The sequence below is a fragment of the Heterodontus francisci genome, unplaced genomic scaffold, assembly GCF_036365525.1.
Source record: "Heterodontus francisci isolate sHetFra1 unplaced genomic scaffold, sHetFra1.hap1 HAP1_SCAFFOLD_58, whole genome shotgun sequence".
Classification (NCBI taxonomy): Eukaryota; Metazoa; Chordata; class Chondrichthyes; order Heterodontiformes; family Heterodontidae; genus Heterodontus; species Heterodontus francisci.
The window spans coordinates 7,858,252-7,930,340 of record NW_027142006.1 but is presented as its reverse complement, the minus strand read 5'-3'; the positions used below and the strand labels follow the sequence as shown (position 1 = coordinate 7,930,340).

At 45.8% G+C, this 72,089-nt stretch overlaps 2 non-coding genes across 2 annotated transcripts; both read right to left on the bottom strand.

Annotated features, from left to right (window-relative positions):
• Positions 1–38,260: 38,260 nt before the first annotated feature.
• On the bottom strand, positions 38,261–38,342 carry trnas-gcu (transfer RNA serine (anticodon GCU)). Its single transcript has one exon. It is a non-coding gene; the product is annotated as a tRNA-Ser (tRNA).
• A 24,569-nt stretch (positions 38,343–62,911) lies between these two features.
• trnaf-gaa (transfer RNA phenylalanine (anticodon GAA)) lies at positions 62,912–62,984 on the bottom strand. The gene has a single exon. It is a non-coding gene; the product is annotated as a tRNA-Phe (tRNA).
• Positions 62,985–72,089: the final 9,105 nt, after the last annotated feature.

The window sequence follows — 72,089 nt, the reverse complement described above, 5'->3', positions numbered from 1 at the left end:
TGCATAGGCACAGCGACATCTTGCCAGGATTAAGTTGCACATGCGCAGGATGATGTCATGGCTCAGCGCCAACGTCATCGCATATCTGCGCCTGTTCCATCTTCGCACATGCACGCTGCAGCGTCATCAGGTATCCAGCCTCTCACTCAGCTGGAGGAAGCGGCTGAATAGGAGACTTTGAGGCTGGAGCTCTCCCCCCTCGGCAACTCGCTCCAGGCCTCGATGCTTCCTCCCCTCAGCCGCTCGCTCTGCACCGCACTGCTCCACTGGCCGATTGTTCCCCGCTCGCGTCACCCAGCTCTCCTGCCACTCGCTCCCAGCCCCCCAAACCCCGCTCCAGCCATTAGCTCTCGGCCGTACCACTTCCTTCCTCTCGGCCACTCACTACTCGCTCCTACGTCACTCTTTACAGCCCGCCTTGCTTCTTCGGGCGGCGCGTGGAGACTGGACAAACGTGGGAGCAAGAGGCCGAGAGAAGGGAAGCAGCACGACCTAGAGCTTGCGGCTGGAGGGGAGGGGGTGAGGTGGGGAACGAGCGACCAGAGAATGGGGGGGCGCGATCAGAGGACAATCGGCCAGGGAAGTGGGGGAGAGCAATGAGGTCTGGAGTGAGCGGCTGTGGAGGGTGGAAGCGGCCAGTGCGAAGGAGGGGGAGAAAGCGAGTTGTGCCACCTAGTGGTTGCGTTGTCAGCAAACGCAGCCTTTATTGTCCATCCTTAATTGCCCTTGAGAAGGTGGTGGCGAGCTGCCTTTTTCGAGCTGCTGCAGTCAATGTGTTGTACGCAAACCCACAGTGCTGTTAGGAATTGAGTTCCAAGATTTTGATCCAGTGACAGTGAAGGAATGGTGATATCGTTCCCAGTCAGGACAGTGTGTAACTTGGAGGGGAGCTTGCAGATGGTGGTGTTCCCATTCATCCAATGTCCTTGTAGGTGGTCGAGATCGGGGGTTTGGAAGGTGCTGCAGAAGGAGGTTTGGTGAGTTGCTGCAGTGCATCTTGTCGATGGTACACACTGCTGCCACTGTTCACTGGTGGTGCAGGAAGTGAATATTTAAAGTAGTGGATGGAGTGCTGATCAAGTGATCTGCTTTGTCCTGGATGGTGTTGAGTTTCTTTGGTGTTGTTGGAGCTCCACTCATCCAGGCAAGTGGTGAGTATTGCATCACAATCCTGACTTGTGCCTTGTAGATGGTGGACAGGAGGTGAGTTACTTCCAGCAGAATTACCATCCTCTGACCTGCTCTTGCAGCTACGGTATTTATATGGCTGATCCAATTCAGTTTCTTCTCAATGGTAATCCCCAGGGTGTCGATAGTGAAGGATTCAGAAATGGTAATGTCATTGAATGTCAAGGGGATATGGTTAGATTCTCTCTTGTTGGAGATGGTCATTGCCTGGCATTTTTGTGGCGTGCATGTTACTTGCCACTTATCAGCCCAAGCCCAATGTTGTCCAGGTCTCTCTACATATGGACACGGACTGCTTCAGTATCTGAGGAGTTGCTAATGTGACTGAACATTTTGCAATCATCAGCAAACATCCCCACTTCTGACCTTATGATGGAGGGAAGGTCATTGATGAAGCAGCTGAAGTTGATTGGGGCCGAGGACGTGACCCTGAGCAACTCCTGAACGATGTTCTGGGACTGAGATGATTGGCCATCCACAACCATCACCATATTCCTTTGCGCTAGGTATGACTCCAACTAGTGGAGAGTTTCCCCTGATTGCCATTGTCTTCAATTTTGCAAGGGCCCCTTGATGCCCTTGGCAGGAGCAGTCACTGTTACCTCATCTCACCTCCTGAATTCAGCTCTTTTGTCCGGATTTGAGCCAAGGCCATAATGAGGTCAGGAACCGAGTGGCCTTGGCAGAAACCAAAATGAGCATCGGTTGGTAGGTTATTGCTGTGTAAGTGCTGCTTGATCGCACTGTCAACGACACCTTCCATCACTTTACTGATGATCAAGAGGAGGCTGACGGGGCAGAAATTGACCGGGTTGGATTTGTCCTGTTTTTTGTATACAGGACATACCTGGGCAATTTTCCACATTGCCGGGTAGATGCCAGTTTTGTAACTGTACTGGAACAGCTTGGCTAGCGGTGCGGCGAGTTCTGGAGCACAAATCTTCAGCACTACAGCCGCAATGTTGTCAGTATCCAGTGCCTTCAGCCATTTCTTGATATCATGTGGAGTGAATTGGATGAGCTGAAGATTGTCACCTGTGATGCTGGGGACCTCAGGAGGAGGCCGGGATGGATCATCTACTTGGCACCTCTGGCTGAAGAAGTTTGCAAATGATTCAACCTTGTATTATGCACTGATATGGTGTTCTCCCCTATCATTAAGGATGGGTGCATTTGTGGAGCCTTGTCCTCCTTACCTTCCAGGACCAGAGAGCAGTTGAACCTCTTCCAGCGCGCCGGAGTTTTGAAAAAAAAGGCAAACAGTGATGTCGGAGGAGAGCTGCATGCTGATTGGTTGGTGAGTAGCAGCTCTTAAAAAAAGGGGAAAGTTGTTTTTTTTTGTTGGAAAAAAAAACTCTGGTGTTAAGGTGAGTACTACTAAAGTTTTTTTTTAAGGACTTTGGGTTGAAGTGGGTGGAACAAGGCCTCTAGTATAATTAGTATTTTTTAATTAAGGGAGTAATTCATTAACCTAAGGGTAAGTCATGGCAGGAGAGCTCAGCCCCGTGATATGCATCTCCTGCGCTATGTGGGAAATCAGGAACGCTTCCAGTGTCCCTGATGACCACGTGTGCGGGAAGTGTATCTATCTGCAGCTACTGGCTACCCGCATTAGGGAGCTGGAGCTGCGGGTGGTTTCACTGTGGAGCATCCGTGATGCTGAGGAAGTCGTGGACAGCACGTTTAGTGAGGTGGTCGCACCACAGGTAATGACTGCACAGGCAGAAAAGAGATGGGTGACCACCAGATGGAGTAGTAGGCGCAGGTAGGTAGTGCAGGGGTTCCCTGTGGCCATCCCCCTCTCAAACAGATATACCGCTTTGGATACTGTTGGGGGGATGACCTCCCAGGGGAAAGCAGCAACAGCCGAGTTTATGGCACCACAGAGGGCTCTGCAGCACTGCAGGAGAGGAAAAGGTTTGGAAGAGCTTTAGTGATAGGGGATTCATTATAAGGGGTGCAGATAGGCATTTCTGCGGCCAAAAATGAGACTCCAGGATGGTATCTTGTCTCCCTGGTGCAAGGGTCAAGGATGTCACGGAGCGGCTGCAGGACATTCTGAAAAGGGACGGTGAGCAGCTCGAGGTCGTGGTCCATATTGGTACTAACGACATAGGCAGGAAGAGAGTTGAGGTCCTGCAAAGTGAATATAGGGAGTTAGGCAGAAGGTTAAAAAGCAGGACCTCTAGGGTTGTAATCTCAGGATTACTTTCTGTGCCACGTGCTAGTGATGGTAGGAATAGGAGGATTAGGCAAATGAATGCGTGGCTGAAGAGCTGGTGTAGCCGGGAGGGCTTCAGGTACTTGGATCTTCTGGTGCAGAGGTGACCTGTACAAGAGGGACGGGTTGCATCTAAACTGGAGGGGGACCAATATCCTTGCAGGGAGGTTTGCTAGTACTACTCAGGAGGGTTTAAACTAGTCTGGCAGGGGGGTGGGACCCACAGTAGTGGTCTCTCTGATGAGATATTTGAGGCAAATATAGAGGTCAAAGCAAGCAAATCCAGTAGGCAGGCCGGGCAGATGCAGGACGGGGAGCGTGGAAGGTCTGGTAGACTAAACTGCATTTACTTTAATGCAAGATGCCTTACAGGTAAGGCAGATGGACTCATGGATCGGTACATGGGATTGTGATATTATAGCTATTACGGAAACGTGGTTGAGGGATGAGCAGGACTGGCAGCTCAATGTTCCGGGGTACCGATCCTTCCAGCGTGACAGAGATGGAGGTAAGAGAGGAGGTTGCACTATTGATTAGGGAGGACATCACGGCAGTACTTAGAAAGGATATCCCGGGGGGAATGACAAGCGAGGCCATATGGGTAGAACTTAGAAATAAGAAAGGGGTGATCACTTTGATGGGATTATACTCTAGGTCCCCCAATAGTCAGGTGGAATTGAAGGAGCATATGTGTAGGGAAATCACAGATAGGTGTAGGAATTATAGGGTTGTAATAATAGGTGATTTTAACTTCCCTAATATTGACTGGACTGCCTTAGTACTAAGGGGTCAGATGGGGAAAAATTTGTTAAGTGTGTCCAGGATAGTTTTCTGAAGCAGTATGTGGATGGCCCTGCAAGAGAAGGGGCTACACTTGACCGCCTCTTAGGAAATGAGGATGGGCAGGTGGTTGATGTGTCAGTGGGGGAGCACTTTGGGACCAGTGACCATAACTCTATTAGCTTCAAGATCGATACGGAACAGGTCCTCAGGTTGAAGTCCTAAATTGGGGGAAGGCTAATTTTGATAGCATCAGACAGGAACTCTCAACAGTTGAATGGGAGAGACTGTTTACAGGTAAAGGGACGTCTGGCAAGTGGGAGGCTTTTAAAAGTGAGATCGGAAGAATTCAGGGCTGGCATTTTCCTGTTAGATGGAAGGGCAAGGCTGGCAAGTTTAGGGAACCTTGGTTGACTAGGGGTATTGAGGGCCTGGTCAGGATAAAGAAGGAGGCATATGTCAGGTATAGGCAGCTGGGATCGAGCGAGACCCTCGAGGAGTATAGGGGATGTAGGACTACACTGAAGAAGGAAATTAGGAGGGCGAAAAGGGGCCATGAGATCTCCCTGGCAGATAAGATAAAGGAGAATCCTAAAAGATTCGATAAGTATATTAAGAGTAAAAGGGTAGCCAGGGAGACAGTAGGTCCCCTTAAGGATCAGTGTGGTAATCTATGTGTGGAGCCACGGGAAATGGGCGAGGTCTTAAATGAATATTCCTCGTCCATATTTACCGTGGAGAAGGTCATGGAAGCCAGTGAGTTCAAGGGAGGGAACAGCAATATCCTGAAGCATATCAACATTACAAAGGAAGTGGTGTTGGAGGTATTGAAGCGCATTAAGGTGGATAAATCCCCAGGGTCTGACCAGGCGTATCCTAGGATGCTATGGGAAGCAAGTTAGGAGATTGCTGGGGCCCTGGCCGAGATTTTTGTATCATCGTTAGCCACAGGTGAGGTACCGGAAGACTGGAGGATAGCTAATGCTATGCTTTTATTTAAGAAGGGCAGCAGGGATAAGCCAGGGAACTACAGGCCGGTGAGCCTTACATCAGTGGTGGGAAAGTTCTTGGAAGGGATTCTGAGAGACAGGATTTATATGCATTTGGAAAGGCAAGGTCAGATTAGGGATAGTCAGCATGGCTTTGTGCGTGGGAAATCATGACTCATGATTTTGATTGAGTTTTCCGAGGAGGTGACCAAGAGGATTGACAAGGGCAGGCCGATGAATGCTGTCTACATGGACTTTAGCAAGGCCTTTGACAAGGTCCTGCATGGTAGGCTGGTCCAGAAGGTTCAAACACATGGAATCCAGGGTGAGCTAGCCAATTGGATACAAAATTGGCTTGGTGATAGGAGGCAGAGGGTGGTAGTGGAGGGTTGTTTTTCAGATTGGAAGCCAGTGACCAGTGGTGTGTCGCAGGGATCGGTGCTGGGCCCTCTGTTGTTTGTAGTATATATTAATGGCTTGGATGTGAATGCAAGGGGCATGATTAGTAAGTTTGCAGATGACACCAAAATTGGTGGTATAGTGGACAGTGAAGAAGGTTGTCTAAGTTTACAACAGGATATAGATCAACTGGAAAAGTGGGCAAGGGATTGGCAAATGGAATTTAACACGGACAAGTGTGAAGTCATGCATTTTGGGAAGTTAAAACAGGGCAGGACATTTTCACTGAATGGCAGGGCCTGGGGAGTGTTGTTGAGCAGAGAGACCTTGGGGTGCAAGTGCATAGTTCCCTGAAAGTGGCAACACAGGTAGACAGGGTGGTGAAGAAGGCGTCTGGCATGCTTGACTTCATCGGCTGAGGCATTGAGTACAAGAGTTGGGACGTCATGTTACAGTTGTACATAACGTTGGTTAGGCCGCATTTGGAGTACTGTGTGCAGTTCTGGTGGCTGCACTACAGGAAAGATGTGATTAAGCTAGAGAGGGTGCAGAAAAGATTCACAAGGATGCTGCCTGGTTTGGAGGGCCGGAGTTATAAAGAGAGATTGGATAGGCTGGGTCTGTTTTTCCTGGAGTGAAGGAGGCTGAGAGGGGACATGATAGAGGTATATAAAGTTATGAGAGGCATAGATAGTGTAGATAGCCAGAGTCTGTTTCCCATGTAGGGGTGACTAAAACTAGAGGGCATAGATTTAAGGTAAGAGGGAGGAGGTTTAAAGGGGATCAAAGGGGTAAATTTTTCACAGAAGGAATCGTGGGTATCTGGAATGAGCTGCCTGGTGGAGGCATGAACAGCAGTGACATTTATGAGGCATCTGGACAGGTACTTGAATGAGCAAGGCATGGAGGGATATGAATTAATGCAGGCAGGTGGGATTAGTACAGATGGGCATTATGGTCGGCATGGACGCGGTGGGCCGAAGGGCCTGGTTCTATGCTGTACGACTCTATGACTCTCTGTGACTCCTGTTAATAGTTTAATTATCCAACACCATTCAGGACTGGATGTGGCAGGACTGCAGAGCTTTGATCTGATCTGTTGGTTGTGAGATCGCTTAGCTCTGTTTATTGCATGCTGCTTCCACTGTTTGACATGCAAGTAATCCTGTGTTGTAGCTTCACCAGGTTGACACCTAATTTTTAGGTCTGCTTGGTGCTGCTCCTGACATGCTCTCCTGCACACTTCATTGAACCACTATTGTTCCCTTGGCTTGATGGCAATGGTGGAGTGAGGGATATGCCAGGCCAGGAGGTAACATATTGTGTTTAAATACAATTCTGCTGCTGCTGATGACCCACAGTGTCTCATGGATGCCCAGTTTTGAGCTGCCAGATCTGTTTATTTCTTCCCTCAGAAATAATTGGGAAAAAATTCCTAAGGAATGCATGAATTAAATAAAAAGGAGAGAGAAATAAATATTGACAAAATAGATGGCAGCATTTGGAAGGTGAAAAGAAAGTTTTATTATTGATGAGTGAGAGGAATATGTCACACTTTGGGGCTTCTGTAAGTAGATATACTGATAAACTGGGGAATTGATAGGAAACTGCTTCATGTTTGGTGGAACAAATTCTCACCCTTGGGGTGGAGCCAACAGCTGCATCCGTCCAATAACAGACAGAGTAGTAGTACTGTATCAGGCCTTGTTAGCTCAGTTTTCCGGCGGAGAAGCAGGAGAAGGTAGCGACTCTTCGGTGGGTAAGTGAAGGCAACAGGAGCTGTGTTTTAAAAGTTGTTTAAAAAGTTGTACTTACTGTTTTCCTTGTGTTCAAGTTACATTTGGCGCGGGAGGAACCGGAAGCTGGACGGCAGCAAGGACTCCTGGGTAGGTATTTTCTTTAAAGGTGCGGAGCAGAGTTAACCCGAGACAATACACATGTAGTGTCTCCCACCCATCCTCCTCCTCTAACCTAATAATAAGACCCTTTTTACCCTCCTCCTCTAGCCAAGAAGGACTGAACAGGTAAGCTATTTCACTGTTTTTGTTAATATCTATATTTGTACTTAATTAAGGGGTAATTGAGTAAAAGAAATGGCAGCCAGGGGAGTGCAGTGCTCCTCCTGCAGTATGTTCGAGGTGAGGGGAACCTCCGGTGACCCTGCCGACTTCACCTGCTGGAAGTGCATCCGTCTCCAGCTCCTATCAGACCGTGTTAGGGAACTGGAGCTGGAGCTGGATGAACTGAGGATCATTCGGGAAGCTGAGGGGGTGATAGATAGAAGCTACAGGGATGTCGTTACTCCACAAAACAAAGGCAGCTGGGTAACAGTTAGAGGTGGGAAGAGGTCAGTGCAGGGATCTCCTGTGGTCGTTCCCCTCAGCAACAAGTATACAGTTTTAGATACTGTTGGGGGGGACGGCCTATCGGGGGCAGGCTGCAGTGAACGGGCCTCTGGCACGGGGTCCTGCACTGTGGCTCAGAAGGGAAGGAGGGAGAATGGGAGAGCACTAGTCATCGGGGACTCGATGGTGAGGAGTACCGACAGGCGGTTCTGTGGGCGCAAGCGAGACGCACGGATGGTTTGTTGCCTACCTGGTGCCAGGGTCCGTGATGTTTGTGATCGCGTCTTCAGGATCCTTAAAGGGGAGGGGGAGCAGCCAGAGGTCGTGGTGCACATTGGCACCAACGACGTAGGAAGGAAGGGTGGCACAGATGTTAGAAGTGAGTTTAGGGAGTTAGGCTGGAAGCTGAAAGCTCGGACGGACAGAGTTGTTATCTCTGGTTTGTTGCCGGCGCCACGTGATAGTGAGGCTAGGAATAGGGAGAGAGCACAGCTGAACACGTGGCTGCAGGAATGGTGTAGAAGAGAGGGCTTCCAGTTCTTGGATAATTGGACTGCATTCTGGGGAAGATGGGATCTGTTCAAACAGGACGGGCTGCATCTGAACCAAAGGGGCACCAATATCCTGGGAGGGAGGTTTGCTAGTACTGTTCGGGAGGGTTTAAACTAGTTTGGGAGGGGGATGGGAACCGGACTTGTAGTCCAGGGACCAGTGGGTCCACTCAGAAAGACAAAGAGTGTAGTGAGGTATTGGGGAAGGTAGCACTGTCGCAGAGGACAGATGGGCACGGAGAAGGGTTAAAGTGCGTATACTTCAACGCAAGAAGCATCAGGAATAAGGTGAGTGAATTGAAGGCGTGGATGGGCACTTGGGACTACGATGTTGTGGCCATCACTGAAACGTGGATAGGTGAGGGGGAGGAATGGTTCTTGGAGGTACCTGGTTATAGATGTTTTCATAAGATTAGGAATGGTGGTAAAAGAGGTGGGGGGGTGGCATTGTTAGTTAGAAATAGTGTAACAACTGCTGAAAGAATTTTCGAGGAGGATCTACCGACTGAGGCACTGTGGGTTGAGGTCAGGAACAGGAAAGGAGCAGTCACCTTGATGGGAGTTTTCTATCGGCCCCCCAATAGCAGCAGGGAGGTGGAAGAGCAGATTGGGAAACAGATTTTGGAAAGGAGCAGAAGTCACAGGGTAGTAATTATGGGGGATTTCAACTTCCCAAATATTGATTGGCAACTCTTTAGATCGAATGGTTTGGATGGGGTAGTGTTTGTGCAGTATGTCCAGGAAGCTTTTCTGACTCAGTATGTAGACTGCCCGACCAGAGGGGAGGCAATATTGGATTTGGTACTAGGTAATGAACCAGGGCAAGTGATAGAGCTGTTGGTGGGCGAGCACTTTGGAGATAGTGATCACAATTCTGTAGCATTCACTGTGGTAATGGAGAGGGATAGGTATGTGCAACAGGGCAAGGTTTACAATTGGGGGAAGGGTAGATATGATGCTGTCAGGCAGGAACTGAGGAGCATAAGTTGGGAGCATATGCTGGCAGGGAAGGGCACGGTCGAAATGTGGAACTTTTTCAAGGAGCAGATAGTAGGGGCCATTGATAAGCATGTCCCTGTCAGACAGGGAAGGGATGGTCATGTGAGGGAACCGTGGTTGACAAGAGAGGTTGAGAGTCTTGTTAGGAAGAAGAAGGATGCGTATATAAGGTTGAGGAAAAAGGGCACAGGCATAGCTCTGGAGGGATACAAGATGGCCAGGAAGGATCTGAAGAAAGGGATTAGGAGAGCTAAGAGAGGGCATGAAAAATGCTTGGCGGGTAGGATAAAAGAAAACCCCAAGGCCTTTTACGCGTATGTCAGAAATATGAGGATGACTAGGGGGACCGTAGGACCGGTCAAGGACAATAGCGGGAGACTGTGTGTTGAGCCGGAAGAGATAAGTGAGGTTTTGAATGAGTACTTCTCTTCGGTATTTACGAATGAGAAGGGGTGTATTACTGAAGAGGACGGTGTGAAACAGACTGGTAAGCTCGAGGAAGTGCTCGTTAGGAGGGAAGATGTGTTGGGGTTTTTGAATAACTTGAAGATAGACAAGTCTCCCGGGCCTGACGGGGTATATCCAAGGATGTTATGGGAAGCAAGGGATGAAATTGCAGAGCCGCTGGCAATGATCTTTTCATCTTCTCTGTTGACGGGGGTGGTACCAGGTGATTGGAGGGTGGCAAATGTTGTGCCCCTGTTCAAGAAAGGGAATAGGAACAACCCTGGGAATTACAGGCCAGTTAGTCTTACTTCGGTGGTAGGCAAGTTGATGGAAAAGGTGCTGAGGGATAGGATTTCTGAGCATCTGGAAAGACACTGCTTGATTCGGGACAGTCAGCACGGTTTTGTGAGGGGTAGGTCTTGCCTCACAAGCCTGATTGAATTCTTTGAGCAGGTGACCAAGCAAGTGGATGAGGGTAAACCAGTGGATGTGGTGTACATGGATTTTAGTAAGGCATTTGATAAGGTCCCCCATGGTAGACTTATGGAGAAAGTCAGGAGGCATGGGATAGTGGGGAATGTGGCCAGTTGGATTAAGAATTGGCTAACTGATAGAAGGCAGAGAGTGGTCTTAGATGGTAAATACTCAGCCTGGAGCCCAGTTACCAGTGGCGTGCCACAGGGATCAGTTCTGGGTCCTCTCCTGTTTGTGATTTTTATTAACGACTTGGATGAGGAAGTCGAAGGGTGGGTCAGTAAATTTGCAGATGATACAAAGGTTGGTGGAGTTGTGGATACCGAGGAGGGCTATTGTCGTCTGCAAAGGGACTTGGATAGGTTGCAGTGCTGGGCTGAAAAGTGGCAGATGGAGTTTAACCCTGAAAAGTGTGAGGTCGTCCATTTTGGAAGGACAAACACGAATGCAAAATACTGGGTTAACGGTAGGGTTCTTGGGCATGTGGAGGAGCAGAGAGACCTTGGGGTCTATGTGCATAGATCGTTGAAAGTTGCAACTCAAGTGGATAGGGCTGTGAAGAAGGCATATGGGGTGTTAGCGTTCATTAGCAGAGGGATTGAATTTAAGAGCCGTGAGGTGATGATGCAGCTGTACAGGACCTTGGTAAGGCCTCATTTGGAGTACTGTGTGCAGTTCTGGTCGCCTCATTTTAGGAAGGATGTGGAAGCCTTGGAGAGGGTGCAGAGGAGATTTACCAGGATGTTGCCTGGAATGGAGAATAAGTCTTACGAGGAAAGGCTGAACATTCTAGGCCTCTTCTCATTAGAACGGAGAAGGATGAGGGGTGACATGATAGAGGTTTATAAGATGATCAGGGGAATAGATAGGGTAGACAGTCAGAAACTTTTTCCCCGGGTGGAGCAAAGCGTTACAAGGGGTCATAAATTTAAGGTGAAGGGTGGGAGATATAAGGGGGATGTCAGGGGAAGGTTCTTTACCCAGAGAGTGGTCGGGGCATGGAATGCCTTGCCTGGGGAAGTTGTTGAGTCAGAAACTTTAGGGACTTTCAAACGGCTTTTAGATAGGTATATGGATAAAGGAGAATGATGGGGTATAGATTAAATTGTCCTTGACAGAGGACAAAGGATCGGCACAACATCGTGGGCCGAAGGGCCTGTTCTGTGCTGTATTTTTCTATGTTCTATGTTCTATGTTCTATGTTCTAGTTGGTAGAGCATGAGACATTTAATCTCAGGGTCTTGGATTTGAGACCCTTGTTGTGTGGTTGTTCTTCCCTTTTTCAGACTTCATCGGCAGAGAGTTCAAGGAGTGTTTGAAATTAAATTCAACAACATCACTAGATTTCAACCCTGCCGCCCCACCACACTCCCAGTGTAGTTGACAGGTCCCTCAACCTCTGCCCTCCCCATTCCGTTCCCTCCCAGAACTGCGACTCACTTTCCACCCCACCTGCCTCCACATCCAAAGGATCATCCTCCACCATTTCCGCCACCTCCAGCGTGATGCCACCACCTACCTCATCTTCCCCTCCCCTGTCAACATTCCGAAGGAATCTTTCCCTCCACAACACCCTGGTCTACTCCTCCATTATCCCTGACACCTCGTCCCCTTCCCAAGGCACCTTCTCATGCAATCGCAGGAGATATAATACCTGCCCTTTTCCCTCCTCTCTGCTCATTATCTAAAGCCCAAACACTCCTTTCAGGTGAAGCAGCGATTTACCTGTACTTCTTTCAATTATGGATACTGTATTCACTGCTCACAATGTGGTCTCCTCTAAACTGGGGAGACCAAACGCAGATTAGGTGGAACACCTCGGCTCAGTCCGAAAGCATGACCCCGAGCTTCTGGTTCCTTGCCATTTCAACACTCCCCCCTGCTCTCATGTCAACATTTCTGTCTTGGGCCTGTTCCAGTGTTCCAGTGAACATCTCCATGGAAAGATCAATCTTGAACGCTAGCTCAAATGTTGGATTTTGTATGTTTAGTATCTTTTCTCATCCAAAGATTACACTATCAATCATTCACCACTCTGTCTTCTCCTGAACTTCGAGTTCAAATTTGTTTGTGAAGTTGAGTGACACGTTAAGACAGCACAGTCTTTGTCTTTGTGAAGGAAGTGATTTCGGAATGGCTGTTTGAAACTGTCCCTCCTTGCACAGAAATTCAGTGCAAATACTCAAATCACCCACAATTTCTTCGTGAGAAATTTGTTCACAATTGCATTCAACATGGAAACCGCCTCAACATTAATCTCACTGAAGGAAAGTGTGACTGTGTTGTTTGTTTCAGAGTGTTGGTGCCGTTATGTGTCGCTCTTAACCAAGACTGGGACACAACGCAAGGTTGATCCAAGGTTGGCATATATTATCATTCAGGAGAAAGAAAAATCAAAAGGAACCAAACAAAAAAACCCAGTCTCCAGATGTGAGAATCTGCAGATCCGCTTTGGGAAAGTGAATCAGAGCAGAATGAAGGGTGAACTGTCCGACTGCCCAGAAGAGATGAAGACACAGCTCAGTCAGCACGTTCCCCTGGTTTATGATGCTGAAACATTCCTCACACAGAAATTATTCAACCCGATGACAAACGTGCTTCCAGCCGATAATTTATTAAGATAATTTTTTTTTGAGCTACAACACAAACAGCTACTCGACAATGTGGAAAATTGCCCAGGTGTGTCCTGTCCATAAAAAAAAAGCAGGACAAATCCAATCTGACCAATTACCGCCCCATCAGTCCACTATCAATCATCAGCAAAGTGATGGAAGATGTCATTAACAGTGCTATCAATCACCACGCATTTAGCAATAATCTGCTCATCGATGCTCAGTTTAGATTCCGCCAGGGCCTCTCGGATCCAGGCAAACATTTGGAAGCTGGAGTATAATGTGGGAAAATGTGAGGTGATTCACTTTGGTAGTAAGAACAGATAAATTAAATATTATTTAAATTGCGAGAGACTACAGAATGCTGCGGTATAGAAGGATCTGGGTGTCCTCGTACATGAATCACAAAAAGTTAGCATGCAGGTAGAGCAAATAATTAGGAAGGCAAATGGAATGTTACCCTTTATTACAAGGGGAATGGAGTATAAAAGGAGAGAAGTTTTGCTACAAATGTCCAGGGTGTTGGTGAAACCACACCTGGAGTACTGTGTACAGTTTTGGTCTCCTTATTTAAGGAGGGATATACTTGCACTGGAGGCAATTCAGAGAAAGAGGTGGGCAACTGTCTCTTCCCCACCACAGCCACCTCGAGGGCATTGTGCGGAGGGGGTGAGACTTCGGGCGTGCAGGAAGGATCTGATGGGGAGGGCTCTTCTCACCACCAGCCAAGTTTCATCTTGGTGCTTGTGTGAAAGTTCTGGTGATGAGGCATTCCGCAAAATGACTTTGGCAGTTTGCTCGGGGAACCATCCGACTGGATCCACCATCTCCTTTTCCTGTAGGGCCTTGAGGACATTCCGTGCAGACCACTACCTGAAGGATTGGTGGTCAAAAATGTTTTTCCACAGAAACATTCCCACGAAGGATAGGTGGTACGGCACGGTCCAACTGAATGGAGCATTCCGCGGCAATGTGACCAGGCCCATCCTTCACAACGCTGGGGACAGATAGAACCTCAGCACGTAGTGACACTTGGAGATTGTGTACTGGGGATCTGCGCACAGCTTGATGCAGCCGCACACGAAGGTAGTCATCAGGATGAGGGCGACGTTGGGTACATTTTTCCCGCCCTTATCCAGGGGTTTGAACATCGTGTTCCTCCAGACCTGGTCCATTTTGGAACCCCATATGAAGCGGAAAATGGCTCGGGTGATCGCCACAGCGCAGGAGTGGCGTATGGGCCAGACCTGCACCACGTACAGCAACGTGAGTGCCTCGCACCTGATGACCAGGTTCTTACCCACAATGGAGAGAGATCGCTGCTGCCACATGCTCAGCTTATGGTGTATCCTGGCTACTCGCTACTTCCAGGTTTTGGTGCACGTCCCAGCCCTTCCAAACCATATCAACAGCACCTTCAGGTAGTCTGACCTGACGGTGAAGGGGACAAAGGATCGGTCAGCCCAGTTCCCAAAGAACATAGACTCGCACTTGCCGTGGTTAACTTTGGCTACCGAGGCGAGTTCGAACTGGTCGCAGATGCTGATCAGTCTGCGAACGGACAGCGGATCCGAGCAAAAGACGGCGACGTCATCCAGGTACAGGGAAGTTTTAACCTGAGTGACTCCACTGCCTCGGATTGTAACACCCCCTTATGCTTGCATCCTTCCTAATAGACTCAGCAAAGGGTTCAATACAGCAAACAAACAAGACAGAGGATAGAGGACTGCCCTGTCTGTCTTTGCAAAGCAGGTGTAGAAAAAGATGCAGTGGTTTTTATCGCGGTTCATCCCAAGCAGCTGTGTAACACAGGAGTCTGTGCTCCACAGGCTGTTCTCAGGGATGCACACCGAGATAAACATCAACTGCTGCAGGAGGACGATCAATTGGGTGAAAGACGCCCTTTGGTCTGCCCGAAACTTGCTGGTCTTCCAGCGCAAAGAGTTGTCCACGACCTAATGTTGCAGACCGGCACATTCCAAGGTCCAAGACTACGTGCTGAGGGACGCACTACAGCTTGGGGCAGCCGCTGCAAAGGTTCACTGGGGAAGACCACTGTGTAAGGCACCCCCACCAAGGTGAACTGAGGGACTGGATCCATGGAAATCCCCTCGGGCTGTATCCAGAAAATATTTCTCCGCCTCCAGGCTCACTTCTTTGACCAGGAATCCTCCTCCCGACCAGCAGACCCATTCACCCACCTCCAGCATTCTCCCTCTACCTGGACCCCTCCCCCTGGCCACTTACCCACTCTTGATCTCTTCATTGAAAACTGTCGGCGAGACATTTGTCATCTCAATTTCTCTGCCCCCCTCACTCACTCTAACCTGTCCCCCTCTGAACTTGAGGCATTCTGTTCTCTCAGGTCTAACCCCGACATGGTCATCAAACCATGGGCGGCACAGTGGCGCAGTGGTTAGCACCGCAACCTCACAGCTCCAGGGACCCGGGTTCGATTCTGGGTACTGCCTGTGCGGAGTTTGCAAGTTCTCCCTGTGTCTGCGTGTGTTTTCTCCGGGTGCTCCGGTTTCCTCCCACATGCCAAAGACTTGCAGGTTGATAGGTTAATTGGCCTTTACAAATTGCCCCTCGTATAGGTAGGTGGCAGGGAAATATATAGGGACTGGTGGGGATGTGGTCGGAATATGGGATTAGTGTAGGATTAGTATAAATGGGTGGCTGATGGTCGGCACAGACTCGGTGGGCCGAAGGGCCTGTTTCAGTGCTGTATCTCTAAACTAAACGTGCAGCCAAGGGTGGTGCTGTTGTTGCATGGCATACTGACCTCTACCTTGCAGAGGCTCAGCGCCAACTCACAGACACTTCTTCCTACCTCCCTCTGGACCATGACCCCATCGCCGAAAATCAAGCCACCATCGAAAGGACTGTCACTGACCTCATCTCCTCTGGAGATCTTCCCTCTGCAGCTTCCAACCTCAGAGTCCCGAAATCCCGGACAGCCCGCTTCTACCTCCTTCCCAAAATCCACAAACGGGAATGTCCCGGCAGACCCATTGTGTCAGCCTGCTCCTGCCCCACTGAACTTATTTCTTCCTATCTTGACTCTAACTTTTCTCCGCTGGTCCAGTCTCTTCCCAACTACATCCTTGACTCTTCTGACGCCTTACGTTATTTTGACAATTTCCCGTTTCCTGGTCCCAACCGCCTCCTCTTTACTATGGACGTCCAATCGCTCCACACCTCCATCCCCCACCAGGATGATTTGAGGGCTCTCCGCTTCTTCCTGGAACAGAGGCCCAACCAGTCCCCATCCACCACCACCCTCCTCCGCCTGGCTGAACTTGTTCTCACATTGAACAACTTCTCCTTCAACTCCACGCACTTCCTTCAAGTAAAAGGTGTCGCTATGGGTACCTGCATGGGTCCTAGTTATGCCTGGCTTTTTGTGGGATATGTCGAGCATTCTTTGTTCCAGTCCTACTCAGGCCCCCTCCCCCAACGCTTTTTCCGGTACATTGATGACTGTATCGGTACCGTTTCCTGCTCCCGCCCCGAACTGGAAAACTTTATCAACTTTGCTTCCAATTTCCACTCTTCTCTCACCCTTACATGGTCCATCTCTGACACTTCCCTTCCCTTCCTCGACTTGTCTGTCTCCATCTCTGGGGATAGGTTGTCTGCTAATATCCATTATAAGCCCACCGACTCCCACAGCTACCTCGACTACACTTCTTCACACCCTACCTCCTGTAAGGACTCCATTACATTCTCCCAGTTCCTCCATCTTCGACGCATCTGCTCTGATGATGCTACCTTCCATGACGGTGCTTCTGGTATGACCTCCTTTTTCCTCAACCGAGGAATCCCCCCCACTGTTGTTGACAGGGCCCTCAACCGTGTCCGGCCCATTTCCCGTACCTCTGCCCTCAACCCTTCCCCTCCCTCCCAGAACCGTGACAGGGTTCCCCTTGTCCTCACTTTCCACCCCATCAGCCTCCATATCCAAAGGATCATCCTCTGCCATTTCCGCCACCTCCAGCGTGATGCCACTACCAAACACATCTTCCCCTCCCTTCCCCTGTCAGCATTCCGAAGTGATCATTCCCTCTGCGACACCCTGGTCCACTCCTCCATTACCCCCACCACCTCGTCCCCATCCCATGGCACCTTCCCCTGCAATCGCAGGAGGTGTAATACCTGCCCATTTACCTCCTCTCTCCTCACTATCCCAGGCCCCAAATACTCCTTTCAGGTGAAGCAGCGATTTACTTGTACTTCTTTCGATGTAGTATACTGTATTCGCTGCTCACAATGTGGTCTCCTCTATATTGGGGAGACCAAGCGCAGACTGGGTGACCGTTTTGCGGAACACCTCCGTTCGGTCCGCAAGCAGGACCCTGAGCTTCCGGTTTCTTGCCATTTCAACACTCCCCCCTGCTCTCATGCTCACATCTCTGTCCTGGGATTGCTGCAGTGTTCCAGTGAACGTCAACGCAAGCTCGAGGAACAGTATCTCATTTACAGATTAGGCACACGACAGCCTGCCGGACTGAACATTGAGTTCAATAATTTCAGAGCATGACAGCCCACCATTTTACTTTCATTTTTAGTTGTTTTTTCTTTTTTCTTCTTTTTTGCTTTTTTACATTTTTTACAACCTTTTATATTGCATTTATTTCATTTCATCTTAGTTTATTCAGTTTGCTTACCCACTGCTTTTTTCAGGTTTGCACTTGCTGCTGTTCAATATTCAGTCCGTTAACACCTATTCTGTACTAATGCTTTGTCTTTCAACACACCATTAACGTATTGTTTGCCTTTGCTCCATGACCTTTTGGTCAGCTATGTGGCCTTGTCCAACCTGCACCTTCTCCTTTGTTATCTCTTGCCCCACCCACACCTCACTTGCTTATAACCTGTGACATTTTTAATATTTGTCAGTTCCGAAGAAGGGTCAGTGACCCGAAACGTTAACTCTGCTTCTCTTTCCACAGATGCTGCCAGACCTGCTGAGTGGTTCCAGCATTTCTTGTTTTTATTCCAAAAAATGTTTGTTTGCTGCAAAAGGTACATGGCAGGTAAAATGAAATGGAAGGGTTGTGAGGCAATTCACTCCTGTACTGAAGGAAACTGATCTCCTTTGCAATCTTTGTATTGTTGACTTGGTGCTGTTTTTGAACTGTCTTGTAATGTATCTTTTTATAGTTTTTTTGACGAATAAAGTATATTTTGGAAATAAAAAAAAAGTTCAGAGAAGGCTCACTGGATTTATTCCTGTGATGAAGGGGTTGTCTTTTGAGGAGGATTGAGCAGGTTGGATCTATACTGATTGGAGTTTAGAAACATGAGAGGTGATCGGATTGAGACATATAAGATTCTGAAGGGTCTTGACAGGGTAGATGCTGAGAGGATGTTTCCCCTCGTGGTGGAATCTAGAACTTGGGGACACAGTTTCAGAATTACGGATTTTCCATTTAAGAAGGAAATGAGGAGGTATTTCTTCACTCAGACAGTCATTCATCTTTGGATTTTTATCTACAAGGAAGTCAAGGGTTATGGGGGGCAGGCAAGAAAGTGGGGTTGATGCCATGATCAGATCAGCCATGATCCTATTGAATGGCAGAGAAGGCTCGAGGGGCCAAATGGTCTACTCCTGCTACTATTTCTGTTCTTATGATCTCATTGCAGCTTGTTCCAAATAGAGACAAAAGAGTGGAATTCCAGAGGAGAGGTGAGAGCAATTACCCTTGAGTGAGTGTGGCATCAAGGATCCCTAGCAAAATTGAAACCAATGGGAATCAGGGGAAAACTGTCCACTTGTTGGAGTCCTACCTAGCACAAAGCAAGATGATTATGGTTGGTGGAGGCCGATCATCTCAATCCAGGACATTGCCTCAGGAGTTTCTCAGGGTAGTGTCCTAGGCTCAACCATCCTCAGCTGTTTTATTAATGAGTTCCCCCTCAACTTAAGTCAGAAGTGGGAATGTTAGGTGATGATTCACAACTCCTCAGATACTGAAGCAGTCCATGTCTGCAGCAGCGAGACCTGAACAACATTCAGGCTTGAGCTGACAAGTGCCAAGCGACTTGATTGCCACAAAAGTGCCATGCAGTGAAGTGCCAATGAGAGAGAATCAAACCATCTACCTTTTAATACGCAGCAGCATTATCATCACTGCATCCCTCACCAGCAACATCTTGGGGGTTAACATTGATTATAAACTGAACTGGAGCAGTCACATCTATGCTGCGGCTTTTAGCGTAGGTCAGAAATTGGGAATTCTGCAGCAAGTGTCTCACCTCCTGACATGCCAAAGCCTGTCCATTGTCTACAAGGCACAGGTCAGGAGTGTGATGGAATACTCTCCACTTTTCTGGATAGCTGCAGCTCCAAAAACACATAAAAAGCTCAATACCACCCAGGACAAAGCAGTCCTCTTCATCGGTACCTCACCCACCACTTTAAACATTCACTCCCTCCACCACCAGAGCACAGTGGCAGCAGTGTGTACCACCTACAAGATGCACTGCAGTAACTCGCTAAGTAACGTTCGACAGCACCATCCAAACCCGTGATCACTACCACCTCGAAGGACAAGGGCAGCAGATGCATGGGAACACCACCACCTGCAGGTTCACCTCCAAGTCACTCACCATCATGACTTGGAACGATATCACCATTTCTTCACTGCTGCTGGGTCAAATTCCTGGAACTCCCTCGGCAATAGCACTGTGGGTGTTCCTACACCACATTGACTGCAGCAGTTCAAGAAGGCAGCTCCCCACCACATTCTCAAGGGCAATTAGGGATGGGCAATAAATGCCAGCCTTGCCAGCGATAATCACACCCAAGAATGAATAAAAAACAAATCATTCTCCACAGATTCCCCACAATCCAGGCTTGGACATTTACTTCAGGAGCACAGAGCTTTATATAACTACAGCATGAGTTCCAATCTTCAGATTCCATTAGCCTTTCACATTATTTTCTACCAGTCCACTAGCTTTTACTGATTCAGCACTCGGGTCTCTGCTTCTCCAGTTTCTAACATCTCACCACTTATAAAAAACACTCTGATCTATCTTTCGTAGGTCCTAGATGACCCCTGATTTTAAACTCCATCTGCCAAAGCATTGCTCACTCACTTAATCTATCAAGAAGATTTGAAAATAAATTTCTTGCCAAAGGATAATGTTCTGCTTCTGCTCCCTCGCCATTTGCTTTTCCCGTTAGTCTTTCATTTGGTGTAAATCCAGAGAAAGTAAAGATGGAAGGAAGGAGGTAGGGAAAAATCTTCCTCCTTTTCGTGATCCCTATTTGATCTTCATTCCAGTCTTATTTGGGTGAAGAATTCCGATTGTCTGTCTCAATTTAAATAAAGTATAAACAATTCTGGAATCAGCAGCGAGATATTGACAAGAACATGTTTCCAGGCCAACTTTCCACAAAAGCTCCCCCACAACAATGGACTGGACACTTCATAAACTAACGACAAAATTGGGATTCGAACCCACACATGCAAAGCAAAATGCATTAATACGCCACCGTCTTAACCTCTCGACCACCTTGTCAGCTGTTGAGACAGTACAGATCCTGGCTGTGCAGCCAGATGTGCAATGATGGAAATGCAGCTTCTGTAAGTAAATGCAATTTCCATCACATCAGGTCATGGCCTGTTGGGAATGGAGCGGTGTGAAACGTTTCCAGACCATGTCCAACACGTTTCGACTCAGTGTGAAAATCCACCACGGAAAGACTGGAACATACAATCATTTCATCACATCATGATTAACATCACTCAGACACCTGAACCATGAGGTCACTGACGAAGTCATGATGACCGAATTTCTCATGAAATGACAACTGAACTAACTGACTGGAAGAATTGCTTTAATTCCACATGATCAGAGAGGCACAGCCTCAGACCGACTTGGCAGATGAGTATTGATTGAATAATTCCTGTGTGAGGAATATTCCAGCATCATAAACCAGGGGAACGTGCTGACTGAGCTGTGTCTTCATCTCTTCTGGGCAGTCGGACAGTTCACCCTTCATTCTGCTCTGATTCACTTTCCCAAAGCGGATCTACAGATTCTCAAATCTGTGGACTGGGTTTTCCTATTTTGTTCCTTTTGATTTTTCTTGCTCCTGACTGAATAATATATTCTAAACCTCGGATCAACCCTCCCCTTTGCGTCGTGTTATGGTCTTGGTTAAAAAAGACACAAAACGGCACAAACAGACTGAAACATACAACACGGTCACACTTTCCTTCAGTGAGATTAATGTTGAGCTGTTTTCCAGGTTAAATGCAACTGCAAACACATTGCTCTCAAAGGAATTGTAGGGGATTGAGTTGCCGTTGAAATATTAGCATTGAACATTTGTACAAGGAGGAACAGCCATTCCAAACTGACATCCTTCACAAAGGCAACCACTGAGCTGTTTTCTTGTGTGAATAAAATTCATAAGAAAAGTTAAAGTTCACAAGAAAACAGATGTAAACGATTGATAGCTAAACTTTTGAAGCAAGGATATGAATCCACGGTTTTCTGATTATTGGACAAACACTCGAGCCAACGAAGCTACTGAGCCAGATCACAAATGCTGTGACAACTAAGGGCAGAGGAGGGCACTCTTTATTCTCATCCCACTTCTCCACAGGTCACAACATCTATTTTAACTTTTCCCACTTACTGAAACAGTCAATCATATACTCTATTTTTCCCAGAATAGAAGACACTGACCAGATTTCTTTAATGAACAACAAAATGATTCATTTATTGTAGAACAAGTTTTAACTGGTCATGAAGTAAAGCATAAACACACAGGTGGAAATTTTAAAAGTTCCCTTTTCACCTTTACTTTTAAAGTCTTTTTTTTAAATCTTCGAGCCACATGCGCACACATACGTACACCGGTTAACAGAAAAGATAAAAGGGATGTTTTTTAAAAAAAATTTAAATTTTGTTGCAAACACAAAAAAAAAAAAAACTCTTGGGCTGTTTACTTGCTCATTTTTGAAGAAAACATCAGATGAGATACGTTGCTCCAAAATTGGAATACAGTCTAACTTCTGAGTACACGTAGACAGGTCACTAGGGTATTTTAGAACAGTTCTTTTCAGAAGGCACTGAGAATTAATTTTAGCAGGCCTTCTTCAAAGACACGCGACAAGATGAATTAACACACTGGACTTCTCAGGATCTTTTAAAGATTTTCTGGAAAACAAGCTGGGTTGTGGTCTTCTCTCCTTCCTTGACACTTCTTCAGGCTAACTTTATCAGCTGCTCACTCCAGCAGGTAAAACACACTGACTCTACAACCAAAAGCTTGTGAGTTTTCTGCTGTCTTAGGTGCACGCTGCTGCTGCCGAGCTTGTCCAATCAAGGGGCGCAAGTGACTTCGCTAGCCACATCTCCCTGTTACCATGGTTTCTGTTCTATATTTAACTTGAATTACGTGAAAAACAGTAAACATAGTTGCCAAATTGGCTCTTTTGGTGCTCTCTTGAAAAAGAACTGGTCCTACATTTATTCAGTTTGATTATGACTTCTTCAAAACATATTTTAACAGAAGAAACAGAATCACTTCCATAACATCATGTACTTTCCCTGAGCTACAGGCTATTGAAAGACTCTCTGGCTGTGTTTATTTTAGGTGATTTTGTACTCATGTTCTTTTGGAATCCATGTGTTTGCAGATCTTTGTGAGTGAGAGATGTGGAGATATGCTTAAAAAATTTCCCTATAAATTATTCATATCTCCGTCTTTCCCCGAACTTTGTGCAAACACATTAATGAGGGAATCACACACATCAGGCCGTCAAACCTGTCCACTAAACATTGAAAGGTGACAGTGTTTATAGTAACGGGGTTCCATTTATTCAGACACATCTTGATGATTCACACATGTAATGTATTTGTATATTATATTCATGACATTATGATGTAAATAAACATTTCCTTGCACTTGCCACGCTTGGTGAACATTTTCTCTGCTGATGCCCCTTGAATATATTAGAGAACATGGTGACGAGGTTGAGATTAAAGTCTGTAAATATAGGCAGCAAACAGCAGCAGGGACTGCAGTGAACAAGGTTTACGTGACATATTTGTGCTTCTATTGGTGGGTGAAATAAGATACTAAACACACAAAATCCTACATTTGAGCTCGCGCAAGATTGCTCTGTCTATGGAGATAGCATCAAAGAATGCTCAGGAATTTTGTCCGATGCCAGTGATCGTAACACACTTCAGGGGAACTTAAAAAAAAATGGTAAAATCGGCTTTCACATAACAGATGAAATTTTGCACAGAGAAGTGTGAAGTGATACAATTTGGAAGGAAGTATGAGGAGAGGCCATATAAATGAAACATGACAATTCTAAAGTGGGTGCAGGAGCAGAGAGACAATGTACACCAATGTTGGAAGGATTGAAAAGGTAACTAAGAGCAAACAGGACACTTGGATTTATTAATATAGGCATAGAGTAAAAGCATATAAGTTATGCTAAACCTTTACAAAATGCTGGGAATGAATGGCCTCTTCCTGTACCTCCACAGAAAGCTTCCATTCCAGGTTTACACACACTCATCAGGATCACTCTCCACAGATCCTGCCACTCCAGGCTCGGACACCAACTTCAGGATCACTCTCCACAGATCCTGCCACTCCAGGCTCGGACACCCACTTCAGGATCACTCTCCATACATCCCAGCACTACAGGCTCGGAGACTCTCTTCGGAGATCCTAAATCTCCAGACACGGACATCATTTGAGGACCACTCTCCACAGATCCTGCCACTCCAGGCTCGGACACCCACTTCAGGATCACTCTCCACAGATCCCGCCATTCCAGGTTCGGACACCCACTTCAGGATCACTCTCCATACATCCCAGCAGTATGGGCTTGGAGACCCTCTTCAGAGATCCTAAATCTCCAGACACGGACATCCTTTGAGGACCACTCTCCACAGATTCTTCCCTCCAGGCTCAGACACCCTCTTCAGAGTCACCCTCCATCCATCCCGCCGCTCCACGCACGGTTATCTCCCTCAGGATCAGATCAAAGAATGTTGCTTGTCACTTATCAGCTCAAGCCTGAATGTTGTTCAGGTCTTGCTGCTTGCAGGCACAGACTGCTTCAGTATCTGAGGAGTTGTGAATCATCAGCGAACATGCCCACTTCTGACTTATGTTGAAGAGAAAGCCATCAATGAAACAGCTGAGGATGGTTGGGCCTAGGACACTGCCCTGAGAAACTAGGGATCCAGTCATGAAAGGTGGAGGACAATTAAATAACGAACCAGATGAGGAGGCTCCAAAAACTTCCCTATCCTCAATGTTGGTGGAGCCGAGCACGTCAGTGCAAAAGATGAAGCTGAAGCATTTGAAACCATTTTCAGTCAGAAATTGCTGAGTGGATGATTCAACTTGGCCTCTTGAGTTCCCCAGCATCACAGCTTCCAGTTTTCAGCCAATTCGCTTCACTCCACATGATAGCAAGAAACAGCTGAAGGCACTCAGTACATCAAAGACTATGGGCCCTAAAAACATCCCAGCTCTGGTACTGAAGACTTGTGCTCCAGAAGTAGCTGCGCCCTCAGCCAAGCTGTTCCAGTAGAGCAACAACACAGTCATCTACTCAACAATGTGGAAAATTGCCCTGGTGTGCCCTGTCCGGAAAAAAGCAGGACAAATCCAATCTGACCAATTGCCGCCCCATCAGTCTACTATCAATCATCAACAAAGTGATGGAAGATGTCACCAACAGTGCTATCAAGCACCACACACTTAACAATAATCTGCTCATCGATGCTCAGTTTAGGTTCTGCCAGGGTCTCTCAGCTCCAGGAAATAATTTGGCAGATAGAGTAGAATGTGGGAAAATGTGAGGTTATCCACTTTGGTAGGAAGAATAGAACAGGAAAATATTATTTAAATTGTGAGAGATTACAGAATGCTGCGGTGTAGAAGGATCTGGGTGTCCTCGTCCATGAATCACAAAAAGTTACCATGCAGGTACAGCAAATAATTAGGAAGGCAAATGGAACGTTACCCTTTATTGCAAGGGGAATGGAGTATAAAAGCAGAGAAGTGTTGCTACAAATGTACAGGGTGCTGGTGAAACCACACCTAGAGTACTGTGTACAGTTTTGGTTTCCTTATTTAAGGAGGGATATACTTGCATTGGAGGCAGTTGAGAGAAGGTTCACTAGATTTATTCCAGTGATGAAGGGGTTGTCGTATGAGGAAAGTTGAGCAGGTTGGATCGAAACTCATTGGAGCTGAGAAAAATGAAAGGAGAACGTATTGAGATATATAAGATTCTGAGGGTATTTGACAGGGTAGATGCTGAGAGGATGTTTCCTCTTGTGGTGGAATCTAGAACTAGGGGACACAGTTTCAGATTTAGGGGTTTTTCATTTAAGAAGGAATTTCTTCTCTCAGAGGGTCATTAATCTTTGGAATTCTCTACCGCAGAGAGCAGTGGAGGCTGGGTCATTGAATGTCTTCACGATTTTTATCTACAAGAGAGCCAAGGATTATTTGCGCAGGCAAGAAAGTGGGGTTGAGGTCATGATCAGGTCAGCCATGATCCTATTGAATGGTGGAGCAAGCTCGAGGGGCCAAATGGCCTACTCCTGCTATTAGTTGTTCTGATCTTATGTTGTTATGATCTCATTGCAGCTTGGTCCAAACAGAGATGAAAGAGTGGAATTCCAGAGGAGAGGTGAGAGTGATTGCCCTTGAGTGAGTGTGGCATCAAGGATCCCTAGCAAAATTGAAGTCAATGGGAATCAGGGGGAAAACTCTCCACTTGCTGGAGTTGTACCTCACACAAAACAAGATGGTTGTGGTTCGTGGAGGCCAATCATCTCAGCCCAGGACATTGCTTCAGTAGTTTCTCAGGGTAGTGTCGTAGACCCAAACATATTCATCTGTTTCATTGACGACTTTCCCTTCAAAATAAGTCAGAAGTGGGAATGTTAGGTGATGATTCACAACTCCTCAGTTGAAGCAGTCTGTGCCGACAAGCAGCAAGACCTGAACAATATTCAGGCTTGAGCTGATAAGTGACAAGCAACCTTCTGGCCACACAAGTGCCAAGCAGTGAACATCTCCAATGAGAGAGAGAAAAAAATCTACCTTTTGATATTCAGAGCATTATCATCGCTGAATCCCCCACCATCAATATGTTGGGGGTTACCATTGACCAGAAACTAAACGGGACCAGTCAGATCTATGCTGCGGCTATAAGTGCAGGTCAGAGATTAGGAATTCTGCAGCAAGTGGGAAAGATTAGGAATTCTGGGGGCGGCACAGTGGCGCAGTGGTTAGCACCGCAGCCTCACAGCTCCAGCAACCCGAGTTCAATTCTGCATACTGCCTGTGTGGAGTTTGCAAGTTCTCCCTGTGTCTGTGTGGGTTTTCTCCGGGTGCTCCGGTTTCCTCCCACAAGCCAAAAGACTTGCAGGTTGGTAGGTAAATTGGCCATTATAAATTGTCCTATAGTGTAGTTTGGTGGTAGGGAAATATAGGGACAGGTGGGGATGTGGTAGGAATATGGGATTAGTGTAGGATTAATATAAATGGGTGGTTGATGGTCGGCACAGACTCGGTGAGCCGAAGGGCCTGTTTCAGTGCTGTATCTCTAAACTAAACTAAGTATCTCACCTCCTGATACACCAAAACCTGTCCACCATCTGCAAGGCACAAGTCAGGAGTGTGATGGAATACATCCCACTCAACAACACTCAAGAAGCTCAATACCATCCAGGACAAAGCAGCCCACTTAATCGCCACCTAACCCACCACCTTAAACATTCACTCTCTCCACCACCAGTACACAGAGTCTGCAGTGTGTAACATCTGTATATGCACTGCAGTAACTCGCCAAGTATCCTTCAACAGCACCTTTCAAACCCGTGACCTCTACCACCTCGAAGGACAAGGGCAGCAGATGCATGGGAACTCGCCATCTGCAGGTTCCCCTCCAAGTCACTCACAATCCTGATTTGGAACTATATCGCCATTTCTTCACTGTTGTTGGGTCACAATCCTGGAACTCCCTCCCCAACGGCGGTGTGGGTGTTCCTGCACCACATGGACTGCAGCAGTTCTAGACGGCAGCTCACCACTACATTCTCAAGGGCAATTAGGGATGGATAATAAATGCTAGCCTTATCAGCGATACTCACATCCAAGAATGAATAAAAAACAAATCATTCTCCACAGATTCCCCACAATCTGGGCTTGTACATTCACTTCAGGAGCACAGAACTTTATATAACTGCAACATGAGTTCCAAACTTCATATTCCGTTCGCTTTTCACATTATTTTCTCCCAGTCCACTGGCTTTTAGTAATTCTGTATTCGGGTCTCGGCTCCTCCACAGTTTCTAACATCTCACCTCTTACAAAAAAACACTCTGATCTATCTTTCTTCAGTATTACATGACCCCACATTTTAAACTCCATCTGTCAAAGCATTGCTCACTCACTTAATCTATCAAGAAGATTTGAAAATAGATTTCTTGCCAAAGGATAATATTCTGCTTCTGCTCCCTCGCCGTTTGCTTTTCCCATTAGTCTTTCACTTGGTGTAAATCCAGAGAATATAAAGATGGAAGGAAGGGAGGGAGGGAAAATCTTGCTCCGTTTTGTGATCCCAATTTGATCTTCATTCCAGTCCAATTTGGGTGAAGAATCCCAATTGTCTGTCTCAATTTTAATAATATATAAACAATTCTGGAAACACCGTCTGGAAATTGACAAGAACAGGTTTCCAGTCTGACTTTATGCAAAAAGTCACCCATTAGAAATAAAGGAACTATACAGCTCACAAACTAACAACAAGGATGGGATTCAAACCCAGACATGAAGAACACAATGCATTAGCAGCCCATCACCTTAACCTTGCAGCCACCTTGTCAGATGCACAATAATGGCTGTCACCTTCAGCACAGCTCCTGGCTGTGCAGCCAGCTGCAGTGACCTAATGATTCAGGCATCTGAGTGATGTTAATCATGATGTGATCAAATGATTGTATGTTCCACTCTTTCCGTGGTGGGTTTTCACACTGAGTGGAAACGTGTTGGACATGGTCTGGAAATGTTTCACACCGCTCCATTCCCTATTTCATTTACTTACAGAAGGTATATTTCCATCATTATACATCCCATAAGATGAACTTTTTTCAAAAGACTTCAGTGTATTTAACTCTGTGTCCAACACTGTGAGGCAGCTTTCTGTGTTTATAAAGAGTGCAATTTATTGACTGGTCTCTTGGATCTTGGATCAAACAGGGTGACAGATAGAGGTCTGTGTGCAGAGGGTTTGGAGGTGAGCTCTGATTCCTAACCCTTTCTGGATTGTGAGGAATAAAGAATGAATGAGAGAGAGAGAATGTGGGAGAAGGGATGATGGAAGAATTTGTTTGTGAACCTGATTAAAAGTGGCTCAAACGCAAGATAATATTAAGATATCAAGAGCAGAATATTAACATAATCTGAGTTCCCCGATCTGGTCGGGTCCCATTCCCCTGAATTGAGGAATGAACGGGTGGGAAATTCCACCTGGAGTTATATTTGTCTCCAATGAAGATGAGTTCACAGTGAGGATGGAATAGCTCAGTTGGGAGAACACTAGATTGAAGAACCAGGATACAATCCCTGGTTTCATCAGTTTTAATTTGGTGTCTCCATCAGTTTAAGTAGAGAGAATCAGAGGGGAGATTTTCCACTCTTGACCCCATTGGCTGAATTGTAAACTAACGGTGCGGCTCTCGGCAGAGGCACCGGAAGCGGGTGTCGTCACCACACGAGTAAAATGTGGCCGACCGACTCCAATCACGGAGCAGCCGACCAATTAATGAAGGGGAGGTGTGGGGCCCATGTAAACAAGGACCAGAGGCAGGGAACAAGGCACCGATGGCACCGACATCTGACACAACGGCAGGTGCTGACACCATATTTAAAGGGCTGCCAACCCTGCATTCACTGCTGCCTGGTTTAAAGGAGTGTCTTCCTGAGAGCCCTCTGATGCCCCAGGACCCGTTCTGCTGCCTCTGCTGCCCCAGGACCCGTTCTGCTGCCTCTGCTGCCCCAGGATCCGTTCTGCTGTCTCTGCTGCCCCAGGACCCGTTCTGCTGTCACTGCTGCCCCAGAACTCGTTCTGCTGCCTCTGCTGTCCCAGGACACGTTCTGCTGCCTCTGATGCCCCCGGACCCGTTCTGCTGCCTCTGATGCCCCAGGACCCGTTCTGCTGCCTCTGCTGCCTGCTGAGTAAGGAGCTGAATGCGAGCCTGCAGTGACCATGGTCCCACGGTTTAGCGATGCCTCCCTGCAGGTTCTCCTCCAGGTGGCAAGACAAAGGTGGAAGATCCTCTTCCCCAGGGATGGGAGGTGGAGACCTGCCCACCTGACCAAGCAAAGCTGGCTGAAGATAGTCGGTGAGGTCAGCAGACGTGGGGTCACCCCCAGAACATGGATCCAGTACAGGAAGTGGGTCAATGACCGGATCCAGGCTGCTCAGGCGAAAACTCAAAACACTTTGGACCCTTTGGACATTGCATGTGGCAGAGTGAGAGGGAGTGTTTGGTGGAAAGGGAGTGACCACCCAGTCATGTGTATTGGGGAAGGGCAGCAGGACATGCTGCCTGAGGCTTGGCTGCATCTCGGTGAGAGGTGCACGTCAGTCATTGTATAAACTCACACAGTCCCTCGAGAGGGGCCACATGCAGGAGGAATACGTGTGTCCACATCATGGACTGCTGGACTATCACCATCAGAGATGTTGGGCTTGTCCCCGCTGGGAGACTAACTTTGTTCATCATTGTGTCTGCAGGAGAAGACATCCCACAATTGGAAAGAGCGTGTCAAGACCGGCGGTGGATGCCTTATCTCCATGTCCTCATCCCGATGGAGGAGGAGGCCATGGAACAGGCAGGGCAGCAAAGCAGCTGCTCCATCGCTGATGGAGAGACAGGGACACCTACCCAAGAGAGTGAGTGAACATCTCCTGGGGCACAAGGGAGCATCTGCTGCAAAGGAGCCACACTGCTCATCTGTTCACCACTGCATCAATGGAGCTGCACGTTAGGGGTGGTTGGAATGTCATGATGGGAAGACCCTAACCCTTCAATGTCCCTGTTTTCTCATGAAGGCCCGGATGAACGACAAAAGCAAAGATCTGGAGAGACTGGGGGACAGCCGGACATGTCTGAGGAGGAGGAGGGAGCCTCAGAGGGTGCACCATCACCTCATTCCCCTGCACCCTTCACCAGCACAGAAACTCTCACGTTGGTGGGTATCCGTTCGCGGTTAGATTCTGGCATACAAACTGGTGAGCACATCACAGACAGGCCCGGGCAGCTGGCGGAGGCTGTGACAGCCGAGGCCACTGGGAGTTGGTGGTTTGTGGGAGGCCAGGCCCATGCTGTGCCCCAGGCTGATGACGTGCCTCTTGTGACACCAGCAACACGGGAAATGCTGCAGCTGCAGTGTGAGGTCAGGCAACATCTGGCAGAGTTGCCAGAGGCTATGTGTACCCAAGCACGGACGATGGAGGAGTCCATCCAGGCCTTGGGTGCTGCACTGTCTCTGATGGGGGTGTGTCTGGCTTCCTCCATTGAGAGATTGATGACTCTCATGGAGAACCAGATCCAGCCGATCAATCAGTGGCTGCCGGAGATGTGCACAGACTTGCACTCCATCACTTTGTCCATGAGCTCCATCCAGTGGTGACAAGGTGAGAGGGGGGACGAGGTACCTGAATTCTCCACTTGGTCCACGTCCCTCTCAGGTCAGCAGGGAGGTACAAGTGTGTCTTATAAGGGGGAGGAGCAGCTGGCTGCTACATCTGGGGGCCCCTCTCAGGGTGCTCCTGGTGTGGACGGTAATTCCAAAGTCCCTCTGCCAGTGACACCAGTGATGCCAGCACCTCCATCATCCTCGATGACAGAGGGGGTCCCTGTACCTGTGCAGGAGGCCCTCAGTGTGCCAGGGCCCTCCAGGCCTCAGGCAGCAGAGGACTGCCGCCAATGTCATCCCAAGCCATGGAGCAGCAAGGTCAGCAGCCTGTCTCCACCTCAGCTGACAGAGCAGGGGGAGTAGCAGGTAGGAACACCCGGAAGAGATTTAAGAAGAGCACCTAGATTCACTGAGGGGTTCACTGGTGAATGTACATTCCAGATGGATAGGGTTGTGTTTGGTGTCACACAGAATAAAGAAATGATGTTCTCTCACTATGTCTCCTTCCTATTGTTGATGCCCTTTGGGACTTCATTTCAACCCTTCCTCCCAAGGGGCTGGAAGTGAGGGACCAAGCCCTGAGTTTACAAAGCTGCGGCCTTGTCACTGTGCGATGTGTACCTGGGCGCTGTAGTGTAGAAGGAACGGAGGTGACAACAGGGCTGTTTAAAGCTAAGACTTTATTGCTGTGGTTCCAGAAGGTGGTAAGGCTCAAAGGAAACGTGAATGTATAAGGGTGTCTCGTGTCTCCCTTGTGTGCATCTCATGGAGGCTTTCCTGCTGTGCCTGAGGTCCTTCATCTGGCACTGCTTGGGCAGCATCCTCCTCCACATCCTCATCATCAGAGGAGACATCACCCTCCATGATATCCACACGAGTCAACACCTCACCCCTCTGTCATGCCAGATTGTGCAGAGCACAGCAAGCCACCATGATACGCGAGACCCTCGCCGGGACATAATGAAGGGCTCCACAGGAACAATCTAAGTGCCTGAATCTCATCTTCAGGAGACCAATGGCCTCTTTGATGGTCGCTCGGGTTGACCCGCAGCAGGTGTTTTACCTCTCCTCTGAATCGTTGTGTGGGTTCCTCACAGACGTCAGTACTCATGTTCTCACTGGGTTGCCCTTGTCTCCAAGGATCCATCTCAGAAAGCGCATGGGGCCACGGAAAGGTTCTGGCACCTGGGAGTGCCTTGGTATGCAGGCGTTGTGGCTGCTTCCCGGGATTTGTGCACACACCTGTAGGATCCATTTGTGATGGTCACAGACCAGTTACACACTGAGCAAGTGGAAGCCCTTCCTGTTGAAGGCTGCTGGCTGGTCTGCAGGAGCCTTGATGGTCACATGGGTGCAGTCGATGACACCCTACACCTGGGGGAATCCAGCGATGGCCCCGAATCCTATAGCCCTCTCAGCGTGACTGTTTGGATCGATGTGCACATAGTCACCGGCCCTCCTGAACAGGACATTGGTGACCTCCTTGATGCACTGATTCACCACAGACTGTGAGATTCCACACATATCTCCAGTGGATCCCCGCAATGATCTGCTGGTGGAGAAGTTCATTGGCACGGTGACCTTCAGTGACACTGGCATCAGGTGCCCACCAAGTCCCATGGGGCACAGCTGCATCATGGCAGAGAGATCAGTGACAACCTCCGTGGAGAGGCGCAGTCTGCGGAGACACTGTCACTCGGACATCTGCAGGTAGTTGAACCTCGGCTGACGTGTTCCTCTGCCTCCTTCTCCAGCCTCCTGTTCGAGGCTGGCCCTCCTGTGGGCCCCCAAGCTGCTGTGGTGTCCCTGCTGGTGCCTGCGCCTCCCTCCCTCCCTCTCTACTCCTCCTCCTCTTCAATGGGAACCTCGAATCCAGGGTGAATGAGGCTCATGACAGGTTGCCCCTCCCTGAGTGCAAGGCCTTCACAGTAAACAACACCCAGCCACATTTACCTCATTTGTCACCCTCAATGAGGTGGCACTGCCCCAATAACACCCTGGTGTGGCTCACACTGCAGAGCTGGCACATTGGCCCCCACTCCTGACAGTGTTTCCCGATGCCCTTTCCCCCTCCACCCTTGCTGCCAAGTTACGCTGCCTCACCCGACAGCTTCCCAGTGAAGCCAACACTCAGCTCCCACCTCCCAGTCACCTCCTTTAACCAGGCGAGGCTATGAAGCCCCAGGGTTCCCGTGTGCTATTAATTCAATTGGACCCAGTGAATAAAATTGCTGACAATTGGACTCATAAATGCTTTAAATGCCTTCTTGCCGTGTGGATGTGCGAAGTCTGCCCTCCATGTCAGCCGCCGACAGAAATATCCGGTCCGACGTCTTCCATCCCTATTTTATACGCCCCCCCTCCCCCTCCCCAGCCTCCATTCCCGTCTCCAACGGTCCCTTAAAATTCTGGCCCATGGCTCTAAGACTAATGGGAGTGAAACTACAGCTGCTCCTTAGACTGAACAGGGAGAGCTGCTCTCTCTGTGTTGAAAGTGAATGAATCTGCTCTTTACCTTGTCTTACTGGAACGTTCACTGTCTGGAAATGTCTGTTTGAAAATGTTTTCCTGTTATATTAATGGAGCAGAGGAGCAGATGTGAGGTGCTGTTCAACAGAGAGGTTTGGAAGTGGGTGAAGGGGTGGAGTGACGGTGGGAGTGAGAGGCGCAGTGAGTTGGCCATTCTCAATAGAGTGTCAGGAATGAAGGTCAGAGGAACAGACCAGGCAGGAAACACAGAAAGAGCGAGGAGAAGCTGGTGTGAAAAACAGAGATTAAACAACAGGCTTGTTCAGTTGGTTTGGGTCTGGTGTTTAGAATACCTGGAATCTGGGTTCACTTCACTTCCAACTCAGCAATTGTACCAACATTATGTTCATAAAACCATAGAATGATACCCAAAGAAGGAGACCATTTGGTCCATTGTGTCAATGCTGTCTCTTTGGTTGTGCTATCCAATTAGTTCTGATGCTCAGCTTTTTCCTGTAATCTGTACATTTTCCTTCCAGTATTTATCCCTATTGCTTTTCAAAGTTACTAATTAATCTGCTTTCAAGTCCTGATCAGACAGTGCATTCCAAATCACAACACATCACCGTATAAATCCCGACCTCATTTCGCCTCTGGTTCTTTTCTCAATCACCTGATAAATACATCCTCTGGTTACTGACCCTTTTGCCACTGGAAACAATTTCTCCTTATTTAACTTATTGAAAACCTTCTTGATGATGTCACATACTAGACTGCCAGTAAAACTGAAGCCCATGGAATAAAAGGGACAATGACAGCATGGATATGAAATGAGCAGACTGATAGGAACAGAGGAGCAGGAGTAGGCCATTCAGCCCGTCGAGCCAACCCCGCCATTCAATATGATGATGACTGATCATCCACTTCAATGCCTTTTTCCCACACTATGTCCATATCCCTTATGTCATTTGCATTTAGAAATCTGTCAATCTCTGCTTTAAACATACTCAATGACTGAGCTTCCACAGCCCTCTGGGGTAGAGAATTCCAAAGATTCACAACCCTCTGAGTAAAGAAATTTCTCCTCGTCTCTGTCCTAAGTGGCTTTCCCCTTATGTTGAAATTGTGTCCCCTGGTTCTAGATTCCTCAACCGGAGGAAATAGCTTCATCTACCTGTCTATCCCTTTAAATATATGGTAAGTTTCAATGAGATCACCTCTCATTCTTCGAAACTCTAGAGAATACAGTCCCAGTTTCCCCAAAATCCCTTCATAGGACAGTCCCGCCACCCCGAGAACAAGTCTGGTGAACCTTCGTTGTACTCCCTCCATGGCAATGATATCCTTCCTAAGGTAAGGGAACACAAACTGCACACAGTATTTCAAAGTGCAGTCCAACCAAGGTTATATACAATTGAAGCAAGACTTCACTACTCCTGTACTCAAATCCTCTTGTGATAGAGTCTAACATGTCATTCGCCTTCCTAATTGCTTGCTGCACCTGCATGTTAGCTTTCAGTCACTTACTGACAAGGACACCCAGGCCCCTTTGTCCATCTACGCTTTCTAATCTCTTACCATTTAAGAAATGATCTGCACATCTGTTTCTCCTACCAAAGTGGATAACCTCACATTTTGACACATTATATTCCATGTGCCACTTTCTTGTCCACTCACTATGTCTGTCCAAATCCCCTTGAAGCCGCTTTGCATCTTCCTCACAACACACATTCCCACCTAGTTTTGTGTCATCTGCGAACTTGGAAATAGTACATTTGGTCCCCACAGCCGAATCATTGATATATATTGTGAACAGCTGGGTCACAGTGTGGTGGTGAACAGTTGTATTTCTGTCTGGAGGAAGGTTTACAGTGGGTTCCCCATGGTTCCTCATAACTTCAGTTATGTGCAGAGACTGGAAAAGCTGGGGTTGTTCTAGTTGGAGCAGAGCAAGTTCAGAACAACTTTGACAGAGTTAGAATCAAGGAATCAAATGGTTACAGTACAGAAGGAGACCATTCAGTCCATCATGTCCATGACAGCTCCTTGCAAGAGCAAATCAGCTAATTCCACTCCTCTGCCCTTTCATTGTAACCCTGCAAATTTTCTCTATTCAGGTGTTTATCCAATTCCCTTTTGAAAGCCACGATTGAATCTGCCTCCAGCACACTCTCAGGCAGTGTATTCCAGATCCAAACCACTCGCTCTGTCCCACACCCCTGGTACCATTGCAGAAAATCTCTTCTGTTCATTTCATCCCTCATAAATAATTGAAATGAAATGTTTATTGGGAAATGCACAACATGAAAAGGAGAGAGAAATAAATGCTGAGCAAAATAGAAGTCAATGTTTGGAAGGTAAAAAGAGAAAAAGATGTAACTTTTATTCTGGATGAGTGAGAGGAATATATCACACTTTGGGGATTTTGTAAGAGGATTTATTGATAAACCTGGGATTTGAGAGGAAGCTGGTTCATGGTTTACAGAACAAATTCAGCCCCTGGGATGGAGCCAACAGCTGCACTGTCCAATAACAGACAGGACGGGGACACTGTCTCAGGCCTAGTGAGCTCAGTCGATGAAAGCATGAAACTCTGAATCTCAAGTTTTTGAGTTTGAGCCCCACGGTGGGTGTTTTTTATTTCCTTTTTAGGATGATTTTACAGGCATTCGCCAGCTCTGAATTCCTCGGCAGAGAGTTCAAGGAGTGTTTGAAATGAGATTCAACAGCAGTATGAGAAAGTCACTCCTTGATTCAGGACTCTTACCTCTCTGCAGCAACTCGCTGCTGAAGATTGAACTTTATCTCATTTCATTCTCAGCTCAGGGTCAGTGTGGATCACTGGGACTTCTGGCTGTCTCCCACTTCATAATCCATCAGTGCTGAGAAATCAATGGGGAATATTACTCACATGTTACAATGTTTTATAAATACTTGAATGTATTTCACACTGTGTCTAACAGTGTGAATCTCCCCTGGTATATCAGCTCACCAATACTTCAACAGAACATTCACATAATGTGAGCTCTGACATCTGTTCAGATCCCATTCCCAAGACCTGGAAAGTGGGATTGGGCTGGATCGCTCTTTTTCAGCTGGCACAGACACGATTGCTAAATGGTGTCATTCTGTGCCATAAATTTTCTCCATTTTCTATGTTCTATGAAGTGAGGTGCGATTGGGAGGGGCAATTCCACCAGGGTTATATTTTCTCCCAAAACAATGACACAAGGGCTACTTCACTTTTTTATTCATTCATTCATGCGATGTGGGCGTTGCTGGCCAGGCCAGCATTTACTGCCCATCCTTAATTGCCCTTGAGAAGGTGGTGGGGTGGGCTGCCTTCTTGAACCACCCTTGAGTGAGTGTGGCATCAAGGATCCCTAGCAAAATTGAAGTCACTGGGAATCAGGGGGAAAACTCTCCACTTGCTGGAGTCGTACGTCGCACAAAACAAGATGGTTGTGGTTCGTGGAGGCCAATCATCTCAGCCCAGGACATTGCTTCAGAAGTTTCTCATGGTAGTGTCCTTGACCCAAACATCCCAGCTGTTTCATTGACGACTTTCTCTTCAACATAAGTCAGAAGTGGGAATGTTAGATGATGACTCACAACTCTTCAGATACTGAAGCAGTCTGTGCCTGCAAGCAGCAAGACCTGAACAACATTCAGGCTTGAGTTGAAAAGTGGCAAGCACCCTTCTGGCCACACAAGTGCCAAGCAGTGAACATCTCCAATGAGAGAGAAAAAAAATCTACCTTTTGATATTCAGAAGCATTATCATCGTTAAATCCCCCACCATCAATATCTTGACCAGAAACGTAACTGGACCGGTCACATCTATGCTGTGGCTATAAGCGCAGGTCAGAGATTACGAATTCTGCAGCAAGTATCTCACCTCCTGACACCCCAAATCCTGTCCACCATCTACAAGGCACAAGTCAGGAGTGTGATGGAATACATCCCACTCAACAACACTCAAGAAGCTCAACACCATCCAGGACAAAGCAGCGCACTTGATCGGCACCTAACCCGCCACCTTAAACATTCAATCCCTCCACAACCAGTAAACAGTGGCTGCAGTGTGTACCATCTCCATATGCACTGCAGCAACTCGCCAAGTATCCTTCAACAGCACCTTCCAAACTCGTGACCACTACCACCTCGAAGGACAAGGGCAGCAGATGCATGGGAACTCACTACCTGCAGGTTCCCCTCCAAGTCACTCACCATCCTGACTTGGAATGATATCGCCATTTATTCACTGTTGTTGGGTCACAATCCTGGAACTCCCTCCCCAACGGCAGTGTGGGTGTTCCTGCACCATATGGACTGCATCAGTTCAAGAAGGCAGCTCTCCACCACCTTCTCAACAGCAATAGGAATGGGTAATAAATGCTCGGCTTATCAGCGATACTCACACCCAAGTATGAATAAAAACCAAATCACTCTCCACAGATTCCCCACAATCTGGGCTTGGACATTTACTTCAGGAGCACAGAGCTTTATATCACTGCAACATGAGTTCCAATCTTCATATTCTGTTCACTTTTCACATTATTTTCTACCAGTCCACGAGCTTTTATTAATTCGGTATTCGGGTCTCTGCTCCTCCGCCGTTTCTAACATCTCACCTCTTACAAAAAAACACTCTGATCTATCTTCGGTAGTCGATGACCCCTCATTTTAAACTCCATCTGCCAAAGCATTGCTCACTCACTTAATCTATCAAGAAGATTTGAAAATAAATTTCTTGCCAAAGGATAATTTTCTGCATCTGCTCCCTCGCCATTTGCTTTTCCCATTTGTCTTTCACTTGGTGCAAATCCAGAGAAAGTAATGATGGAAGGAAGGAGGGGAGGAAAAATCCTGCTCCGTTTCGTGATCCCTATTTGATCTTCACCCAGTGCAGTTTGGGTGAAGAATTGCAATTGTCTGTCTCAATTTTAATAAAGTATAAACAATTCTGGAATCACTGTCTGGACATTGACAAGAACAGGTTTCGAGGCTGACTTAACAAATAAGCTCACCCAACATAAATAACACACGAAACAGCTCATAAACTAGCGACAAGGATGGAATTCGAACCCACGTGTGCAAAGCACAATGAATCAGCAATCCACCGCCTTAACCTCTCGGCCACCTTCTCAGTTGCAGATGCACAGCTGTCACCTTCAGCACAGCTTCTGGCTGTGCAGCCAGCTGTGGAATGATGGAAATATATCTTCTGTAAGTAAATGAAGTTGGGAATGGAGCGGTGTGAAACATTTCCAGAACATGTCCAACACGTTTCTACTCAGTGTGAAAACCCACCAGGGAAAGACTGGAACATACAATCATTTCATCACATCATGATTAACATCACTCAGACACCTGAACCATTCGGTCACTGATGAAGTCATGATGACCAAATTTCTCATGAAATGAAAACTGAACTAACTGACTGGAAGAATTGCTTTAACCCCACATGATCAGCGAGGCACAGCATCAGGCCGACTTGTCGGGTGGTGTAAACAGATATCACTGCTTCTGATCTTCACCAGAACAGAGAGTGAGATGTAACATTGTTCATCAAACAGACTGTGAGAGAATACAACAGAATAAAACACATGGAGAGACACTGTGGAATAACAAATAGATTTGATTGGAATGTTGAAATTTTGATTGGAATGGATAAAACACCAGAAACAGCAGATTAAATTGGGATTCTCATCATTATATTGATCTGGGACAGAAAAGAGAAACTGATGGAAAGAAGAGAAGGAAGAAAAGAAAGGATGGAACTGTTCAATCTTTTCAGTTTTTTCACTCGCCCATCAAAGCTGATAAAAAAAAGTTGCAAATAACAGAACATTTCACCAAAAAGGGAGATTAAATGTTGCTGAAACCTTGGATCGAAGGATGCCCCAAAAGATCACCTGTTTAACTGTCTCCTCACTGGGGGATTTCAATCAGTGAGCAATATTATTCTCTACCTTTTTTGTTAATTGGTCCCAGAACTGTCACTTGGAATTAATATCTGTGTTCCGACTCCTGAATAATAAAATTGTGAGTTTCTCGATATTTTCTGGACACAGTTCCTGCTGAAAGAACTAAGAACTCTTTTCTACTTTGCACAATACTCTATACACACTCATCAAGCCTGCTAAGCTAGCATCCTTGGTGCTGCTCTCTCTTCTCCCAAACTTCATCTCACGTGACTATTCCATCATCACTCTGACAGTGGGAGGGGTTGATCCCACTATCTTCAGCATTAACCCTTTACATCCTTCTTCCACACTGTCTGTCCAAAAAAAATGGGTGGAGGGAACTTCCTTCATTTATCAAAACACCAACAGCAGCACAGTGGCGCAATGGTTAGCACCGCAGCCTCACAGCTCCAGCGACCAGGATTCAGTTCTGGGTACTGCCTGTGTGGAGTTTGCAAGTTCACCCAATGTCTGTGTGGGTTTCCGCCAGGTGCTCTGGTTTCCTCCCACCTCCAAAAGACTTGCAGGTTGATAGGTAAATTGGCCATTGTAAATTGTCCCTCGTGTAGGTACGTGGTAGGAGAATGGTGGGGATGTAGTAGAGAATATGGGATTAATGTAGGATTAGTATAAATGGGTGGTTGCTGGTTGGCACAGACTCGGTGGGCCGAAGGGGCTATATCTCTAAATAAGAAAAGTAAAATAAAAGCTACCAGTCGTAAATCAACTCAAACCCATTAGAGAGATAGAGGGAGACTGTCAGAGAACTTCCTGCATCCAGTCCTGACCCTGTCACACTCAGCAGCTTCTCACCCAGACCCCACTCTCATCAACACTGAACATTGTTACCGAGACCCTTCAAATACTGTTTATAAAAGGGAGAAAAATGCAAACTTTATCACAGCGAGATTGAATAGAACAAAGTTTAATATCTTCTCGTCGTCACTCGGTAACCACATGAGACAGTCCTTAAATCAGTAGCATAAATTATCAGCTGTAAGAATGTTTGTCATTGGGTTGAATCATTTCTGTGTGAGGAATGTTCCAGCATCATAAACCAGGGGAACGTGTTGACTGAGCTGTGTCTTCATCTCTTCTGGACAGTTCACCCTTCATTCTGCTCTGATTCACTTTCCCAAAGCGGATCTACAGATTCTCAAATCTGGAGACTGGGTTTTCTTATTTTGTTCCTTTTGATTTTTCTTGCTCCTGAATGATAATATATTCCAACCTCGGATCAACCTTGCCCTGTCTCCCAGTCTTGGTTAAAAGCGACAAATAACGGCAACAACATTCTGAAACATACAACACGGTCACATTCTGCTTCAGTGAGATTAATGCTGAGGCAGTTTCCGTGTCGAATGCGATTGTGAACAAATTTCTCTCAAGGAAATTGTGAGTGATCAAGTATTTGCACTGAATTTCTGTGCAAGAAGGGACAGTTTCAAACAGCCATTCCCAAATCACTTCCTTCACAAAGACAAAGACTGTGCTGTCTTAACGTGTGACTCAACTTCACAAACAAATTTGAACTCGAAGTTCAGGAGAAGACAGAGATGTGAATGATTGACAGTGTAATCTTTAAATCATAATTTTCCGTTTCTTCGTTGAAGTGAGGCTCAACCCTAAGCCACTAGAGATCGCGGAAAGCTACAAACTTGGATCCAGAAAACAGAAAAGTAGTGAAACAGTTGGTGAGTACATTGTGACACTGAAGAATTTATCACCACATTGCAACATTGGCACATTCTTAGACCGTACATTATGAGACAGATTTGTGCTTATATTGGTAGATGAGGAAAGATACTAAACACACAAAATCCCAATTTGAGCTAGTGTGTAAGATTGCTCTTTCCACGGAGATAGCATCAAAGAATGCTCGTGAATTTCATCCTATGCCAGTGACAGTAACACACTTCAGAGGAACTTAAACACACTGGTAAAATGGGATTTCACACAACAGATAAAATTTTACACAGAGACTTGTGAAGTGATACAGTTTGGGAGGAAGAATGAGACAATGTACACCAATCTTTTTTGATCAAGGTTTGAAAAGGTTTCTAAGAGCAAACAGGACACTTGGCTTTATTAATAGAGGCATAGAGTAAAAGCAAATAAGTTATGCTAAACCTTTATAAAACACTGGGGCTGAATGACCTACTCCTGTACCTCCACGGAAAGCTTCCACTCCAGGCTTGGACACCCTCTTCAGGATCACTCTCCATACATCCCGCCACTCCACACACGGATATCTCCCTCAGAATCAGATCACAGCTCCACAGTCCTGCCACATCCAGTCGTGAATGGTGGTGGATAATTAAATAACTAACAAGATGAGGAGGCTCCAAAAACATTCACATCCTCAATGATGGTGGTGCTGAGCACGTCAGTGCAAAAGATGAAGCTGAAGCATTTGCAACCATCTTCAGTCAGAAATATTAAGTGGATTTGATCTGTGCTAATTTCAGCTCCTCATGCTCGCTGGTGCCTTGGTTCTCTGGTGCTAATTTCAGAGTAAATCATGCAGCTTGACAATTGGAGCCAAAGAAAAAGACTCAGGAGAGGTTGAAAGTGCCAAAACCTGGGATTGAACCAAGAACTGTTTAACTGTTAGCACAGCACGAACTCAACAAAGCTATTTCAACAACACACTAAAGCCCCCATTCTGTCACTGCTTTGGAAGACAATATATACATTAAAGTGTTTGTAAAAAGTTACAGAACACAACATGTGAGTAATATTCCCCATTGTTTTCTCAATACTGAGGGATTGTGAAGTGGGACACAGCCAGAAGTCCCACTGTGCCACACTGACCCTGAGCTGTGAGTGAAATGAGATAAAGTTCAATCTTTCGCAGAGAGATTCTGGAGAGAGGTAAGAGTCCTGAATCAAGGAAAGACTTCCTGACACAATAAAAGCAAAATACTGCAGATGCTGGAAATCTGAAATAAAAACAAAAAGTGCTGGAAATACTCAATAGCTCTGGCAGCATCTGTGGTGAGAGAAACAGAGTTAACGTTTCTGGTCTGTGACCTTTCATCAGAACTGACACAGGTTAGAAAAGAATTAGGTTTTAAACAAGTGACGGGGAGGGGCATGTGGGAGAGAACAAAGGGGAAGGTGTTTGATAGTGCAGAGGGAAGGAGAGATTAAATAACAAAGCTGTCCTGGGACAAAGGCAAAGAGTGTGTTAATGCTTGTGGTTGCCTGACACCAGTCATGCTCTGATGTTATTGAACACAATGTTCAATTCACAAGGCTGAAGAGTGCAGAATCAAAAGGTCAGGTGCTGCTCCTCGAGCTTGGGTTGATTTTCACTGGACGACTGGAACAGCCCAAAGACAGAAATGTTGACATGAAAGCAGGGGAGAGTGTTGAAATGGCAAGCAAGCCGAAGCTCAGGATCATGCTTTCGGCCTGAGCAGAGGTGTTCCATCTGATCTGCGTTTGGTCTCCCCAGTTTAGAGGAGACTGCATTGTGAGCAGTGAATACAGTATACATAATTGAAAGAAGTACAAGTAAATCGCTGCTTCACCTGAAAGGAGTGTTTGGGGCTTTAGATAATGAGCAGAGAGGAGGGAAAAGGGCAGGTATTATATCTCCTGCGATTGCATGGGAAGGTGCCTTGGGAAGGGGACGAGGTAGTGGGGGTAATGGAGGAGCGGACCAGGGTGTCGCGGAGGTAACAATCCCTTCGGAATGCTGACAGGGGAGGGGAGGATGCGTTTGGTGGTGGCATCACGCTGGAGGTGGCGGAAATGGTGGAGGATGATCCTTTAGATGTGGAGGCAGGTGGGGTGGAAAGTGAGGACAAGGGGAACCCTGTCGCAGATCTGGGAGGGAGGGGAAGGGGGAAGGCAGAGGTTGAGAGTCCTGTCAACTACACTGGGAGGGGGCGGGGTGGGAGTAGTTGAAATCTGGTGATGTTGTTGAATTTAATTTCAAACACTCCATGAACTCTCTGCTGATGAAGACTGAAAAAGGGAAGAACAACCACACAACAAGGGTCTCAAATCCAAGGCCCTGAGATTAAAAGTCCCATGCTCTACCAACTGAGCTAACACAGCCTGATACAGTACTTCTACTCTGTCTGTTATTGGACGGATGCAGCTGTTGGTTCCACCCCAAGGGCGGGAATTTGTTCCACCAACTATGAAGCAGTTTCCTATCAATTCCCCAGATTATCAGTAAATCCACTTCCAGAAGCCCCAAAGTGTGATATATTCCTCTCACTCATCAATAATAAAACTGAAATCTTTTTACCTTCCAAATTCTGCCATCTATTTTGTCAGTATTTATTTCTCTCTCCTTTTTATTTAGTTCATGCATTTCTTCAGAATTTTTTTTTCAATTATATCTGAGGGAAGAAATGAACAGATCTGGCAGCTCAAAACTGGGCATCCATGAGGCACTGTGGGCCATCAGCAGCAGCAGAATTGTATTTAAACACAATATGTTACCTCATGGCCTGGCATATCCCTCACTCTACCATTACCATCAAGCCAAGGGAGCAATAGTGGTTCAATGAAGTGTGCAGGAAGGCATGTCAGGAGCAGCACCAAGCAGACCTAAAAATGAGGTGTCAACCTGGTGAAGCTACAACACAGGATTACTTGCATGTCAAGTAGCGGAAGCAGCATGCAATAGACAGAGCTGAGTGATCTCACAACCAACAGATCAGATCAAAGCTCTGCAGTCCTGCCACATCCAGTCCTGAATGGTGGTGGATAATTAAACAATTAACAGGAGGACGAGGCTCCACAAATATCCCCATCCTTAATGATAAGGGAGACCAGTATATCAGTGCAAAATACAAGGTTGAATCATTTGCAACCATCTTCAGCCAGAAGTGCCAAGTAGATGATCAATCTCGGCCTCCTCCTGAGGTCCCCAGCATCACAGGTGCCAATCTTCAGCTAATTCCACTTCACTCCACATGATATCAAGAAATGGCTGAAGGCTCTGGATACTGACAACATCCTGGCTGCAGTGCTGAAGACTTGTGCTCCAGAACTAGCCACGCCGCCTGCCAAGCTACAACACTGGCATCTACCCAGCAATGTGGAAAATTGCCCAGGTATGTTCTGTATACAAAAGGCAGGACAAATCCAACCCGGTCAATTCCTGCCCGATCAGCCTCCTCTTGATCATCAGTAAAGTGATGGAAGGTGTCGTTGACAGTGCTATCAAGCAGCACTTACACAGCCATAACCTACTCACCAATGCTCATTTTGGGTTCCGCCAGGGCCACTTAGTTCCTGACCTCATTATGGCCTTGGCCCAAATATGGACAGAAGAGCTGAATTCAGGAGGTGAGGTGACAGTGACTGCTCTTGCCAAGGGCATCAAGGAGCCCTTGCAAAATTGAAGTCAATGGCAATCAAGGATAAAAATCTCCACTGGTTGGAGTCATACCTTGAGCAAAGGAATATGGTGCTGGTTGTTGGTGGCCAATCATCTCAGTACCAGACATCGCTCAGGAGTTCCTCAGGGTAGTGTCCTCGGCCCCAACCATCTTCAGTTGCTTCATCAAAGAACAAACAAAGAACAAAGAAAATTACAGCACAGGAACAGGTCCTTCGGCCCTCCAAGCCTGCGCCGATCCAGATCCTCTATCTAAACATGTCGCCTATTTTCTAAGGGTCTGTATCTCTTTTCTTCCTGCCCATTCATGTATCTGTCTAGAATCAATAAACTTCCTTCCATCATAAGGTCAGAAGTGGAAATGTTCACTGATGATTGCAAAATGTTCAGTTGTATTAGTAACTCCTCAGATACTGAAGCAGTCCGTGTCCACAAGTAGAGAGACCTGGGCAAGATTGGGCTTGGACTGATAAGTGGCAAGTAACATGCACGCCACAAAAATGCCAGGCAATGACCATTTCCAACAAGAGTGAATCTAACCATCTCCCCTTGACAGTCAATGACATTACCATTGCTGAATCCTTCACAATCAACATCCGGGGGGTTACCAATGAGCAGAAACTGAATTGGATCAGTCATAAAAATACCGTAGATACAAGAGCAGGTCAGAAGCTGGGAATTCTGCTGCAAGTAACTCACCTCCTGTCCACCATCTACAAGGCACAAGTCAGGAGTGTGATGTAATACTCCCCACTTGCCTGGATGAGTGGAGCTCCAACAACACCAAAGAAACTCAACACCATCCAGGACAAAGCAGATCACTTGATCAGCACTCCATCCACTACTTTAAATATTCACTTCCAGCACCACCAGTGAACAGTGGCAGCAGTGTGTACCATCTACAAGATGCACTGCAGCAACTCACCAAGCCTCCTTCGACAGCACCTTCCAAACCCCCAATCTCGACCACCTAGAAGGACATTGGATGAATGGGAACACCACCATCTGCAAGATCCCCTCCAAGTTACACACTGTCCTGACTGGGAACTATATCACCATTCCTTCACTGTCACTGGATCAAAATCTTGGAACTCCCTTCCTAACAGCACTGTGGGTTTACGTACAACACATGGACTGCAGCAGCTCCAAAAAGGCAGCTCACCACCACCTTCTCAAGGGCAATTAAGGATGGACAATAAAGGCTGCGTTTGCTGACAACGCAACCACTAGGTGGCACAACTCGCTTTCTCCCCCTGCTTTGCACCGGCCGCTTCCACCCTCCATAGTCGCTCGCTCCGGACCTCGCTGCTCCCCCCACTACTTCCCTGGCCGATTGTCTCCCGTTCATGTCACCCCATTCTCCAGTCGATCGCTCACTCCCCACCCCCCCCTCCCCTCCAGCCACTAGCTCTAGGCTGCGCTGCTTCCCTTCTCTCGGCCACTTGCTCCCACGTTTGTCCAGTCTCCACGCGCCGCCCGAACAAGCAAGGTGGGCTGCAAAGTGTGACGTAGGAGTGAGTAGTGAGTGGCCTAGAGGAGGGAAGTGGCATGGTCTAGAGCTAGCGGCTGGAGCGGGGGTTGGGGGGCAGAGAGCAAGCGGCCATAGAGCTGGATGACGCGAGTGGGGAACAATTGTCCAGGGGAGCATCGAGGTGTACAGCGAGCGGCTGAGGGGAGGAAGCGTCGAGGCCTGGAGCGAGTTGCCGAGGGGGGAGAGCTCCAGCCTCAAAGTCTCCTATTCAGCCGCTTCCTCCAGCTGAGTGAGGGGCTGGATACCTGGACCAAGCGCGGATATGCGATGATGTTGGCGCTGCGCAATGACATCATCCTCCACATGTGCCACTTAATCCTGGCAAGATGTAGCTGTGCCTATGCACAGCTTGGCACAGTCCGATGATGTCAGCGGGCCGCTCCATTGACAGGAATCACATTGTGTCAGCAGTGCCCACAACCCAGGAAAGAATAAAAAAGAGATTTACCACAATGGTAGCAGGGTGAGGGATTTCAGTTATGTGGAGAGATTGGAGAAGCTGGGGTTGTTCTCCTTGCAGCAGAGAAAATTCAGAAGAGATTTGACACATTTGTTCAAAATCATGGAGGTTTTCAATAGTTTAAATAAGGAGAAACTGTTTCCAGTGGTAAAAGGGTCAGCAAGCAGAGGACACAGATATCAGGTGATTGGCAGAAGAACCAGAGGTGACATGAAGAACCATTGTTTACACAGCAATGTGTTGTGATAAAGAAAGAAAAGACTTGCATTTATATAGCACCTTTCAAGACCACTGGACATATCAAAGCACTTTGTAGACAATTAAATACTTTTGAAGTGTAATCACTGTTGTAATGTCAGAAATGCAGCAGCTGATACCCACAAACAGCAATGTGATAATGACCAACTGATCTGATTGAGGGGCAAATATTGATCACAACACCAGGGAGAATTGCTCTTCACTTGTTTGAAATTGCAGCATGGGATCTTTTACATTCACCCAAACATGCAGACCAGGTCTTGGTTCAACATTACACCTGAAAGGCAGCAACCTTCAACACCCTCAGTGCTGCACTGGAGTGTCAGCTGTGAAATCTGAACCCAGAAGCTTGTGATTTCGAGGTGAGTGTGACCAACTGAGCCACAGCTTTTACCTGAGTCTCAATCCTTCTACCAACAATTTCTATCGGGTCTGTCACGACCCCTCATGATTGTGAACACCTCTATCAAATCTCCTCTCTAAAGAGAACAACCCCAGCTTCTCCAATCTATCCACAAAACTGAAATCCTAACCACATGTTGCAGAAATCGATTTTTCCTCAAGTTCCTTCTGGTTTTGTGAGTCACCTTAAATCTGTAACCTTCGGTTATTGACCTTTCAGCAGTTAGAAACAGTTCCTCAGTATTTACTCTACCTCAAACCTTCAAGGAAGCTCTGCAAAGTAACTGAAAATCAAGTTGTCAGAAGTGGGATTTAAACACATGCCTCCAGTGAAAGCTGCAACCTGAACAGAGAAGCTGAAACCGCTCAGTCACCTCAACTGTTCAGACCTTTTTGACCTCGTCCTCACTTCTGTACTTTGAAAGGTTCACTCAGTTCAGGAACTTGTTCAATGTTGCTGGAATGCTCAGTGACTGGGATATTAACTCCCCCGGGTTTTCCTGAGCTTGTTCTCGGTGTATGGGGATGTTTATCCTGGGCTGTGGAATTTTGCATCCCTGTAATGGACATTAACCCACTGATTGAATCTGTATTCACTGCTTTCCACTGGTGCTGGGTAATTGCAGAGTGTGGGGCCGGAATGTTGCTGCTTGTCCCGGCCTCACTCACTCTGGGAAAGAGTGAATAATTGATGCGTCTGTTTCTGCATCTGAAATGTGACTTCGATCTGCTGTTATTAACCGAGGCAGCGCTGCAGAAGGATACGTTAATAATCTCTCACTAATCAACTGCAAACAGTCAGAATGTGTAACTTTGAGCAGCGCTTTCTGCACCGTCAGGGCTGGAAAGTTGAGGGAGGGAGAGACACTGTCAGTATCTGAGTGTATACAGCACTGTACAGAGAAAGAGCCAATATACCGGGGCTGAGACACAGTGCATCTTTTCACATTTAATCACAATAATATCCACAGTCAGGAGCTAAAAATGATGAAAAACCGAATAGCAAGAGCAAAATTAAGAAATGTAAGTAATTATAGATTAGCTGATCAGCTTTCACTGTGTTACCTGGTCGTCTACTGTTTTATATTCAATGCTGTCTCCACTGTGGCCAGGGAATGATTTCTTCTCAAAGGCTGAACATTAACAAAACTGCTTGTAATTTAAAATCTTTTAAAAGTAATTCCATGGAGCGAATGGGGCAAAGTCAAATAACTGCATCAATTATAGGAGAGCTGGTTGGTGATGACGTGGATGTGTCTGCAGTGTGCAGGACCAGACTGTTTCTTTAGATTCACGATGAATGTTCCATCTTTATTTATATCAGTAAAAGTGATAGTGGACAATGGCTATTCTGGTTGCAGCAACCTGAAGATTTAACTCATTAACACCCTACTTTAGGGTAATTTAGAAAGAACAACATGCAGCTCTGTCAGTTAGTGTGTTTGTTTGTTAACCCACAATTTGATGGTTCAAGCACATAAATGGATGAGGCTTTATTAACTTAAACTCTTCTACATCTGCTATATTACTCTTGCTGTTGATTTTTCAAAGATAAGGTTAATCAAGTCTTTCTTTGTGAAATCCATGCTGACTGTGTTTTATTATTTTTCATTTCCAACTGTATTTTCTACTTTGGAGGATTACAGGATATTATCATTTTTTTATTCATTCATGGGAGGTGGGTGTCGCTGGCTGGGCCAGCATTTATTATCCATCCCTAATTGCCTTGAGAAGGTGGTGCTGAGCTGCCTTCTTGAACCACTGCAGTCCATGTGCTGCTGTTATGAAGAGAGTTCCAGGATTTTGACCCAGCAACAGTGAAGGAACGGTGATACAGTTACAATTCAGGATGGTGTGTGGCTTGGAGGGGAACTTTCAGGTTGTGGTGTTCCCATGCATCTGTTGCCCTTGTCCTTCTAGGTGATAAAGGTCGCGGGTTTGGAAGGTGCTGTCTCAGGAGCCTTGGCACATTGCTGCAGTGCATCTTGTGGATGGTACACACTGCTGCCACTGTGTGCCAGTGATGGAGGGCATGAATGTTGTAAATGGGGTGCCAATCAAGCGGGCTGCTTTGTCCTGTTGAGTTTCTTGAGTATTGTTGGAGCTGCACCCAGCCAGACAAGTGGAGAGTATTCCATCATACCCCTGACTAATGTACAGGCTTTGGGGAGTCAGGAGGTGAGTTACTTGCCGCAGGATTCCTAGTCTCTGACCTGCTCTTGTAGCCATAATATTTATATGGCTACTGCAGTTCAGTTTCTGCTCAATGGTAACCCCCAGGTTGTTGAGAGTGGGGGATTCAGCGATGGTAATGCCATTGAATGTCAAAGGGAGATGGTTAGATTCTCTCTTGTTTGGGATGGTCATTGTCTGGCAGTTGTGTGGTGAGAATCTTATACATCTTTATTGTAGGGTACTCTATTGTACTGTTGAGTGACTACACTTTAAAAGTCCTTCCTTCATTGGCTGTAAAAGGGTTTGCAATGTCCTGTGGTCGTGAAATGCAAGTCTTGCTTTTTCCATTGTTATCAGTGTCATTGTGTTCAAAAGATAGGATTCATGAGCACAAAGTTTAAATCAATTTTGATTAAAATAATGTACAAGCATCGATATTCTTGCACTATGCTTAATAATCTCCATCTTCCTATCCGTACAGAGTGCAATGTCTTTGACCCTGAAATTGATTCCACAATCGCAGTCCCTCAGACAATTTCAGCTCAGTTCTGATGAAAGGTCACAGATCTGAAACGTTAACTCGGTCTCTCTCTCCACAGATGCTGCCAGACCTGCTGAGTATTTCCAGCATTTTCTGTTTTTATTTCAGATTTCCAGTATCAGCAGTATTTTGCTTCTGTGTTACTTTGAAAGTTAAAACTGACCCACCTGTCTACAATTCACACTGGGGTCTCCCATGAAATGATTCTGTATAATGTTAATGTAATGAATACAGACTCCGAGCACAGAGCTTCCTGTGGGGAATTGGGGATCTGAAAACCAGCAGACTCTGCAGGAATTTCCACTGGGAGCACAAATTCACAAAATCTACCTTTTATATATCGATTCATTTTAATTGTCCTTCTGGAAAATTATTTTGAAGCAATTTAAACATCAACCCACAGCTCCATGACTGGGTCAATTATGAGGTCATCCTCTGACTAGTCATGTGACAGCTGGAGCCACAAGACATCAGAACCAGATTTGTGACTGGATTAAAGCCCGGAATCCTGTCCCAATGGCTTTTCAAATAAAGCTGTTGCTGTTTGAAAACACAGCAGTTAAACTTTCTGCCTGACCATGAGGGGAGCTAGGGAGAAATTTACAAAACTGAATCCTTTTACAAAATAGTTCAAAAACCATTCACTGAAAAATCATGTGAGGATTCATATGCAGTAGAGAAACAAGCAGAATACAGAAAGTACAGAGGAGATCTGAAAAAGGAAATGAGATCAGCAAGAGAATGTATGAGAAAAGATTAGCAGGTCACATAACTGGGAACACTGAAGTCTTTTACCAACATATGGACAGTCAATGAAAGGGTGGGTCAATTAGGAGATCCTGTGGAGGCAGAGGGTGTGGCTGAGGTACTAATTAAGTACATTTCATCTGTCATCACAAAACAAACGGGTGTTGCAAATGTCACAGTAAAGGAGGAGGAAGTGGAGAATTTGGAGGGGATGAAAATAGATAAAGAGGAGACAATTACAAGGTTAGCAGTACTCACACCTGTCTACAGGTCACCCGGTCTGGATGGGCTGCATCCTGGGTTGCTGAGGGAAGTCAGGGTGGAAATAGCAGAGACTCGAACCACAATCTTTCAATCCTCCTTGAATATGGGAATGATGCCAGAGGACTGGAGGATGGAGGTAAGCTTGGGTAGTTCGATCTCAGTTTAACTTGACCATTTTTATCATGTATGCATTGTCAAAACTAACAACGTTAAGAAAGCCATTTTATAATGAACACATGACCAAAGGAACCATTTTGTGTTCAGTACTAACGTTTATATCCTGTATAATTAATGAGTAGCTACCCATCCTGAAACAGATGATTGTAAAAGTAATGAACCTTGATTGAGTTATAATTAATGAATCAATAAACATTTTAGAGAGAATGGGTTTTCATTTAAAGTTAGTTCAATCTAATTACTGTGAGTTTCTGTGTCTGTGTGGGAAAGGACAGTTTCAGCTAAATGTATTCAAACAATGGACCTTTCTCGGACCCCTGATAAAACCCATGGTATGGTACATCGTGACCTTCAAGAGTCTAGATTTAATGAACAGGAAACTTGTTTCAGATCAGATTGGGAGACAGTGTGAAACCACTCCATTGTACTCATGTCTGAGATTCTGAGGACAGGTGACTGTTACTGGAAGACATTATTAAGAACTAATTAAATGTACCTAGCAACAGCTAGGACCAATTATTATTTTACATGGTGGTGTGATGGCCAACCAGGGGTTAAAAGTAGGGATCTTGTAAGGTTTCAGTGTGCAGGGACACTAGAAGATCTCAGGGGTAAAGACTCAGATCATCAACCAAGTTCTCCATCTGACGAGGGATCTAGACTGGACAAAGAGGACCGTGACACTCTGAGAACAAGCTCGACCAGTCCCCAGAGCTGTAAAGTTATATTCCCCAAGTTTGTTAAGTATAATTTTACTTTCAATTATTAAGTACTATTTTACTCTCCATAAAAGTTCTGGACTTATTAATCAAGTATCCTGTTGCTTTAATTGGTTAAAGTCATGCCCAAAGTGATTGTCAGCAATAGACTTTCCGGAATTAAAAGATAAGTCTGCAAGGGTTGTGAATATTACAGCCCTGTTTAAAAAGAGAGATAAACCCAGGAACTACAGACCAATTAGTCTAATGTCGGTGGTGGGGAAACTTTTAGAGACAATTATCCAGGAGGAAATTAACTGTCACTTGGTAGAACATGGGCTAATAAATGACAGCCAGTACAGATTGGTTAACAGAAGATTGTGTCTGAAATAATTAATGAATTAATTTCTTTGATGAAGTTTCAGAGAGAGTTGACGAGGGTGGTGAGGTTAATGGTACGTGTCTGGACGTCAAAATTGTGTTTGAAAAGGTACAATAAACTAGACTTGGGGCAGCACAATGGCACAGTGGTTGGCACTGCAACCTCACAGCTCTCGCAACCCAGGTTCAGTTCTGGGTACTGCCTGTGCAGAGTTTGCAAGTTCTCCCTGTGACTGTGTGTGTTTCTGCTGGGTGCTCCGGTTTCCTCCCACAAGCAAAGACTGCAGGTTGATAGGTAAATTGGCTGTTGTAAATTGCTCCTAGTGTAGGTAAGAGAATGGTGGGGATGTGGCAGGGAATATGGGATTATGGTGTAGGATTACTATAAATGGGTGGTGGTTGGTCAACACAGACTCAGTGGGCCGTAGGGCCTGTTTCAGTTTTGCATCTCTCTATGACTTGCTTACAAAATTCAAGCAGATGGGATTAAAGGGGCAGTGGCAGTGTGGATCCAAAATTGGCAGCAGGGTAAAAAGTAGGGTGAATGCTTGTTTTTCAGAATGGAGGGAGTAATACAGTAATGTCCTTGTTGTTGCAATATGTTCAATGTCAGACCCCGAGCTGTCCGAGGAATGGGGCAATTTGTGATGTTCCTGTGGTTGCAATATTTGCAGTGTCTGACCTTGATCTGTCACAGGGACGTGGCATTTATGAGGTCCCTGTGGGGTGCTGTTTGTTTGGTGTATCACACTGACCTGTCCCAGAGAGCGGGAAGGTTGTGATGTCCTTGTGGGTTGCAATCTGTTCAGTGTCTGACTCTGATCTGTACCAGAGATGGGGCAGTGTGTGATATCCTTGTGCATGTCATACAGGCCCACTGGTGTGTGGTTCCATCCTGATGCCAAGAAACAGAGCCACATCTCTGGGCAAAAAGTCTCACTTCTCAAGGGGTGTCTGGAGAAGACACAGTGGCGCAGTGGTTAGCACCGCAGCCTCACACCTCTAGTGACCCGCGTTCGATTCTGGGTACTGCCTGTGCAGAGTTTACAAGATCTCCCTGTGACTGCGTGGGTTTCTGCCGGGTGCTCTTGTTTCCTCCCACAGCCAAAGTCTTGCAGGTTGATAGGTAAATTGGCCATTGTAAATTGCCCCTAGTGTAGGTAGATGGTAGGGGAATTGAGGGGATGTGGTAGGAATATGGGATTAATGTAGGATTAGTATAAATGGGTGGTTGATGGTTGGTACAGACTCGGTGGGCTGGAAGGACCTGTTTCAGTACTGTATCTCTAAATAAATAAATAAGAAGGCTGAGGCAGTAAACCTGGACAGTAAATCCGGAGTGGAGTCCTGGAGGTGGTTTCCTGTGACTTATCAGGCAGTTTTCCAGCAACTCCTACAACAGAACTGGTAACAAACAGTACTGGTTTTTCCTTTCCTTTGGACAATACGAGCAATGCTGAGAGGGGGGTCCTGATGCTCAGGGTCTCCATACTGTTTGCACAGGCCTGTGCCCTGGAGAGGACACTCCAGCTTCGTGGTTAAACATGAGCACAACCCGGGAATAAACAGTTACTGATTATAAGCTCTCATTCAATTGGTGTAGAGTATGAGCGCCAGGGGTTACTTCGGACAGTGGGAGAGCTCTTAGTGTCTCATTGGATAGCTACCATTCACTCCAAGCTGGGCAGCCCACAGTCAGTTAGGTGCTGTGAAGCCACGACCTGCCTGCTTCAATGGGTGCTTGGAGCTTAGAGAGTCATCTCTCAACAGGCGGATTGATAATCTATGCACCAAGAAAAACAAACTCAACAAAGAAGACACCAGTCCTTCGCATCACAAGCTGGAATGTAAGGACCATGTGTCCTGGCCTTACCGACAACCTTCTGCAGGTTGATGACACACACAAGACAGCTGTGATCGACAAGGAACTCACAATGCTCAATGTGGACATTGCTGTGCTGCAAGAAACTAGACTCATTCAAAGTGGATCCCTCAAAGAGAAACACTCCACCTTCTTCTGGCAGGGGAAAGCCCAAGAGGCAACTCGTGAGCATGGAGTGGGTTTCACAGTAAAATACACGCCACTTGAGATGAGTGAACCAGCCACAGTAGGCTCAGAGAGACTTCTTACTCTTCACTTGTCAACAAGTGTGGGCCCAGTTAATCTCATGTGCATCTATGTCCCGACACTCACCTCCACCCCAGATGTCAAGGATCAATTCTATGTGACACTTGACACTGCCATCAGTAGAATTCCCAGCACTGAGGGACTGTACCTTCTAGGAGACTTCAACACAAGCTTGGGTACTGACTACACAGCTTTGCCAATGTGCATAGGGCACCAGGAGATTGGCAAGATGAACGAAAATGGACAGAGGTTGCTGGAGCTATGCTGTCACCATGGATTCTTTGTGATGAACAGCTACTTCCAGGTCAAGCTGTGCTACAAGGTGTCCTGGAGACATCCGAGATCATGCCATTGGCACCAGCTAGACCTTATCTTCACCAGACATAACACCCTCAGCAGTGTCCTCATCACTCGCAGCTATCACAGCGCTGACCGTGACACTGATCACTCCCTGGTGTGTAACAAGGTCAGGCTTCAGCCAAGGAAGCTTCATCCATCCATGATAAAAGCTCGTCTTCTGATCAACACTTGCCGAACCAATGATCCAGAAAGGACCCAGGAGTTCCTCAACATCCTCGATCAGGCTCTTTCAGACAACAATGCTCAAGGCCTCAGTGCAGTGTCAAAGTGGAATCATCTGCACACCACCATCTATAACTCTGCACTCACTGTGTATAGGAAAAGAGATGGGAGGAATGCTGACTGGTTTGAGGCTTATTGGACTGAAATGGAGTCAGTTACTGTAACTAAGAGGAGAGCCCTCATGAACTACAAACAAGTCCCCAGCAAACAACATCTAAATGCTCTCAGAGCTGCCAGAAACAAGTCTCTGCAGACTGCTCGGCACTGCACCAATCAATACTGGTGAAAACTCTGCTGATGAATCCGGGGATGTTAGAGGGATGCATGAAGGAATTAAGAAAGCAATGGGCCCAGTAGTAACTAAATCAGCACCTTTTGAAGACAAAGAGAGGGGTGATCATCACTGAACCTAACAAGCAGATGGAAAGGTGAGTGGAGCATTATCTTGAACTCTACATAACGGAGATCATTGTCATTGAAGTAGCTGTCAGTGCCATTCCAGACTTCCCTGTCATGGAGGAACTGGACAGTGAGCCCTCCATAGTCGAGCTCAACAAGGGCTCAAAACATGCGTGATGCAAACATTGTCACCTTGTACAAAATTAAGGGGGATCGCAGTGACTGCAGCAATTATCGGAGCCAGCTACTCAGTTCCACTCACCTGCTCGATCCCTTTCCTCCTGCAAGTTCCTTTGCTTCAAGTATCCATCCAATTTCTTTTTCAAATCATTGATTGTCTCTACTTCAACCACACTCGTGGGTCAGGACATTACCACTCACAGCATAAAAAAATTCCACCTCACCCAAGGATGGGAAATATTTATATCTTCTATATTTAGCTTATTCTCTATCTCTACGAGAATAGAATGGCAGTCAACATGAAAGGGAACCCAAAAATCTTCGAGCAGTATATAAATAATAAGCAGGTAGTCAGCGGTGAAGTGGGCCCCATTAGGGACCAAGAGGGTAATATATACTTAGAGCTGCAGGGCAATGTTTATCTAGTTAATGAGTACCTTGTATCAATGATCACTAAGGAAGTGGAATTCGACAAAATATCAGAAGAAGTGGAGAGTGTAGAGGGAATGGAGAGGGTACAAATTGAGAGAGGGAGGTACTGAAAAGGCTGGTTATGCTTCAGGAAGATAAATTACCTGGTCCGGATGGCTTTCATCCCAGATTGCGAAAGGAAATGTGGATGCAGATAACAGAAAGGCTTTCTATAATCTTCCAATCTTCCCTGGATACGGGGGAGGTTTCAGAGGATTAAACAGTTGCAAATGTGACACCCTTATTCAAGAAAGCGTGTAAGGACAGTCCGGCTAACTACAGGCGAGTTAGATTAACAGCAGTGGTGGGTAATATTTCAGAAAGAACAATCAGGGAAAAAATCAACAGTCACTTGTAGAGGTTTGAGTTAATTAAGGAGAGTGAGCATGGATTTATACATGGGAGTTCATGCTTGACTAATCTAACTGCATTTTTTGATGAACTAACAGAGAAGGTTTATGAAGGGCATGCAGTGGATGTTGTTTATATGGATTTTAAGAAACGACACATAAAAGGGTGATTAACAACATTGAGGTTCATGGAATAGGAGGGTCAGTGTCCAATTGGATAGAAAATTGGCTTAAGGACAGAAAGCAGCAAGTCGTAATAAATGATTCATTCTCAGACTGGAAGGTTGTCGACAGTGCTGTTCCCCAAGGGTCACTGCTGGAACCACTGCTTTTTACTTGCGACAGATAAATGACTTGGATCTTGGAATATAGAGTAGAATCTCAAAATATGCCGAAAACACCAAACTTGGAGAAGTGGCAAACAGTGAGGATGAAATGAACCACCTGCAACAAGACAGTGATAGGCTAGCAGAATCTGCAGACAGGTGCAGATGGATTTTAATAGTGACTAGTGTGAGGTGATGCATTTTAGCAGAAGGAATAGGGAGAGGCAATATATACTTAATGGCACAGTTCTAAAGAGTGTGCAGGAATAAAGGGACCTATTCACTGAACAAGGAACAACGTGAACAATTACTTCTTGTTGTGTGCTCTCAGATTTGTCACCTTCACTGTGCTGGAGTGAGGTGACATCTACTGTCAGGAAGCAAGAACTGTAATCAAGCAGCAGAAATTCCATCGTCTGTCAGGGTGAAAGAAACATTGCAATGTGAGGAAATAGTGAATGGGTTTGATTGGGTTGGTGGAGACATGATTCCACTTGTGGTGGAGTCCAAAGCAAAGGCCAGAAATATAAAATTGTCATTATTAAAGGATATGAGGAATTCATGATAAATGTATTTAGGGAGTGAGTGGGTGGAATCTAGATAAAATAGAAAGTGAGATTGGGTGGACAGAAGCAGTGTGAAAGGATGGCTCAAACAAAAGGTAAACGCCCTGAAAGGTGAACTCTGTTTCTCTCTCCACAGATGCTGCCAGAGTTTCTGAACATTTCCAACACTTTCTGTTTTTATTTCAGAATTTGCAAGATGTTGCTTTGCTCTGAAAAAAAAATGGATGGTCGGCTTTGGCTGCCAGTGAAATTCCACAGGAGCTAAAAGGAAGCTCTGATATCAGTGGCATGCTGATCTAGGGGTATGATCCTTGCTTAGGGTGAGTGATTAATTAATGTGTGAGAGATGCTGGGTTCAAATCCTGGACAAGTCCTTCTTCCTTGGCATTTTTAGTTTAAGGTCATTGATTGGTTTCAGCCTTGCAGAAGGCGGAATTGATTTCCATATGGAGCCTGCTTGAGGACCAGAGAGCTGGATTCAAAGAGCTTGATTAACTAAATGTACAAATAGCCAAGTGGGAATATAAAGTTGTTGCAGTAATTGTGACCTGACTCCAAAAACAACAGGACTGGGTTCTGGACTGGAAAGGAATGGAATTCTTAAGTGTTTCTGTTGTTTGGCTTGCATTGACTCATCGATTTTCTTGTTTTTCACATTGTCGATGCCTTTGAATAATTGTGGATCCTTCTTCAGATTGTCTTCTTTCACCAGGTAGTTCTGACCTCTGATGATGATGATCGTAATCAGCTTCAACTCACTGATAGTTTTGGAACTGAACAGATTTCCTTTGCTTGAGTCTACAACATGGAACTCAGTCTGACATGTGGACCCATGGGAGGATTTGAATGCCACCCCTGCGTTGGAGAATACAGTTGCATCCATCCAATAAGAGACCGAGTAGAAGTGACAGTTCAGTCAGTCAAACATTAAACTTTTAATTTCAGGGTGGTGAGTTTGAGTGCCATTTTATTTTTCCGTTTTTTAAGGCTTCATTAGCAGAGAGTACAAGGAGTGTTTGAAATGAAATTCAGCAAAAGTATGAGAAAGTCTCACTTTGATTCGGGACTCATCTCTCTGCAGCATCTCGCTGTGAAAGATTGAACTTCATCTCATTTAATTCCCAGCTCGGCATCAGTGCGGCTCAGTGGGACTTCTGGCTGTCTCCTGCTTCACAATCCATCAGTGCTGAGAAAGCAATGGGGAATATTATTCACGGCTCTGTAACCTGAGGACACCGATTTAAGGTGAATGGCAAAAGAACCAAAGGCAACATGAGGAAAAACTTCTTTTGCACAGCGAGTGGTTAAGATCTGATATGCACTGCTTGAGAGTGTGATGGAGGCTGATTCAACCATGGCTTTCAAAACGGTATAAGATAATTATCTGAAGTGGAAAAATTGCATGTTTTCATGGAATACATGAGTCTGTGGCATGAGCTGAGTTGCTCGTGCATAGAAGCAGCACAAGCACAATGAGCTGAATGGCTTCCTTTTGTTCTGTAACTATTCTATGATCTATGATTCTTTTCAGAGTGAAATCAACACTCACATACAAGAAACTGACAGGTACACTGTAAACTTCGCATTACCAGACAAGAAATTGACAGATACAGTGTGAAACCCACAGTCACGTAGCAGCAGTTGGCAGGTAACGTGTAAAAATCTTCCTTTCATATCCCAACTGCAAGGTACAAAGGAAATTAGGTACAAACCCAGGCTCACACTTCAAAGACTGAGAGATACAAAGCAAAACACATATTCACCAACAAGTACAGAGCCGAAGACACACTCAGAGGAGGTGCAGATTAAAGACACATGCATGTAACAGAAACTGATAGGGATAGAATCAAACCCTTTCTCACTTCTCAGAAACTGATAGATCTCGACAAAAGCTGATGCTCACATACAAGTTGTTGAAAGATATGTGGTGAAACTCACAGAGCAATAGCAGAAACAAACAAGTACTGATAATACCCACAGTCACAGACCAAAAACTGAAATATACTGAGCTAAACACCACTTTCTCACACCAGAAACTCATGGCTACAAAGTAAAGCTGACTCTATCCTCCCAGGCACTGACAGGTGCAAAAGAAAACAGTCACGACGATTCCAGGTCATGAAATGTACGTAATAAAACCTTTCAGCTGAAAGAAGAGCATTAATGACAGGTGTGATACCCAGAATGCTCAGCGGCCTAGAATCCGCCCTATCTGTGACAGGAGCGGGGCGCGCAGGCGCGGTAGAGAGCTTTGTCAGCAGCAAGAGCTGCGGTTTCGGAGTTGGAGCGGGATATTCACAAAGTGCGAGAAGACTTTGCGGGCTCACACAGCTGGAGCAGGGCCTCAGGGCCACAATAAGATGGAACAATCCCATCTGTATCCCTGCGGATGGCGGTGGTGAAGCTTTTCCCGGTGAGGCTTCCCGAAACGGCGTCTATAAATGGATAAGAATTGGGGACTGGGCAGGGAGCGTCTCTAAATGAATAAAATTTGGGTACTGGTCAGGGAGCGTCTGTAAATGGATAAGAATTGGGGACTGAGCAGGGAGCGTCTGCAAATGGATAAGAATTGGGGGACTGGGCAGGGAGCGTCTCAAAATGAATAAGATTTGGGTACTGGTCAGGAAGCGTCTGTAAATGGATAAGAATTGGGGACTGGGCAGGGAGTGTCTATAATTGAATAAGAGTTGGAGACTGGGCAGGGAGCGTTTCTAAATGAATAAGATTTGGGGACTGGGCAGGGAGCGTCGATAAATGCTTAAGAATTGGGGACTGGTTCGGGAGCGTTTTTTTATTCGTTCGTGGGATGTGGGCGTCGCTGGCTCGATTTCAGCTCGAGTAATGTGTCCAGTTCTGGGCACCAGGCTTTAGAAAGGACATCAAAGCTTCTGAGACAGTTCAGAGGAGATTTACTAGAATGATACCAGAGATGAGGGGTGTCAGTTCTCTGGACAGGCTGGTGAAGCTGGGATTGTTCTCCTCAGAGTAGAGAAGGTTAAGGGAAGATTTAATAGAGGTGTTCAGAATCATGAAGGATTTTCATAGGGTAGAGAGGGAGAAACTGTTTCCACTGTCCTGGGGGTCAGTAACCAGAGGACACAGATTTAAAATAATTGGCCAAAAATGTCAAGGGGAGGTGAGGAGAGATCTTTTTACCCAGTAACTGATTCGGATTTGGAATGAATTGTCTGACAGGGTGGTGGAAACAGATTCAATTATAACTTTCATAAAGGAATTGGACAAATATTTCAAAGTGAAATTCTCCAGGATTATGGGGAAATAGGCAGGGGGTTGGACTAATTGCATCTTTTTGTCAGAGAGTCAGCAGAGGCACAATGGGGCCGAATTGCCTCCTTTTGTGCTGTATGATTCTATGAACATAAGAACGAGGAGCCGGAGTCGGCAAGTCAGCCCCACGAGCCTGCTCTGCCATTCAATACAATCATGGCTGATCTCATCACGGCAGTTCTTGTTTCTTGCCAGTCGATGTCACTTCACTCCAATGCAGTGAAGTTTGCAAATCTGAGAAAGACACAACAGGAAAGAATTGTTCACATTATAGTGAATGTGTGGGATTTAGAAATACTAGGAGTGGAGACGAGTTATTACTTGTCTGCTCGATCCCCATAGCCCTGTAAAATTATTTCCTTCAAGTGCCCATTCAAATTCCTTTTGTAATCCTCGATTGTCTCCATTTCCACCGCCCTCGTGGGCAGCGAGTTACAGATCATCACCAATCAGTGTAAAAAAGTTCTTGCGCACATTCCCCCTGTATCTCCTGTCCAAAACCTTCAATCTGTGTCCCCTAGTCCTTGTACCAATAGTTAACGGGAACAATGTTTCCTTGCCAATTTATTTTAAACTGTCATAGCCGAAAACACATCTATCAATTCTCCCCTCACTCTCCTTTGATGCAGGTAGAACAACCCTAGCTTTTCCAACCTAACCTTGTAACTAAAATCCTCCATCCCTGGATCCATTCTGGTGAATTTCCTCTGCATCCTCTCAAGGACGCTCACATTCTTTCTTAAGTGTGGTAAGCAAATCGCCAACTGGGGCCTAACCAGAGCTTTATAATGGTTCAGCATAACTTCCCTGCTATGTACTCAATGCCTCTTTTTTTCAAGCCCAAGATCCCATATGCTTTGCTAACCACTCTCGCAATATGTCTTGCCACCTTCAAAGATTGATGCACATGAACCCCAAGTCCCTCTATTCCAACACACACTTTAGAACTGTGCCATTAAGTAAATATTGCCTCTCCCTATTCCTTATGCCAAAATACATCACCTCACACTTGTCACTATTAAATTCCATCTGCCACCTGTCTGCCCATTCTGCTAGCCTATCATTGTCCTGTTGCAGGCAGTTCATATCATCCTCACTGTTTGCCACTCCTCCAAGTTTGTTGTCATCGGGATATTTTGAGATTCTACTCAATATTCCAAGATCCAAGTCATTTATCTTTAGCAAAAAAAGCAGTGGCTCTCGCACTGACCCTTGGGGAACACCTCTGTCGACTATCCTCCAGTCTGACAAAGTATCATTTCATAAGACTCCCTGTTTTCTGTCCTTAAACCAATTTTCTATCCAATTGGACACTGACCCTCCTATACCACGAACCTCAATTTTGTAAACCCACTTTTATGTGGTACCTTGTCAAACGCTTCCTTAAAATCCATATAAACAACATCCACTGCATTCCCTTCATCAAGCTGCTCTGTTAGTTCATCAAAAAATGCAGTTAGATTAGTCAAGCATGAACTCCCATTTATAAATCCATGCTCACTCTACTTAATTAACTCAAACCTCTCCAAGTGACTGTTGATTTTTTACCCTGATTATTCTTTCTAAAACCTTACCCACCGCTGCTGTTAATCTAACTAGCCTGTAGTTAGCCGGACTGTCCTTACACCCTTTCTTGAATAAGGGCGTCGCATTTGCCACTGTTTACTCCTGGCACCTCCCCCGTATCCAGGGAAGATTGGAAGATTATGGCAAACTCTTCCATTATCTGCATCCGCATTTCCTTTCGCAAACTGGGATGCCAAACATCCAGACCAGGTGACTTATCTACCCGAAGCACAGCCAGCCATTTTACTACCTCCCTCTCTCAATTTGTACCCTCTCAATTGCCTCTACTCTCTTCACTTCGACTGATATTTTGTCAAATTCCACTTCGTTAGTGATCACTGATACAAAGTACTCATTAAGTAGATTAACATTGCCCTGCACCTCGAAGCTTATATTATCCTTTTTGTCCCTCATAGGCCCGACTCCACCTCTTACTACCCACTTATCATTTACATGCTGCTCGAAGATTTTTGGGTTTCCTTTCATGTTGACTGGCAGTCTATTCTCATAGAAATAGAGAATAAGCAAATATAGAAGATATAAGTATTTCCCATCCTTGATGAGGTGGAATTTTTTATGCTGTGGGTAGTAATGTCTTGGCCCACGAGTGTGGTGGAAGCAGAGACAATCAATGATTTGAAAAGTAAATTGGATGGATACTTGAAGGAAAGAAACTTGCAGGAGGAAAGGGATCGAGCTGGTGAGTGGAACTGACTAGATTGCTCCGGGGAGAGCCAGCATGGACGTGATAGGCCAAACGACCACCTTCTGTGCTGTAAATGACTCTGTGTTGTTTCTCAAATTCAATCCACTGGTGCTTGGTAAATAATTTCACAGTAAATTGTGCAACCGGAAAATCACAACCAAGGCAAGGGACGCATAAGGAAGCAAAATTGCTGAAACCCGGGATTGAACCAAGGACCTTTAGATCTTCAGTCTAACGCTCTCCCAACTGAGCTATTTCAGCCCTACATTAACAGCAGCTTGGTGTCCTTGTTTTGGAAGAAAATACATACATTCAAGTTTTCCAAAAAATTAAAGAACACAACATGTGAGTAATATTCCCCATTGCTTTCTCAGTACTGATGGATTGTGAAGCGGGAGACAGCCAGAAGTGCCACTGAGCCGCACAGACCCCGAGCTGAGAATGAAATGAGATCAAATTCAATCTTTCATAGTGAGATGCTGCTGAGAGGTAAGAGTCCTGAATCAAAGCGAGACTTGCTCATTTCAAACACTCCCTGTACTCTCTGCTCATGAAGCCTTAAAAAAGGGAAAAACAGAATGGCACTCAAACTCACAACCCTGCCATTAAAAGTCTCATGTTCGACTGACAGAACTGTCACTTCTACTCGGTCTCTTATTGGACGGATGCAACTCCAACGCAGGGGTGGCATTCAAATCCTCCCATGGCTCCACATGTCAGACTGAGTTCCATGTTGTAGACTCAAGCAAAGGAAATCTGCTCACTTCCAAAACTATCAGTGAATTGAAGCTGATTACAATCAACATCATCAGAGGTCAGAACTACCTGGTGAAAGAAGACACCCTGAAGAAGGATCCACAATTATTCAAAGGCATCGACAAAGTGAAAAACAAGAAAATCGATGAGTCAATGCAAGCCAAACAACAGAAACACTGAAGAATTCCATTCCATTCCAGTCCTGTTGTTTTTGGAGTCAGGTCACAAATGCAGCAACAACGTTATATTCCCACTTGGCCATCTGTACATTTAGTTAATTACAATTTTGTCAACAAGCTCTTTGAATCCAGTTGTCTTGTCCTCAAGCCAGCTCCGTATGGAAGTCAATTCCGCCTTCTGCAAAGCTGAAACCAATAGATAACCTTAATCTAAAAATGCCAGTAGAACAGGGTTCTTCCGGGACTTGTACCCGGGATCGCACGCATGTTAATTAACCATACTCCCAAAGCGAGAATCATACCCCTAGACCAACGAGCCACTGACAGGTCAGGCTTTATTAGCTGCTGTGGAATTTCACTGGAACCCCCCAGCCAATCATCCATTTTTTTCTGATCAAAGCAACATCCTGCAAATGCTGAATTAAAAACAGAAAGTGCTGGAAATGTTCAGCAGCTCTGGCAGCATCTATGCTGAGAGAAACACAGTTAACGTTTCAGGGCGCTCACCTTTTGTTTCAGCCATCCTTTCAGACTGCTTCTGTCCATCCAATCTCACTTTCTATTCTATCCACATTCTCACCATTCACTCCGTTACTACATTTTTCATGAATTCCTCATTTCTTTTATTAATGACAATTTTGTATTTCTGGCCTTTGCTTCAGACACCACCACAAGTGGAATCATGTCTCCATCTACCCAATCAAACCACTTCGCTGGATCCTCACATTGCAATGTTTCTTTAACCCTGACAGACTGTGGAGTTTCTGCTGCTTGATTGCAGTTCTTGCTTCCCGCCAGTAGATGTCACCTCACTCCAATACAGTGAAGTTTACAAATCTGAGAGAGACACAACAGGAAATAATTGTTCACATTATAGTGAATGTGTGGGATTTAGAAATACTAGGAGTGGAGACGAGTTATTATTGCACTCTGCTATTACATCTTTTATAATGGACTCCAGCATTTTCCCCACGACTGATGTCAGGCTAACCGGTATATAATTCACTGTTTTCTTTCTGCCTCTTTTTTTAAATAGTGGAGTTACATTAACTACCGTCCAATCCATTTGAACTGTTCCAGAGTCTACAGAATTTTGAAAAAAGACCAGAAATGCATCTGCTATTTCAAGGGCCACCTCCTTAAGTACTCTGGGATGTAGATTATCAGGCCCTGGGGATTTATCGGCCTTCAATCCTATCAATTTCCCAAACATTCCCTACTAATACTGATTTCATACAGTTCCTCCTTCTCACCAGACCCTATGTTCCACAACATTTCTGGGAGATAATTTGTATCCTCCTTTGTGAAGACAGATCCAAAGTATGTATTTAATTGGTCTGCCATTTCTTTGTTCCCCATTATAAATTCCCCCGTTTCTGACTGTAAGGGGCCCACATGTGTCTTCACTAATCTTTTTCTCCACACATATCTATAGAAGCTTTTACAGTCAGTTTTTATGTTCTCTGCTAGCTTACTCTCATACTCTATTTCCCCCTTCTTAATCAATCCTTTTGTCCTCCTCTGCTAAATTCCAAACTGCTCACATTCTTCAGGTTTGCTGCTTGATCTGGCCATTTTATATTTCTCCTCCTTGGATCTAATACTTTCCTTAATTTCTTTTGTAAGCCACAGTTGAGCCACCCTTCCTGTTTTACTTTTGCACAGACAGGAATGAACAATTGTTGTAATTCATCCATGCGCTCTTTAAATGCGAGCCATTGCCTATCCACTGTCAACCCTTTAAGTAACGTTCCCCAATCTATCATAGCCAACTCCCGCCTCATACCTTCATAGTTTTCTTTGTTTAGATTCAGGACCCGAGTCTCGGAATCAACTCTCTCACTCTCCATCTTAATGAAGAATTTTATCATATTATGGGCGCACTTCCCCAAGGGACCCCACACAACAAGATTGTTAACTAATCCTTTCTCATTACACAATAACCAGTCCAGGATGGCCTGTTCTCTAGAGGTGTTATACACCTCTATCAATTCTCCACTCAATCTCCTTTGAGAAAGGCAGAATAATCCTAGCTTTTCCAACCTAACCTTGTAACTAAAATCCCCCATCCCTGGATCCATTCTGGTAAATCGCCTCTGAGCCCTCTCAAGGACCCTCACATTCTTTCTAAAGTCTGCTGAGCAGAACTGGAAGCAACACTCCAATTGGGGCCTAACCAGAGTTTTATAATGGTTCAGCATAACTTCCCTGCTTTTGTACTCAATGCCTCTATTTATAAAGCCCAAGATCCCATATGCTTTGCGAACCACTCTCGCAATATGACTTGCCTCCTTCAAAGATTGATGCACATGAACCCCAAGTCCCTCTATTCCAACACACTCTTTAGAACTGTGCCATTAAGTATATATTGCCTCTCCCTATTCCTTATGCCAAAATACATCACCTCACACTTGTCACTATTAAATTCCATCCGCCAGCTGTCTGCCCATTCTGCTAGCCTATCACTGTCCTGTTGCAGGCAGTTCATATCATCTTCACTGTTTGCCGCTCCTCCAGGTTTGGTGTCATCGGCATATTTTGAGATTCTACTCTGTATTCCAAGATCCAAGTCACTTACCTTGAGCAAAAAAAGCAGTGGTTCTAGCACTGACCCTTGGGGAACACCACTGTCGACTATCCTCCAGTCTGACAAAGAACCATTTAATAAGACTCGCTGTTTTCTGTCCTTAAACCAATTTTCTATCCAATTGGACACTGACCCTCCTATACCACGAACCTCAATTTTGTTAACCGCCCTTTTATGTGGTACCTTGTCAAACGCTTCCTTAAAATCCATATAAACAACATCCACTGCATTCCCTTCATCAACCTGCTCTGTTAGTTCATCAAAAAATGCAGTTAGATTAGTCAAGCATGAACTCCCATTTTTAAATCCATGCTCACTCTCCTTAATTAACTCGAAAATCTCCAAGTGACTGTTGATTTTTTACCCTGATTATTCTTTCGAAAACCTTACCCACCGCTGCTGTTAATCTAACTAGCCTGTAGTTACCCGGACTGTCCTTACACCCTTTCTTGAATAAAGGTGTCGCATTTGCCACTGTTCAATCCTCTGGTACCTCCCCCGTATCCAGGGAAGATTGGAAGATTATAACAAGCCCTTCCGTTATCTGCATCCGCATTTCCTTTTGCAATCTGGGATGTAAGCCAACTGGACCAGGTGATTTATCTACCCGAAGCACAGCCAGCCTTTTTAGTAGCTCCCTCTCTCAATTTGCACCCTATCCATTGCCTCTACTCTCTCCGCTTCTGATGATATTTTGTCAGATTCCAATTCCTTAGTGATCATTGATACAAAGTACTCATTAAATATATTAACATTGCCCAGCACCTCTGAGCATATACTATCCTCTTTGTCTTTAATAAGGCCCACTCCACCTCTTACTACCCACTGATTACTTATCTACTGTTCAAAGATCTTTGGGTGCCCTTTCATGTTGACTGCCATTCTCTTCTCATAGAAATAAAGAATAAGCTAAATATTGAAGATATAAATATTTCCCATCCTTGATGAGGTGGAATTTTTTTATGTTGTGGGTGGTAATGTCCTGACCCACGAGTGTGGTGGAAGCAGAGACAATCAATGATTTGAAAAGGAAATTGGATGGATACTTGAAGGAAAGAAACTTGCAGGAGGAAAGGGATTGAGCTGGTGAGTGGAACTGACTCGATTGCTCCGGGGAGAGCCAGCATGGACATGATGGGCCAAACGACCACCTTCTATGCTGTAAATGACTCTGTGTTGTTTCTCAAATTCAATCCACTGGTGTTTGGTAAAGAATTCCAAAGTAAATTGTACAACTGGAAAATCAGAACAAAAGCAAGGGACGCATAAAGAATTGAAATTGCCTTTAGATCTTCAATCTAACACTCCCCCAACTGAGCTATTTCAGCCCCACATTGTTAATGTCTTTGTGTCCTTGTTTTGGAAGAAAATACATACATTCAATTGTTTCTGAAAGGTTGCAGAACACAACATGGGAGTAATATTCCCCATTGCTTTCTCAGCACTGATGGATTGTGAAGTGGGAGACAGCCAGAAGTCCCACTGAGACGCACAGACCCCCAGCTGAGAATTAAATGAGATAAAATTCAATCTTTCATCGCAAGATGCTGCAGAGAGATGAGTCCTGAATCAAAGCAAGACTTGCTCATACTGTTGTTGAATTTCATTTCAAACACTCCTTGTACTCTCTGCTAATGAAGCCTAAAAAAAGGGAAAAATAGAATGGCACTCAAACTCACAACCCTGAGATTAAAAGTCTCATATTCGACTGACTGAACTGTCACTTCTACTCAGTCTCTTATTGGATGGATACAACTGTATGCTCCAATGCATGGGTGGCTTTCAAATCCTCCCTTGTCAGACTGAGTTACATCTTGCAGACTCAAGCAAAGGAAATTTGCTCAGTTCCAAAACTATCAGAAGCTTATTTTGATCAACATCATCAGAGGTCAAAACTTCCTGGTGAATGGAAACACCCTGAAGAAGGATCCGCAATTATTCAAACGCATCAAAAAAGAGAAAAACAAGAAAATCGATGAGTTATTATTATTGGAGATACAGCACTGAAACAGGCCCTTCGGCCCACCAAGTCTGTGGCGACAAGCAACCACCCATTTATACTAACCCTACAGGAATCCCATATTCCCTACCACCTACCTACACTACGGGCAATTTACAATGGCCAATTTACCTATCATCTGCAAGTCTTTGGTGGGGGGAGGAAACCAGAGCACCCAGCAAAAACCCAAACAGACACAGGGAGAAGTTGCAAACTCCACACAGGCAGTACTCAGAATTAAACCCAGGCCCATGAGACTGTGAGGTTGTGGGGCTAACCACTGCGCCACTGTGCCACCCTAATCGAAACCGAACAACAGAAACACAGAAGAATTCCATTCCATACTAGCTACTAGTCGTGTTGTTTTTGCATCCAGCTCTCAGTTACTGCTCCACCTTCAGACACCCACTTGGCCACCTGTGCATTTTGTTCATTTCAATTTTGTCGACAGGCTCTTTGAATCCAGTTCTCTGGTCCTCAAACAGGATCTGTATGAACGTCAATTTCGCTTTCTGCAAGGCTGCAACCAATTGATGACCTTCAACTAAAAACACAGATGAAGAAGGGCTAGTCTGTTAACCTCTCGCATATTAACCAATCAGACACCCAAAGCGGGAATCATACCCCTGGACCAACAAGCCACTTACAAGGTGCATTATTTTTAGTTCTCTTTAGAACTGTGCCATTAAGTATATATTGTCTCTCCCAATTCCTTCTGCTAAAGTGCATCACCTCACACTAGTCGCTATTAAATTCTATTTGCCATCTGTCTGCCCATTCTGCTAGCCTTTCACTGTCCTGTTGCAGGCAGGTCATATCATCCTCACTGTTTGCCACTCCTCCAGGTTTGGTGTTATCGGTATATTTTGATATTCTACTCGATATTCCAAGATCCGAGTCATTTTCATATAGCAGAAAAAGCTGTGGTTCTCGCAGTGACCACTGGAGAACACCCACTGTCGACTATCCTCCAGCCTGACAAAGAACCGTTTACTGTGACTCGCTATTTTCTGTCCATAAGGCAATTTTCTATCCAATTGGACAGTGACTCTCCTATTCCATGAACCTCAATTTTGTTAACCACCCTTTTATGTGGTACCTTATAATCCATTCTTAATCCATCCATCCATCCTTTCTTAAAATCCATATCAACAACATTCGCTGCATCATCTTCCTGTTAGTTCATCAGAAAATGCAGTTAGTCAAGCATGAACTCCCATTTATAAATCCATGCTCACTCTCCTCAATTAACTCAAATCTCACCAAGTGACTGTTGATTTTTTCCCTAATATTGTTTCTAAAACCTTACTCACCACTGCTGTTAATCACACTGGCCTGTAGTTACCCGGACGATCCTTACACCCTTTGTTGAAATAGGAAGTCACATTTGCCACTGTTCAGTCCTCTTGGCACCTCCACAGTGCTTTTTGGGAGAGTGTTCCTGGTTTTTGACCCTGCAACAGTAAAGGCATGGCGGTATAGTGCCAATTCAAGATGATGTGTGACTTGGAGGGGAACTTGAAGGTGGTGATGTTCCCATGCGTCTGCTACCTTTGTCCTTCTAGGTGGTAGAGTTTGTGAGTTGGAAGGTGCTGTTGAAGGAGGCTTGGTAAGTTGCTGCAGTACGTATTGTAAATGTTACACACTGCTGCCACTCTGCACTGGTGCTCGAGGGAATGAATGTTTAAGGTGGTGGATGGGGTGCCAATCAAGTGGGCTGCTTTGACCTGATGGTGTCAATCTCTTGAGTGTTGTTGGAGCTGCAAGCATCCAGGCATGAGTATTCCATCACATTCCTGACTTGTGCCTTGTAGATGGTGGGCAGGCTTTGGCGAGTCAAGAGGTGAGTTAGTTGCCGCAGAGTTCCCAGCCTCCGACCCGCTCTTGTAGTTGTAGCTGTAGCTGTAATAGTAATAGGCAACCGTCCGTCTCGGAAGACGATGGGCTACACCCGGGGTGTACGTCACTTCTGTATTAAACATCGTTTGTTGTGGCTGTGGAGGACGACACGTGAGTGACGATCCCTTCCGCAGCTGGTACAGATGAATATCATTGGTCCGATGTCGACTGACAATTTTTCCTTCCTCTGAGCTCTCTTTCCCCCCAACTGGTCATTTCTTTTGTCCTCTGCTTTTCCCATGGTCTTCCTGAATGCCTTTCTCCAGGAATTCCAGTCAGCAGGAAGGAATTCCCATGTATCGACGACACTCCCAGTCTGCTGGATATCTCGCTTGCAGATGTCCTTGTATCACAGACGTGGGTGACCTGTTGGTCTCATGCTGATAGCAAGCTCACCAAAGAGCGTGTCTTTGGCAAAGCGACCGTCATCCATTCAGCACACATGACCCAGTCAACAGAGTCACCGCTGACTCGAGGACAAACATGCTGCAGATCCCTGCACGCTGGTGTACTACCGCATTCGGCACTCTGTCCTGCCAGGAGATGCCCAATATCCATCTGAGGCAGCGGAGGTGGAAGCTGTTCAGCTGCTTTTCTTGGCTTGTATAAGTTGTTGATGCTTCTCTACTATAAAGGAGGGTGCTGAGAACACAAGCCTGGTACATGTGGAGCTTTGTATTTTTGGTCAGTTTGCTGTTGGTTCACATTGGTCTTCTCAACTTTGACATGACAGCTGCAGCATTGACAATCCTGGTACTGATTTCAGTATCAAGGGACAGATTGCTGGTGATTGTTGATCCTCCAAAGTGAGGTTGTTGATGTTGATGGAAGGTGGCGTCTCTATGTCCTGGCCCAAAACTTTGATCTTCTTGATGCTGATCGTCAGTCCAAACTCCTTGCAGGCCAGGGAGAACCGATATACAAACTGCTGCAAGTGAATTTCATGATGGGATGTCAGCACAGCGTCATCAGCAAACAGCAACTCACAGACTAGGAACTGACTCATTTTGGTCTTGGTGCGCAGTCTTGCCAAGATGAACAGCTTGTCATCAGCTCTGGTATGCAGGTGGACACCCCCATCTGAGTCACTGAAAGTGTACAATAGCAGTATGGAGAAGAGTATGCGAATTGTAAAGGATGTGAGCTGTGAGGAGATTACAAGGAGGCTTCCAGGGGACTTGGACAGGATAAGTGAATGAAATGACAGATGGAATATAATATGAAGAAGTGTGAAGTTATCCACTTTGGTAGAATAAACAGAAAGACAGAGTATTTCTTAAATGGTGAGAGTTTGGGAAGTGTTGATGTCCAAAGGGACCTGGGTGTCCTTGTTCATGAGACACTAAAAGCTCGCATGCAGGTGCAGCAATCAATTAGGAAGGCAAATGGTATGTTGGCCTGAACACGAGGGGTCATGAGTACAGGAATAAAGATGTCTTGATGCAATTGTATAGAGCCTTGGTGAGACCGCGCTGGAGTATTGTGTCCAGTTTTGGCTTCCTTATCTAAGGAAGGATATACATGCCATCGAGGGAGTGCAATGGAGGGTCACCAGACTAATCCCTGGGATGAGGAAACTGGGCTTGTATTCCTTAAAGTTTCATTTGAAAGGCCATTTAAAACTGAGATAGGGTGGAGTTTCTTCATTCAGAGGGTGGTGAATCTTTGGAATTCTCTACCCCAGGGGTCTGTGGCAGCTCAATCATTGAGCATGTTCAAGACAGAAATTGATAGAAACCTTGATACTCATGACATCAAGGGATATGGGGATAGCATGGGAAAGGGGCGTTGAGGCAGATGATCAGCCATGATCTAATTGAATGGCAGAGCAGGCTCGACGGGCTAAATGGCCTCCTCCTATGTTCCTCTGTTTCTAAGAGAGTTGTCACCAGGACACAGCCCTGCTTGACCCCACTGCTGATCTTGAAAGCATCTGATGTTGCTCC